Source organism: Helianthus annuus, chromosome 3, assembly GCF_002127325.2.
Source record: "Helianthus annuus cultivar XRQ/B chromosome 3, HanXRQr2.0-SUNRISE, whole genome shotgun sequence".
NCBI lineage: Eukaryota > Viridiplantae > Streptophyta > Magnoliopsida > Asterales > Asteraceae > Helianthus > Helianthus annuus.
Window position 1 is genome coordinate 117,313,839 of NC_035435.2, and position 72,089 is coordinate 117,385,927.

Here is a 72,089-nt window from a genome sequence, read left to right on the forward strand (position 1 = left end):
GATCGTTTCTTGGAGAAGAGAGCATGATCTAGGCCATTTCTGTCTGACAGGCTCTCGCACCCCGCGTAAGGTTTTACTAAGGCTTACGCGCCCCGCCTGAGGAAGTTTAGCAGATTGTCAGTTTTAGTCCCTGCAGCTTAGAAACATGCATTTCGGCCCATTTTTGACACGTTTAAGCTCTGTTAACCTCATTTCAAGGTTCTAAAATGACGTTAAAGTATTGGGAACTCAAAACATGCTCAAAAACATCTCGGATGTCGGTTCGTTTGGTTGTACGGTTGCGTTGTTCGGTTAATTACGACGGAAGTCGTAACGAACGCAGTACCGATCCAAATTAAGCGACGAATGGAATTTTATCATGCCAATCACTAAAATAAAATATTTTAATGATTACATAAATTTTTGGATGTCCGGATATATTCAGAACGTAAGATATGCGCGAAAATGCAAACTTGTGCACTTTTTGACGCTTTTAGTCCTTGAATGACCAATAAGTTTATTTTAGCATACCAAATCTCTCAAAGCCTATTTCTAAGCTATGTAAAGGATATTTAGAGTATGTTTAACTTATGATCAAGTTCCAGAATGTTCGTTACTATACAAATCGACATAGTTTCGCAGTTTGACACAAATAGTCCCTGCGATCGAACAAACTTGTTTTCGACACACCAAACCATCCAAAACTTATTTCAAAGTTATGTGAAGGTTATTTAAGGTATGTTAAGCCTATTTCACTATCCCGAAGTGTTTGTCGCATTAAACTAACTGCGTTTACGTACCAGTTTGCGTATAACTTTCCAGAAAGCGATTTAAAGCTTGAAATTGAATCGAATCGAATTGTAAAATCACCAAACACATAAAACACATATAATAACACCAAAACATATTGTTGTATTGATAATTAACATTGTTTTGCATTGTTCATCGATTAAAGAGCACAGTTGTCACAGTCTCCCCTAGTTTAGGAAATTTCGTCCCGAAATTTTTAAATAGAGGAAACTTGTGAGAACAATTGCGGATATTTTGCCTTCATTTGGTCCTCACGTTCCTAAGTAAACTCTGGGCCACGTTTGGATTCCCAACGAACTTTGACTAATTTAATCTGTTTGTTCTTCAACTGTTTGAATGTACGGTCCACTATCTCCACAGGTTTCTCGACAAAGTGCATCGTTTCATCGATTTGGATCTCATCGAGAGGAATGTGAAGATCAGCGTCAGCTAAACACTTTAGCAAATTAGACACGTGAAAAGTCGGATGAGTATTTCCAAGCTCTGGAGGTAGCTCTAGTTGATAGGCAACCTTTCCAACTCTTTCAACAATCTTAAATGGTCCAACGTATCGCGGTGCAAGTTTTCCTTTCTTTCCAAATCTCACCACTCCCTTCCAAGGTGACACCTTGAGTAGGACATGGTCTCTGACTTGAAATTCTAGGGGCTTGCGTCGCATATCCGCATAACTCTTTTGACGGCTTCTAGTTGTCACAAGATTGTCGCGAATTTTCTTGATTTTGTCTGTCGTTTCCAGAATGAGCTCAGGTCCAGTAAGCTGAGCCTCACCAACCTCATTCAAACAGACAGGTGAACGACATTTTCGACCGTAGAGAGCTTCGAATGGTGCCATATTGATGCTAGCATGATAACTATTGTTGTAAGAGAACTCGATCAATGGAAGATGAGAATCCCAATTACCACCAAAGTCTATCACGCATGCTCTAAGCATATCCTCCAAAGTTTGAATCGTCCTCTCAGATTGTCCATCTGTTTGGGGATGATAAGCAGTGCTTAGATTTAGTTGGGTTCCCATAGCAGATTGCATGGTTATCCAAAAATGAGATGAAAATCGAGCATCACGATCTGAAATGATGTCCAAACGAACACCATGTCGAGCTACAATCTCATCAACATAAATCTTTGCAAGTTTATCAGCAGATATATCCTCGCGAATCGGAAGAAAATGAGCTGACTTCGTTAATCGATCGATAACAACCCATATAGCATCGTGACCTTTAGATGTACGCGGTAGCTTAGTGATGAGATCCATCGCAATGTTCTCCCACTTCCAAACCGGTATCTCTAGTTGTACAAGCAAACCAGAAGGTCGTTGATGTTCAGCCTTGACTTTGAGACAAGTTAGGCATTTTGATACATACAAGGCAACATCTTTCTTCATACCACGCCACCAAAACTTAGTACGAAGATCCTTGTACATTTTTATCAGCACCAGGATGGATGGAATATCGAGACTTATGAGATTCGTCCATCACTAAAGTGCGAAGGTCGTCTTGTTTCGGAACCCACAAACGATCCTTGAAATAGAGCAAACCATTGTCCTTCGCTTCGAGTTTAAGCTCAAGCTGATGTGGTAATTCCGTACCCATCAAATTTTGTGAAACACAAAATTGCTGAGCTTGAAGAACACGAGTTTGAAGATCAGATAGAGTTCGAACAGAATGAAGCTTGACTCGCTCCTTTCGACTAAGCGCATCGGCTACGACATTCGCTTTACCAGGATGGTAACGAATCTCGCAATCATAATCGCTGAAGAGTTCAACCCAACGTCGTTGCCTCATGTTCAACTCCTTCTGATTGAGAATATGCTGGAGACTTTTATGGTCTGTGAAAACCACACATTTCATGCCATAAAGATAGTGTCTCCAGATTTTGAGAGCAAAAACTACAGGACCTAACTCAAGATCATGAGTCGTGTAGTTCTTCTCGTGAACTTTCAATTATCTAGACGCATATGCTATAACTTTACCTCGTTGCATAAGAACACAACCAAGGCCTAAGTTGGACGCATCGCAATAGACAACGAAATCATTGTTTCCCTCGGGTAAAGATAGAACAGGAGCGTTACACAGCTTCTGTTTCAGTGTTTGGAACGCTTCTTTTTGCTTGGGTCCCCACTCAAAAGGCTTATTCTTCTGAGTCAAAGCAGTGAGCGGAACCGCAATCTTAGAGAAGTTCGCAATGAAACGACGATAATACCCAGCAAGTCCGAGAAAAGAACGAAGTTCTGTGGGTGTCGTAGGTGTATTCCTATCCTTAATAGGTGCTATTTTGCAAGGATCCACATGAATACCTTGCTCATTGACTATATGTCCTAAGAACTGAACTTCTTTAAGACAAAATTCACACTTGGAGAATTTAGCAAAGAGTTGTTCCTTCTTCAGGAGTTCTAATGTCAAACGAAGATGTTGCTCGTGCTCGGCTCGAGACTTTGATTAAATAAGAATATCGTCGATGAACACAATGATGAACTTGTCTAAATAAGGTTTACAGACCCTATTCATTAAGTGCATGAAAATAGCTGGAGCATTCGTCAAACCAAAAGGCATGACAGTGAACTCATAGTGCCCATATCTCGTGCGAAAAGCAGTTTTGGGAATATCTTCTTCGAATACACGAAGCTGATGATACCCAGAACGCAGGTCGATCTTGGAAAAATAGGTAGCACCTTGTAGCTGATCAAAGAGATCATCAAATCGAGGTACGGGATATCGATTCTTGATGGTAAGCTTATTAAGCTCACTATAATCGATACACATTCGAAAAGATCCATCTTTCTTTTTCACAACGAGGATAGGAGCTCCCCAAGGTGAATAACTCGGGCGGACGAATCCTTTATTAGATAACTCTTGAAGTTGTTTCGATAACTCTTGCATCTCAGAAGGTGCAAGACGATAAAGTGCTTTCGCAATCGGGTTAGCATTGGGTACAAGATCAATATGAAACTCGACTTGACGAACTGGAGGCAAACCAGGCAGTTCATCAGGAAACACCTCTGGATAATTCCGAACAATCGGAATATCCTGAATACTCTTGTTCTTGCCTTTCTCCTCGGTGACATGTGCCAGAAAGGAAACATATCCTCTTCGTAGATAACTTTGGGCTTTCGTACACGACATAAGTTTCAAACCGACAGACGGTTTCTCGCCACGAACCTCAAGGACATCACCAGAAGAAAGAGGAATACGAACGATCTTGTCAAAACAAACCACCTCAGCATGGTGTTTGGTTAACCAATCCATCCCTACGATGATGTCAAAACTCCCAAGTTGCATCGGTGTGAGGTCAATAGGGAATAGATGGTTATCGAGGTTCAATTAACAACCGCGAAGAACAGAATCGAGTACGAGTATCGGCACTAGAATCGAAAAGAACAGACGCAAGTTGAATGTTAACAAGGAACGTACCGTTAACAACCTCGTTGTCTGCCCTTGCCTCATTCGCGTTCAGATTGAATGCTCGTCCACGCGGGATTCACATCCGCGTTCGTGTTTGCATTCGGATTGACATTCGCATTTACCAATCTCGAGCAATTGTTGCGGAAATGACCCATTTCTCCGCAATTAAAACACGAACCAGGTGGGAATCTCGCAGCATTCCCTTGAACTTGTGCTGGAACCTGAGCAGCCTGATTTTGACTAAAACGACAAATGTTGGCCAAATGCCCAAGTCTACCACACGTAGCACACTGTTTACAGGCCTGTTGGGCAACATGGTGACCATTACATCGAGTGCAGTGAGGTGCAGTACCAGCATATGATTTCTTTGCAGGAGGTTGAGTCGGTGGGTTCTGAGGGTTCTGAGCAGTAACTGCAAAGTTTTGGGAAGCCTTTCGCTTCCTTGACTTCTTCGAAGACTCACCCTGCTTCTTACCCTTACCCTTTTCCTTATCAGAATCAGTTGACTTCTTTTTATAACCCTTGCGGGTGAGTTTACCCTTCCTGACTTGAGACTCAGTCAGGGTAGCAGACAACTCGATTACTTGACGAAGGGTAGTAGGATTAACGCCGGTCATAATGTCCTGAATGGAATCGGGTAAACCATCGATATACCTCTCGTTTGCTTTATCCAGTGGCGTAACCATATTGGGACATAACAAACTGAGCTCCTCAAATCGATCTGTATAAGCACGGTGTTCTCCCCCGACTTGTTTCAAATCGTCAAATTCTCGTTCCAAAACTCGAATCTCATGACGGGGACAAAACTCTCTCCTTATGAGAGCTCGGAGCTCTTCCCAAGTTTGTGCTAGTGCCACTTCGGCACCCCTATCACGCATCACTCCATTCCACCATGTAAGAACTCGCTTCTCGAACACACTAGATGCAAACTCAACTTTTCGCGCATTCGGACACTACACATGTCTGAATGTGCTCTCGATACTCTCAAACCACTGCAGGAGCGCGGTTGCTCCTTGTGACCCAGAAAACTTAAGCGGCTTCGCAGAATTGAAATTCTTGAAATTACACTGAGCATTATTGTTGTTGTATAACTCGTGGATTTGGGTCACAATGCCTGGAAGCACAGCAGCCATTTGCTGAGAGACAAGGGCTGCGACTTCCTCAACAGTAAAATTTCGAGCATCGGTTCGAGCATCGCGTCGAGGAGGCATTGTCTAACAAGGAAACATGAGAAACGAGTGAGGTCGATAATTGGAAAAACAAAAGAGGCATTGAAAACATCGACAAAACACAAGGAAGGCGATCATTCGTTCGTTACCTCGAACAAAGAAACGACACGCAGTGACAAATCAATGTAAGTAGGTCATAATAATGTATCACCGAAGACATGCTCTCCTATAAGTGAACACTCACCCCAAGAGTTCCCAGGTAAGAGTGACCGGTCCGCTAATGCGGATTTGTACGAACACTCTAGCCTTAGACAGAAAACTCAAGGTACAGGCATTCACTCTTCCAGTTTGCACGTGTTCACATTATTTAGACCCAAACTTTGACGAGATTTTGAAAATTCAAAAGGGTTCAAAACCATATAACAGAGGATTCAAAACCTAGTAATCAATCATCCAAGGATAGATGACTAATTTTCGAAGCGGATTCGTTATTGTGTTCTCGTTGTGGTTATCACCTAAGGATAGGTGACGGTATTGTTCTAAAAATCTAAACACAAGTAAACTTGTGTTGGGGTCCTAGAAAGTTATAGTCTAGGTCAAAGCAATGCTAATAACCTAATTCCCTATAACCATTGGCTCTGATACCAACTTTTCTGTCACACCCCGACCACGTTAAAACAACAAACCGTGGCGGAAATGTCAGGGAGTGTTGTAACAGAATTATTGTTCCACAACCATGGTAACCAAATGTTTCGTTTTATTGAAATATTATGTAATGTACATTGTCTTTAAACCAAAACAAACATACTACACATTGTTTATAACTATTTTTAAGTCACTAAGGCCTCGTCCAGGTCCTACGTGACACAAACTTCCTAGCAAGCAACATCAAGCAATACCACCTGAAACATATGTAAAAATAAAGTCAGCAAAGAAATGCTGGCGATTACCTAGGTTTTATGGGAGTATCTTGTTCATGGATCGTTTATATGTTGTAGTACCTCGTTAGACTACAAGAGTCAAAATACAAACCTCGTTTTGAAAAGTGTATTGCAACATAAATAGCCAACCCAAATCAAATTGGTTATAGTTAATAAAATCTCGTAGCCATGATTCTTAACCCAAAAACATTTGTTTTAGTAAACCAAATCGTATAACCTCTCGTAAAAACTCGTTAATTAAAACTCGTAAGGTTTATATCATTTTGAAAACCTCGTTGTGTGACGTCGTTTCAAAATCGTTTCCCCAGTGAACTAAATAATGACACGCAATGTAATATGATAGAAGCACTTATACATAAGATGTACCAGCGGCGTATCTACCATGATTCAATCATACTACACCCGTCCCATTATCTAATCACTATCCAAAACCAATCGTTTATCCAAATCGTTTATCTCGTTGAAGTCGTCTCAAATCGTTTAACTCGTCTAAAAATCGTATTCGTTTTCGTAGTGAAACTACTTTTGGTCATCTCGCTAATAACATTCAAACCTTCGTGACTCGTCTACCTCATTCCTCGTATTAACAAACCACCAAAGGGTAAGTTAACAACCACAGATTCGGTCGTTACCTACATAACCCCCACACATAACTATGGGTGTAGTCTGATAACGGGATTTGTCAGATCCTATGGTACCATAACCTAATACTGGTCGGCTCGGCCAAAGCTAATGAATGTCATTCGTTATGTAATTACAACCAACAAGTCTTGTTCACCTTATGGAAATCGTTATTAGTTTAGTATAAACCAGCTTAATCATTTTTGAAATCATCCTTTAAACCTTGAAATCGTTTTGTACATATGAATCACCCCAAAACAATTGAAAACAGTAAAATAGGGGAACTATGTACTCACATTGAAGTGCAAAGTATCCTCAATCTAGAGAACTAAATAAGCTCAATCAAACCAAGGAAACTCAAGCAGCACCTAGTAATTGAATCGCTAGTCAAACAATAGACGCCTAAATCGAAAGATCGGAAAGAATGAGGTCTTGTAAACCAAATGAGTGTAGGAACTCATGTGATATGTTTTAACAAAGCCTACATTCTAAATCGGAACCTAACCTAAGTGCTTTTGACCCATCGCGACCCATTAAGGTAGCTTACGCTACTTTAACGCGTCATGCGCGCAAATGCGCGTTCGAGACGTCTAACTAGTCCTATGACAAGTATTATATGCCTAAACATGTTTAAATAGGTTGCATAATCAGTTTAGGTGACAAAAGTTAGGTTACATATGTTTAAAGTCCAATTATGCATGAAAAGGGCATTTTGGTAATTTACCAAAGGCATATAATCTAGCTATCATACAACTACTTAAACTCGGTGACCCTAAGGTTTAACCTCGGAAGGTTATTCCCTATGCAACTATGGTCACTAACCATGCTTGGTCGGATCCTAAAGATCGACCAAACGGGTCGAGTTCGAAAGTCTAAGCGGTGGTTTAGACCGCTTGACTTACGACTCTAAACAAGCATTAACTAAAGTGACGAGCTAAACATGTCAAAACATGTTTAACCTACTGATTTGGTATCAAAACAAAGTGTTTTGATACCTAATAGTAGTTCCGTTGCAAAATGCGTGCTAAAACGCATTTTGACCGAAACTTTGACTCGTCACTACACCTAGTTAACGTGGTAATCAGCGGGTATAATCACTAAGGATTATAACCAACGTGATTACGCTCACGTTGCGAAGTTCAAACGAACTTCTCGTTGACCAACTCGTGGTCAATGCTGAAAGTCAAACTATATTTGACTTTCAAACTCGTGGTCAAAGCTCACGTTGCGAAGTTCAAACGAACTTCTCGTTAACCAACGTGATTACGCTCACTATGGTTCCTAGATATCTTTTCTACAAGAAAAATAAGTTCCAATCAGTTGAGAGAGCGCCCAAACCAGATTGTAGAGAAGAGAGGAGAGAAATGAGCAATGAACAAATGAAATGGTTGGGCTATATATAGTTTTTCGCAAACCGTTAGGATCGTTTCTTGGAGAAAAGGGCATGATCTAGGCCATACAAGTGTTAAGGACTGATTGGGAGACTTGTTCCCCACACAAACCAGCCCCTAGCATTGAAATCCACCGATCAAAACCATCAAAAACGAGCTAAAAGACCAGATTCAAGGTTTCTTTCTGATAGGCTCTCGCGCCCCACGTAAGGTTTTACTAAGGCTTACACGCCCCGCCTGAGGAAGTTTGGCAGATTGTCAGTTTTAGTCCCTGCAGCTTAGAAACATGCATTTTGGCCCATTTTTGACACGTTTAAGCCCCGTTAACATCATTTCAAGGCTCTAAAATGACGTTAGAGTATTGGGAACTCAAAACATGCTCAAAAACATCTCGGATGTCGGTTCGTTTGGTCGTACGGTTGCGTTGTTCGGTTAATTACGGCGGAAGTCGTAACGAACGCAATAACGATCCAAATTAAGCGACGAATGGAATTTTATCATGCCAATCACTAAAATAAAATATTTTAATGATTACATAAATTTTTGGATGTCCGGATATATTCAGAACGTAAGATATGCGCGAAAATGCAAACTTGTGCACTTTTTGACGCTTTTAGTCCCTGAATGACCAATAAGTTTATTTTAGGATACCAAATCCCACAAAGCCTATTTCTAAGCTATGTAAAGGATATTTAGAGTATGTTTAACTTATGATCATGTTCCGGAATGTTCGTTACTATACAAATCGATATAGTTTCGCAGTTTGACACAAATAGTCCCTACGATCGAACAAACTTGTTTTCGACACACCAAACCATCCAAAACTTATTTCTAAGTTATGTGAAGGTTATTTAAGGTATGTTAAGCCTATTTCACTATCACGGAGTGTTTGTCGCGTTAAACTAACTGCGTTTACGCACCAGTTTGCGTATAACTTTCCAAAAAGCGATTTAAATCTTGAAATCGAATCGAATTGTAAAATCACCAAACACATATAATAACACCAAAACATATTGTTTTATTGATAATTAACATTGTTTTGCATTGTTCATTGATGAAAGAGCACAGTTGTCACAGTATAGTTCCTTTCATGTACCTTCAACTGTCTTGAAGCGTAAGCGATGACTTTCTGGCGTTGCATGAGCACGCAACCCAAACCTTGACGCGAAGCGTCGCAGTATACCACGAAGTCTTCAGTGCCTTCGAGTAAGGATCGTATCGGTGCATCGCATAGCTTATTTTTGAGCAGTTGGAAGGCTTCTTCCTGTTTATTACCCGAGTCGTACTTCTTATCTTTCTGCGTAAGGGTTGTCAGCGGTTGAGCTATCTTGGAGAAATTCTCGATAAATCGTCGGTAATAGCCCGCTAGGCCCAAAAATTGTCGAACTTCAGTTGGGGTTTTGGGGGCTTCCCAATTCTTTATTGCTTCTATCTTGGCTGGGTTTACATGAATGCCCTTCTCGTTCACAACGTGACCAAAAAACTGTACTTCGCGAATCCAGAATTCGCACTTGGAGAATTTTGCATAAAGTTTCTCTTTCTTCAGTAGTTCCAAAATGATCCTGAGGTGTTGCTCGTGCTCTTCTCTCGTTCGCGAGTAAATCAGGATATCATCGATAAATACAATCACGAATTTATCGAGATGTGGTTTGCATACGCGGTTCATCAGATCCATAAATACCGCTGGCGCGTTCGTTAGTCCGAATGGCATCACAAGGAATTCGTAATTCCCATAACGTGTTCTGAATGCAGTCTTTGGTACGCTTTCCTCTTGAATCCTTAACTGATGGTATCCAGATGGAAGGTCGATCTTGGAATAGTAGCTCCATCCTTGCAATTGATCAAATAAGTCATCAATCCTCGGTAGTGGGTACCGATTCTTGATTGTGAGCTTGTTCAGTTCTCTATAATCGATACACATCCGCAGAGTTCCATCCTTCTTCTTCACGAACAATACTGGAGCTCCCCAAGGCGAGAAGCTTGGCCTTATGAATCCTTTATCCAATAACTCCTGGAGTTGTGTAGATAATTCTTGCATCTCGGATGGTGCAAGCCGATAAGGTGCCTTGGCTACGGGAGCGGCTCCTGGAACCAAGTCTACATGGAATTCGACTTGTCGTTGTGGAGGTAATCCTGGCAGATCTTCGAGAAAAACATCAGGGAATTCCTTCACCACAGGAAGGTCTTCGAGTTTCGGTTCCTCAGCCTTCTTATCAACATCGTGTGCCAGGAAAGCAACACATCCTTTCCTTAAGCACTTCTGCGCCTTCATACAACTGATGATTCGCAGAGGCGCGTCTCGTTTTTCTCCATGCACGATGAGAGTTTCATCATTCGCCAGAGGGATGCGAATGATTTTCTCATGACAAACAACTTCAGCCTTGTTCTTGGACAACCAGCCCATTCCGACCACTACATCGAAGCTACCCAATTGAATAGGTAAGAGGTTGATGCTAAATCTTCGCTCACCAAGTTCTAATGTGCAGCCCCAAACAAGTTCGCCCATTTCAACAAGTTTACTATTGGCTAGTTCTATGGAATAAGGAATATCTAATCTACTAGATTCTATTCCAAGCATGCATTGAAATTCCACAGACATGAAGCTATAATAGGCACCAGTGTCAAATAGTATGGATGCAAAGTGATTGTTAATAAGAAATGTACCGGTGACCACATTAGGGTCCTCGCGTGCGTTCCTTGCTCCAATCACGAATGCTCGAGCCTGAGCATTGTTCTCCCTTGGGCAATCTTTCCTGAAATGATCCTTGCTTCCACAACCATAGCATCCTTGGTTCTGCCCAGCTCCATTACCATTCCGGTTACCATTGCCATTGCCATTTCCACCATTGTTTCTATTACCGGCACCATTGCGGCTTCAATTCCCGTTTCTATTACCACTTCCATTTCCTTTTCCCCAACAGTTCTTAGTATGGTGACCCAGTTTTCCACACTTGTCACATTTTGGAACGCGACAAACTCCTTCGTGATGACGCTTGCACTAGTTGCAAATGGGCAGAGTGCCCAGGTATCCTCTGGCAGGAGCGTCATTCATGGCTGCAAGGGTTCTCGCCTCCTGTGGCGAATTGGGGTCACGCTTCTTATTGTTGGAACCCTTGTTGTTACGTGTCGCTTGATTCAGGTTCGCATGCTTCCTTTTCTTGTCACCAGATGACTCAGCGTGCGTCTCGGTCTTTTCAGTTGGATTCAATGATAACTTCTTCATACGAACAGCATCTTCAGTAAGGCTGACAGCCAGAGTTACAGCCTGAGTGATCGTTGCAGGTTTAGCCAAAGTTACCATACTGCGAAATTCTGGAGCCAATCCCCAGATGTAGCGTTCAACACGCTTAAATTCAGGTGTCACCATGTAGGGGATCACTCTTGACAAATCATGGAACCTTCGGGTATAACCAGTAATGTTAGCACCTTCCATGGTCAAATGCTAGAACTCAGTCTCCAACCTTTGGAGTTCAGCTCGAGAGCAACACTTCTCTCTCATTCGTTCCTTTAGTTCATCCCACGTCATGTCGTACGCAGCATCATCACCCAGAGTCTGGACTTGCAAATTCCACCAAGTCAAAGCTTCATCAACAAACAACCCAGTAACAAAAGTAACTTGCTGGTCCGCGATACACTTGGTCATACGGATAGTGGAATCAGTCTTTTCCGTCCAGCGTACAAAAGCCACTGCACCTCTAGTGCTATCGTAGTTCAGCGGCTTGTAGTAGAGAAACTGCTTGAAGGTGCAGCCTTGAGCTGTGTTTCCTCCAGATGAATCTCCATGTCCATTACGCCTAGTATTGCTTGGTCCTCCACTGTGTTCAGTACGGTTCGCCTCGTATTGGGCGATAGCTGCAGAGATCCTTTCTTCCAATAGGGCGTTCAGTTCTTTAGCAGTCCTCGGTAGAAGAGGAGGAGGGGGTTGATCAGAATCTCGATTGTTCATAGTTCTCCTAGGTGCCATGTTCTGTCAGAACACAACGCACAGGGTTAGACATTTGTTTGATATCGTCTTACGAGATAGTAGTAGTATATATATACACACCGGCATATACCACATAAGTGACATCAAACAATCCGCCAAACGTATAAATCAATTCATACAGCAACAAGCATGCATAAATAGATAAATACTGATGCATCATAAGATATTCACCGAGTCTTCACACATACTAGGGCAACTTGTTACATCATTGTTTGCGAAGTAAACAAAATGCATAAGGGTTACATCTCCCCAAGGTACAAGTTTAATATATGTAAAGGACAAAATATCTTACTTCACATTGGCGGTTCTTGTCTTTATACCCTAAATTATTACTCCATAATTATGTATGCATCCATAATTACATAACTCCTTGCACAGTCCGCACAGTTCGTTTCATCCTCGTATCACTTCCTTCAGATAGGCCATTGATTTCAGACGAAGTCACGTATACCTGTGATATTCTACTTCTAGTATATGTATATATTAATTATCACACATAATTGCAAGTAATTTCTAGCCAAAGACAAGTGCTACTCTAGTGCACCCTAAGTCTCGTAGTTTCTTTTCTTGACTCTTTGAAAATAGTTTCAGGTAATGGATGTCGCGGAAAGTTTTATGCAATGAAAACTTTTTGAAAAATTGTTTTCGTGAGAGGATCCTAAAGATTGTAGTCTGGACTCGAGAAGGATCCTGGTTCACTACAATCGCAGCTCTGATACCAATCTGTCACACCCCTTTCTAAGGCGGAAGCACGAGGTGTGATTTTGAAAGGTTCTCATTGCATACGAAAGGTAAACATACTACATGCTCATAAAATAACTCCAAATGCTATTAATAAAACATAAGTTAAGTGATTACATCACAAGACAGCATAATGTTTGAAAGGTTTACAACTTTATTTAAAGACAAACATAAACAACATCCAAGAGCAAGAGTAAGACCGCACACACATCCACTTTAGTTACTTGAAATACATGTGAGTTTTTGGAAAATCGTCAACATAATGTTGGTGTGAATTCATGCAGTTTTTGTAATGAACGTTTGTATACTTTGAATGAAAACATGCTATGTAATTTGTATGAAACAAGTATTTCTGTAAATGTAAGGAAATCGAGATCGCTAATGGTTTGCAAGGCCATTAACATGTGACACGACATAGGAAGCATCCAAACCATAGGCATTTTTAGTAGTTGATTCACGACTGAGACACAAAAGCACTACTTGGTACTAGTTATCACCAAGAGTGTGGCTGCCTGAAACCCATTAGATCTAGGGGAATTGGCCTGTAATAATCCCACCAAGACCTTATTGGCCAATAATAATCCCACCTCAGAATATTCCCACCACCAGTCCCAACTTTCACCTATTTTTCCTACAATGGTCCCCCGTTAAAAAAACTTAAGGGAGTTAAGCTTTTTTCCAAATTACAAACAGATTTTTTAGGGCTTTTGATCAGAACGATGATACGAGTCCATTGATGTAAAACTTACTTCGAAATGATGTTCCAAGTGACTTGATTTTGGTTAATTGAAAAATTAAACACCCGAATTGAAGCGTCGTTTTCATCGTTTGGAGCATCGTTTCGAGGCAAGTTTTACATCAACGGACTCGTATCGCCGTTCTAATCGAAAGCCCTAAAAATCCGTATGTAATTTGGAAAAAAGCTTAACTCCGTTAAGTTTTTTTACGGGGGACCATTGTAGGAAAAATAGGTGAAAGGTGGGACTGGTGAGGGGAATATTCTGAGGTGGGATTATTAATGGCCAATAAGGTCTAGGTGAGATTATTACAGGCCAATTTCCCTTAGATCTAACCTTTTGTTCCGCGGTCTTAGTATGTACACGATTAATGGTGCTTCTGGTATCATATTCGTAACATGATCTGAAGTATCATTCCTTAGTTTTTGTATCTGTAGGATCATTGTCGGACCCAAGATGAGTCGATTAGAGGCGTTCTACTCAGAATGAAAGGCGGAAACAGACATAATGAGTTGAATTCAGCTAGATTTACACTAATAACTGTCTTTGTATTGATTCTGAAATGATTACAGATCCGAAGACACTTCGACTGAGCTTCGCCGTCAGAAACACTCAAACTAATTTCGTTACAACTGACATGAAATCACACATATATATAGGCGGACTAATTCCACACGAAACATGTACAAACGAAATTACATACACGCGGAATTAGACATTCACACGGAATTAAGTAATTCCGTACGGAATTACTACATGACCTCTTCATGCGAAATTAGATCCTTTCATGCGAAATTACATGCTTGACTTGATTTCTCGATCCTCGTGCCATGAGCAATGCAAGACTCGATACAAGACGAAGTTGACAGACGTATGCACCAACAGACTCCCCCTCGGATGTTGACGAGTCTACTGTGTCGAGTCTTCGCAACTTCAGTCTTCATCAGTCTGACAGCTCCTCTCTGAAGTATCTTACAATGAACATCCCAAGATCTTGATCTGGCTCTATTCTATCTCCAATTCTCTTGATCAGATCTCTTGATTCCTTAAGTTCATCAGCATCAGCAATACCAAGATTGTAACCTAGCTCTTTGCATCCACAGGCTCCCCTTTTGCAAGCAGAATTCCCCTCGAGTTATGCTCGTAATTAGGATCATCACCTAGCATCCATTCAGATCTTCAGGTATCGGAACCTAGCTTTCTCTAACTACAAAGTCCTCAGGTATCGGAAACCTGGCTCTTCTTAAAATTTCAAACCTACATTGTCTCTACCACAAACATAAGTTTTAAAATTTTAGGATTTAACAAACCCAGACACCACTTGTAGATCTCTTTCTGATGAACCTCTTGAAAGAATTTAAACATTTTTGATTCAACAGACTCCCCTTTAAAACAATCATCATGTTCAGCACGTTGGAATTTTGAAAATCAGCTCTTCAATCACCAGTTGTCAAAAATCTTTTTGATTTTTCAAAAGTTTATGCTAAAACACTCCGAAAATCTTTTTGGAATTTTTAATAAAAAAAATAAAATGCAATAAAGAAATATTTACATACAATCTTTTTTTTTCAAGATTGTGTAAGAGGATCATATCAGTTTATGAGACAAATCACCAACACCGTTAAGCTTCATTTCATTTAAAGTTCTAAACAATTCACCTAGATTGTCAGTATACCGATCCACTTTAAATTTTCACACAAAGTTCAAGTGTTTCGAGATACGAGATTAATGTCTTAAAAACTTAAACTTACTCATGTGTCCCACCACTTGAATATACTCCTGTATCCAGATCCCAATATTCAGTCTTACAGGTGAGTATACCTAGATGATATCTGTAAGGGGTTAGATGCGAAACCGTGAGAGCTCAGGTCAGAACTTTCGTTCAGCAGAGAGATGACGGCTCGACTTTAGGTGTGTCCCCTTTAGAGGATCTTTTCTTCAACAGCACATGATTAGCATTTTTCAATGTTTCATCATTTTTTGTACTGAGGGATGCACTATATTTCAAGCATTTTTGTAAAGTATTATACGGGGACTAGGCCATTGCTTCCGCAAAATCAGAAGTCCCGGGATAATACCCCAGATATCATTGAGTATAAAGACCTAGTATCTCAGAAAGAGGGACCTTTCAAACAAGATTTCGGGGGTTACCCATATATCCAAGAAATGTTCCCCACGAGATAAGCAAGTATGAATATTTAGGTTTATATCTCGTCACAATCTACTAAATGTATAAAAACCTACTGGCACATCCGTGGTGAGATTGTTTATCACATTTTTACTATCCAATTTTTTAGCGTGTTGTGATAGTCCACTGATGTACTATCATTTCCTCTTTTTACAACAAAACTCATTTTTGTTTTTATCATGTTTTTGGCTTTTTCAAATTTTCTAATGTTTTTGGATTTTCTGAAATTTTTACTCCCCCTCAAATGCAAACACATTTAAAGAAATTTGAAAACAAACTATACAAGTAAAATGACAATTGTTGTGAATCGCTTCATTTCGCCATCCACTTGGCATAAACAATTTTCCATTAAGATTTCAAAAACACTTAAGTTTGTTTTAATCAAAATGGTTTTTCCGGAAAATAAGTTTTTTTTAACCAGTTGTAGGCTCGGGGATCATCATATTGTTTTTCAACCACTTGTATGAAGATTACATCAAGTTCAACTTAATGACCTTGACAAATCACTTGTAAAATTACCATTTGTACCACATGTAGGAATAAAACATTTACACAAAATCATTTTACCAATCAAAGATGCCGATTCCTGCTTCACACTTACCAACCTGGAAGCTCCGGCAAGTCACAACCTGTAAAATTTATCAACTTTAAACTTCATTCATAAAATCAATTTTTATCAAGAATGATGCCGATTCCTGCTCCGCGATTACAAACTTGGGAGCTCCGGCAAGTCTGAATTTTTAAGGAAACAGAATTTCCACCCAAGTCTTACCAACCTTGGGTGATTTTAACTCTGATTCAGTTCGGATTCCAAAACACAATTTTGGTTCATTTCAAGTTCAGATCTTAATTCCTGATTTTTAAGAGTTCCCTGAGCCACAAGTCTCTCAAATTCAGAGATATCATTTTCAGCGCTTTTATCTTAATTCGGTGTTCTTTATCCGAATTAGACAAAACAGCAATGAGTTCTCTGGATTTTTCTAAATCTGCAATTAAGTTTGTGTTGTGAAGTGCATATCTGTCAATCTTGGTGACAAACTCTACACATCTAGCACATCGCTTATCTACAGAAGATGATTTTACCTCAATGCCAGCCATGAATGCACACGCTTCATTTTCTACGGAGTTTTCTTCCAACCTTTTAGCTTCTGCGTCCGCAAATTGCTGCATTTCAGCTGTGGAGATGTTGAACTCAAAGCATTCTCCCTTTTCTCCATCTTCTGTTTTGTTAGACTTTTCAACAGACTCTTCATTCAAGTTATCTTCATTCTCAGCAACATTCCCCGAATCCAACTCTTCCCCAAAAACCTCAGCTACAACCGCAAGTTCCTCAATGCTAGTCTCTTCGATAACCTCTTCACACACTTCTTCGTACACAATTTCAGCTATAAAGGCTTGTGACACAATAGCTCCTGAAATGTCTTCCAATGCACAACCCCAGTCGTAAGGCTCAGTCACCTTTTTTTAGAGGTTGAGCCACCATAGCATTGTTTGTCGAAGGTGTAAGATTTTCAGAACTACTTGGACGAGTACTTAAGTTAGAAGTAGAAGTTGATGCATTGTTGTGAGGTCTTGAATTGTTTCCTCGAGAGTTGCTTTCTCTGTCAGATCTTTCCATTTTCGGCTTTCGACAATCACGTGCGAAATGCCCGTAGATGCCGCAGTTGTAACATTTCACCTTTGACATGTCGACTCCCATTCGAGTCTTTGTCTGACCTCCTATGAACTTTCTACCCGTTCTCAACAGAAATTTCTTCGCTCTACGGACTAAGAGTGCCATATTGAGTTGTAGATCAAGTTCTTCCATTTCGTCTTGGTCTATCTGGTCAAAGTCCTCATCGAGACTTGACGGTTCAACGAGCTTTCCAAGACAGAAGTTCTCGTAGGCAGTCATGAAGGACGCCAAAAGACTCATGTTTTCTTCAATCAACTTTAAGCAGCTTGCATCTACCTTTGGAATGTTCAAGTTTGTTCCTTGAGATTTCTGAGCTCCACTAGAAGAGTACATTCCTTGATTGGATGCTCCACTTGAACTGACATTGTTGCTTATAAAGGCGTGTTCACTTGCAGAAACTTCATTCTCCGAATATAGGGCAACACCGGTTACTCCATTACTACCCTTATCCGTCGGTTTTGAAGCTTTATATAACTGAGGATCTTGGATCTTCTCGAAATCAGATGCTTGATCTTCCATATTCCAAGCATAACTCTTCAGTTTTTGTACAGCTTCTTCCAATGAGAGCTCCTCGTAGAGAACACCTTCCCCAATCAATGCAGTGTACATATTCCATTCTCTGGGAAGGCAATTTAGAAACTTCTTAACTTTCTCAAATTCAGTGCAGATACCCTCTTGACTACGATCAAGTTCGCTCAACAGATGATAAAATCGGTTCACCGTGTCATCGAATGATTCATTTCTTAAGGCTTTAAACACAACAAATTGAGTCTTCAAACGTTCGAGTCGTCGTTTCTTGTACATTGCATTTCCTTCATAGCGCTCGATCATGCTATCCCACAACTCCTTCGAGCTACTTCTCTTACGGAAAGTATGAAGTATAGATTGCATCATAGCCATTGTAATCATTGACATAGCTTTCTCTTCACAATCATAAAATTTTTTCTGGTCGTCGGTGAGTGCCAAATAAGTATCAATCGTTAACGTTCGTACTGGAGTAGCTCCACATCCTTTAATGATGCACAACCAGATCTTGATGTCTTTCGCTCTTACATACCTTTTGAAACGCTCCTTCCACTTAGGAAAATCAAGCTCGTTGATCAACAAAGGAGGTTTGTCGTTACTCCCTACCTCAGCATTGTGCTTGAGGTTTTGTACCATTGCAGTCAGATTGTTGTTTGCCATTTCGAGATAGTTGTGAAGGAAACAGTGAGTTTAAACAGAAATCAACAGTAGTTTTCCAAGCAAGAACTATCACTGGGAAGGTTTTCTAAGTCCAAACCCGGAGAGAAAACACGGAGTGCAATGTCAGAGAAATTATCAGAGTGTTAAACCCAGACCACCACCTGAAATGGAACACAAACAGAAAAACTCGGACACTACACTGTTAGGAATTAAACTCAGACCACTCTACTCTATGCTAAATTACGTACTTGTTGAACTTTATAAGAAACTCGGATCAAAAGAAAAACTAAAACTCAGATCAGTTGATATATAAACTAGGACAATTAAAAACTCGGACCCACAAACTAAATTCGGACACCTTAAACTAAACTCGGACACCTTACACCTTAAGCACAAATAGGACGAGAACTCGGACCACAAACTTCAATTTAGAAACTCGGACCCAAACTTCAATTTAGAAACTCGGATCAGTTGGCTAGTACAATTAAAAAAAACTCGGAATCAATGAAGGTGTAAAGAAAATCGGACTCAATGGAGGTGTAAAGAAACTCGGACTCAATGAAGGTTCTTAAATTCGGACCAAAAAAAAGATTCTTAAATTCGGACCTAATAAAGGATTCTTAAATTCGGACCTAATAAGGGTTCTTAAACTCGGACCTAATGGACTTAGTAACCAGTCTCCGGACTATCTCCCCAATGTGACTTCACACTGGTTCAACAATACCCCAGAAACACAAACACAGAATTTAAACCACGGACAATGCTTCTAAAGATCAAACTATGAATCTTTTTCAACCTTCAACACTGTATGAACAAAAACCAAAACCCCTGTAAAAACCCAGATGAAGATCAACACTAAAAATCACCAAACTACTCAAAATCCATCACCAAATCACTAGAAATGAATGAAGAATCATGAGTAAAACACAAAAACTCACTAAACACTCACTAAACCCTATCAAAGTTTGAACTTTCCTCACAAAAACCTTCAAACTAAGAAACACCTACAGTAGTATGAGCACACTGCTCTGATACCACTTGTAAGGCCTCCAAATCCAAGATCTCACTCAGCTAATGCAACCAACAGGTGTGCGGAATCCACCTGATGTCTACCACTGTAGATGAAACACTAGAATGCAAAGATTTGTGAGAGAAATCAAGAATACACAGAGTATTCTTGATGAAGAAGATGAATGACGTCACACACAGTAGCCGCCAGACAAAACACACACACAATGATTAGGGTTAGAAAGGTGCACATAATTTCACACAGAATCTCCGTCTTGTCTATTCCACATAAAGGTATATATACAAGACAAACCACGGACTTCAAGACATACTAGAAGCCCGGACAAAAACCACACAACCTAAAACCCTGACTTTTGCCAAAACATAAACCCCTGACAAAAGTCTGGACCAAAAACTTGGACAAAATGTCCAAGGATAAACCTTGGACTAAGTTTCAAGACATGAACAATAAAGACCCTACAAATTGGAAGGCATGCACTTATCACCCAAAGTGCATTAACATGTCGAATATTCAAATACAAAAATGTTCAAGTTTAAGCCCACATGCGGGATCGAAGTAAAACGAAGCTTAAACATCATAGGCCTTAAGCTAGGAGTTGCAAATTCCATAACCTTTATCATAGCCAAACCGGATTCCCATCCTAATATTCAAGGTTTGCTACCTTCAGTTCAGTCTTTTGAAAATACGATAGCTTTCGCTGGTAAATACAATTAACTAACTCATTTTGAAAATAGTTTTTCAAAAATGATTTTATACATAGAGAAAACCTATAGGTAATCATTTAATATTTCTTGAGATTTTATCTTGTCACCAGATTTTAATATTTGTCATATAATGGGAACAAGATATCAAAGCCGGTCATTTCCAGTGCTATAAAGATAAAGGTACCCACCAAAGTTGAATCACGTGTCTTACAGTCAGTATGCCTACCTCGACACGTTATTCTGTTGGCCATAATAGTTAATGAGTTGGGATACCCGGACACGGCAATAACCCCCAATTATTTCAGTTATCAAATATAACAGATTAAACCATATTGTTATATTTATGAGCAATCATAGGCGGCTCATTTATGTAATACTCGCTCCAAGTGGCGTATTGTTGGTGCATCCGTCTGTCGCCTACGTCTTGTATCGAGTCTTGCGTCAACTAGGATTAGACAGGGCACGGAATTCTAGAAACATGTATTAGAAGTGATTTCGCCCCAAATGACATGTGGTTATTTGGAGCGAAACCTTATCATTCTGATTTCGCCCATATTAGTTCTAGATCCTGATTTCGCTCCTAATAGTTATTAGGAGATTTCGCTCATAATGAATGTGTACTTTGGAGCGAAATCTGATCCACTATATATAGTGGCAGTTGGGGCGAAATAAGACACATAGTTCTAGGTGTTTTCTTCCGGTGAGCCACGAAGTGCTGCCAAAGTGTTGTCAGAGCTTGTAATTGCTTCAGTGGTCAATAATACAACAGTTTAAAGTGTATACAGCTGAGATTGCACCAAAGCATTAGTTTCCGCCTCTTGTTTTGGATAGGAATTCTTCTGATCGACTCATTCAGGGCCGAGAACGATCCTACAAGTGGTATCAGAGCTCAGGAGGAAGAGTTCTTGCCATTTCAGCTGCATTTTCTGATTTTCTACACCTTCTTTCAAAATTTTTGAAAATTTTTTCGGTAAAATCGGCTCAATTTCACACACAACACTCATAATCATGCATTAATAAACCCTTGAAAGTTTCAAAGCTAAAATTGACTTAAAAACTTGAATTTTGAGGGTTTCGCTTGAAACTGTTCGTGCAAATAGTGACGTCATGGTAATTTCGCTCATAATTAACACTTGATTTTGCTCAGAACGTGATTCCGCTCCATAGATCAAAGCTGATTTCGCTCCTGTAGCCATCCAGTTTGATTTCGCTCGAGAGTTGAGTTTAATTTCGCCTCAAGTTGACAGTACATCTAATTTCGCTCCAAGTTGTTCATCTTCGAATTTCGCTCGAACGGGTTATTGTTAATTCCGCTTCAAAGGCTGATCTCTCCTGAAACTGCAATGTTGCTATTTCGCTCTAGAACTTTAATTTCGCTCGAACTTGAAAGTTTGTGAATTTTGGAAAATTGAACATGGACGACGAGTTCTACAATGCTTTTGCTAGTCCTATCATAATTACTCAGAATGCTTTGCTTGAAAACGAAACTGGAACAACTCAAAAACCGCCTAAGCTTTTGGATATTGATGATTAAAATAGTTGGTCCGAACGCTTTGGTAACTGGGTTGAGGCATATCATTTGGATGCCTAGGATCATACTTATGAACCTTATTTCAGACCTCTTGGGAGTGATAGAAAAGTGATACCAGTTAAGGAATTAAGTGCTGACGAAAGGAAAAAGTACAAAGATGAGAAGCTAATGGTTAGTTTGTTACAGCAGGCAATTAAAGAAGACATCTTGATCTTACTGCAACATGATGGTACTGCATATTCGATCTGGAAAGAATTAGAAGCAAAGTCTCTTGGCAATGAAGATTTGGTCAGGAACAAAATGTCTCTAATGAAGAAAGAATTCGACTTATTCCGGGTTTTGAAATCTGAAAACACCAAGCAAATAATTGAAAGATATTGTAACTTGGTGAGAAATATGTCAAAACTTGGAACTAAAAAGGATACTGATGAATTAATTGAAAAACTTGCAGATGCGCTACCACATGAAATCTGGGGAAACCAACTCAGGGCCAAGGGTATTCACCGCCAGGCAGTATTGGGACGGTACTAGCTTGTGGAGTGAGATCACTCCAGCGGCCGGGAGGTCCGTGCAATAACCCCCCCCCCCCCCACATGAAATTTGGGGAACGTTTCTGATGATGTTGAGAAGCAACAGAAAAGAATATAAAAGTCTAACACTGAGTGAATTCATCAAACATTTGGAAGCTCAAGAAATGGAGCAGAGGAAGATTGCTAGGATGAAGAACTACGATGGAGAACAAGACATCAGTTTGTATTTCAAGAGTGGTGTTACTGAAAAGACAAATCTTACTCCAAAGATTGAAACTGCTTATAATGCAAAAGGTTCTTCTGAAAGTTCATCTCAAGGATCAAGTAGCACTACAGGATTTTCTTCATTTCCAACATATGATCCACAGATCACTACAACAAAGAGTGGCAAAATTCTTCAATGCAACATTGCCTTAAAGCTGGAAAATGATCAGAACTATACTGAGGAAGTTGCTAAAAGCCACATGTCTTTGTTAGTAACCGTGCTTGAATCCTACGGAGGCTTAGTTGCAGGAAGGATCGGTTATCCAATGCTTACGAAAGAGGATTACGATCAAATTGATGCCGAGGAGATGGAATTAATGGATATCAAATGGTGTATGGCTAGTGTGTTGAGACGTGTTGAAAAGTTCAAACAAATTACAGGCAGAGATGATTTTCGCGAGGCACATGTTTCAACTTTAGGTTTTGATAAGTCTAAAGTTACGTGTTTTCGTTGCAGGGAAAAGGGGCATTTCAAGAGGGAGTGCAAATCGAGAAGCGAGTGGAGCTCAAAATCCTTTCGGAAACAACGATTATCACAAAAAGGCGATTTATCATCAAGTCATGCCACAGCAGTATCAACAACAACAACAGGCACCACATCAAGCACAAACTGCACATGGAAGGGTGATTGAAGATACAAAGAGAGCTTGTCTGGGAAAAGATGGTGGTTTTAGTTGGAATAAATACATACCAACAAATAACAAAGTGTGTCTGGCAGAACAAGAAGATGAAAAGTTGGCAGAAGGTTTTAGTTGGGACAATTTTTTCCCAGATCAAGAGTTCATGACCAAAGAGATGTTAAAAGACACGTTAAATGTTAAAGCTTTTATTGCTAATGCTTATGGTCTGAAATGGGCAGAAAAATGCAGAAAAGTCAGGGAAGCTGCAGAAGAAAAACGGAGAAAGATTGAAGAAGAAGAGGAAGAGGAAGAAAGGTTAAAAGCTGAAGCTGAAGCTGAGAAAAAGAAAAGAGCTGAAGAATTTCAAATGAAAAGAATAGTCAAAGAAGTTCCTGAATTTGAAATCAAAGCAGATACTGAAGCAGTCAAAATTCCAGAGAAATGTTTGAATTGTGATTCTTTGATCAAACAAAACAACGAGTTGCTACACAACATTAAAAGGTTGAAAGAATCATATGATACTTTGAACAGAGAAATGAACAAGTACACTGAGTCGAATAGTGAACAAGCTGTGGCAATGGATACACTCAAAGGAGCATACATGAGACAGCTTAATGATGTTAACTACTACACAGGAAAATGTGCTGAACTGGAATTGAAGCTGGCAACACAAAGAATTGAAACTGAAAGAGTTAACAATTTACTAAAAAGTTACTCATGTTCTACTTTTGTTGTTGACAGTATTTATCCAATTGTGGAGAAATTGAAGACGTTTGAAGAAGAAAAGATCTCGAAAGAAAATAAGTCCGTAACAAAAGACGAGAATGAAGAGGAAATTTCTGGTAAGAAACCAAGTGTGGATTACAATAGATGTCCGCCCCCGGTCGAAAATGGATATTCACCTCGAAATCCAAATTCCGAAAGAGTCAAAAAGGCAATTAACTTACAATGGGAGTCTGGGCCATCAGATAACTTGCCGGAAAAATATCGATGTCACGTACACGTCATCCGACACTGATCATGAGTCCAAATTGATAAAAAGTGTGGTTGATCAGGTGTTAGATAAAGATGACAGTGAGGAGTCAAAAATGGAGTCCAAATCCGAGTTAAAGTCAGAGTCCGATGCGTCAAAGCCAACATTCAAAAAGGACAAATGAGTTTATGATATAAAATTTTTGCTATCAAAATCTAATTTGGATGATGAACCAGTCAAAGTAGCATATACTTTGAAAGATTGGGACAAATTATATTCTGATGAAATTTTTCCAATAAGAAGTGTTAAACTTGAAATGATTAATAAGGTTTTCAAAATCACAGAAATTAATATTTCTGAAATAAAAGATTTAAATCTGTCTGGAAAACCTAAACAATACACTTCAATAGAACAACAAAGATTTAACAAGAAAATGGGTTACAATTGTGGTTACAATTTCCAAAAGAAATCAAACCATAATCGTAATTTCAAAAAGAAAGGATTAGGTTTTAATCAACCGAAAAATTATAAAAATGAAAAAGTTTATAAACCAAAAACTGTGTTTTTTCAGGGAAAACGACAGAGGCTGAGAAAGAAGAAGCATTCAGAAAGCAGACGAATCAAGAATTCCTTGCCAAGAAGCAAGACGAGCTGAAGAAGAATGTTGTACAGAAGAAGATTGAAAAGAGAACCTGTTTTCAGTGTAAAACTATTGGTCATGTTGCTAGGAATTATCCGAAAAAACTCAAACCAAAACAGGAAGTCTCTAGTAAACTGAAAGAGAAAGTAGTTGAGAAAACTGAACTTTCAACCCGAAAATTTACAGGCTTTGAAAATTCAATCTTTGAGAAGGGAGAATGTTCAAAGAGTGCTTTGAAAAGAAAAGAAAATGTAATAAATCAAAAATGGGTTGTGAAAGGTTCAGGTAACAATTCTGGTGATGAATCTGATTCCACAAAGTCAGAGGAGCCACATATTGAAACAAAGATTGAAAGATCAGTTCCAACTATGAATGATGAAAATTTTCCACCTTTGCGTGCTGAAAATTTTATGAAGAAAGTTGGAAAAGTAGAAATTTCAAATCAATTTTATTCTGATAAGAAGAAATTTGATGTTGAAAAGACTTTCAACGGAAATGTGAAACACATTTTTGGACAAATGGTCAATGGTAAAGCCAAAAGTGTCAAATAATTTTATGCTTTAAAAAGACGTGTTCACAAGTCTGTTGAAAGAAAAGATGAAGAAGAAGATGTTGTTACACCCAAGGAAGGTCAGGCTTGGGTGGGTATTTTTTTCAAAGAATAAAACCTGACTTGCCGGAGCTCCCAAGTTGGTAATCGCGGAGCATGAATCGGCATCATTCTTTAAAATGCTTATAAAATTTTGTTTTGAAAAGCAGGAATTGCCGGAACTACCAGGTTTGTAAGCGTGGAGTAGGAATCGGCACCTTGAGAATTCAACCAACAGATGGTAATTGGTTGAAATTCAGGTTTGAAATGTTTGGTTTTTGATCCTTCATATGATCCAATCATTGATTCTACAAGCGGTTATTCAAGGTCATTAATTTGAACTTGAGATAACTATCATTCTTAAGATTGGTAAACAATGTGATGAAATAACCCCAAAACCTACAAATGGTTGATAAATGAACTTATTTTCCGGAAAAACCATTCTGATTAAAACAAACTTAAGTGTTTTGAAATCTTAATGGGAAAATAGTTTGTTGAGAGGGGGAGTTCTGATTGTTTATGCCAAGTGGATGGAGAATTGAGGCAATTCGATATTAGTTGTCATTTTCTGTACAGTTTGTTTTAAATTTCTTTAAATGTTTTTGAATTTTAGGGGGAGTAAGAAATTTTCAGAAAATCCAAAAACATGAGAAAATTTGAAAAAGCCAAAAACATGATAAAATGGAAAATGAGTTTTTGTTGCATAAAAGAGGAAATGATAGTACATTAGTGGACTATCACAACACGCTAAAGAAATGTAAAGTGAAAAATATGATAAACAATCTCACTGTGGATGTGTCAGTAGATTTTTACACATTTAGTAAATTGTGTCGAGATATAAATCTAAAAATTCAAACTTGCTTATCTCGTGGGGAACAACTTCTTGGATATATGGGTAACCCCCGAAATCTCGTTTGAAAGGTACCTCTTTCTGAGATACTAGGTCTTTATACTCTATGATATCTGGGGTATTATTCCGGGACTTCTGATGTATGGAAATACTAACCTAGTCCCCAAATAATACTTTCTGCAAAAGCTTGAAAAATAGCACTGCCCTCAGCATGTTGATGAAACAATAAAATTGATAGTCACTGCTGTTGTAACAAAAGATCCTCTAAAGGGGACATACCAAAAAGTCGAAGCCGTCATCTCATTGCGTATATGGAAGTATCGACCTGAGCTCTCACGGCCCTGGCAATTTAACCCCTTTACAGATATTATTTGTGGTATACTCACCTGTAAGACTGAATATTGGGATCTGGATACGGGAGTATATTCAAGTGGTAGGACACATGAATAAGTTTAAGTAATTAAGACATTAATCGCATATCTCGAAACAGCTGAAATCTGTGTGAAAATTTAAGAGGACAAACATACTGACAATCTAGGTGAATTGTTTAGAACTTAAAATGAAATCAAGCTTAACGGTGTTGGTGATTTGTCTCAGAAGAAGCTGATATGATTCTCTTGCACGAACTCACAAAAATATTGTCTGTAAATATTTCTTTGCTGCATTTACTTTCTTTTAGAAAATCCAAAAAGATTTTAGTGTGTTTTAGCATAAATTTTGAAAAAATTTAAAAAAAAAAATTTCGACAACTGGTGTTGAGAAGTTAATTTTCGAAATTCCAAGTGCTAAACATGAAGAACAGGTTTGGGAGAGAGTGTGTGAAGAAATTGTGATTACTATTGGTTTTCAGCGTAAAATTCATTATAGTAGTTTCTTGCAAAAGTTTCTAAAAGTTTAAAGGTTTAATCTTTAAAGAAACTTATGTGTTGGGTAGAGATTGTGCAGATAACCTGAGCTGGAAGAGAGCCAAGTAACAATTTTGGAATGAATCTTGAAGCTGTGAATTCCAGACTAAGATCCCAGCAGATTGAGAGGGGGAGTCTAAAGACACTGTGATAAAGCAGTAAGAGCCAGTATTGATTCTGGAACTGCATTAGAGAGAGAGATAGAGAATGAGGATTCTTGCAATGACAAATACTTCAAAGAAGCTTGAAGACTGATAAAGACTGAAGGTTGACAACCGAAGACTCGACACTAAAGACTCCGTCAACATCCGAGGGGGAGTTTGTTGGTGCATCCGTCTGTCGCCTACGTCTTGTATCGAGTCTTGCTTCAACTAGGATTAGACAGGGCACGGAATTCTAGAAACATGTATTAGAAGTGATTTCGCCCATATTAGTTCTAGATCCTGATTTCGCTCCTAATAGTTATTAGGAGATTTCGCTCGTAATGAATGTGTACTTTGGAGCGAATCTGATCCACTATATATAGTGGCAGTTGGGGCGAAATAAGACACATAGTTCTAGGTGTTTTCTTCTGGTGAGCCACGAAGTGCTGCCGAAGTGTTGTCAGAGCTTGTGATTGCTTCAGTGATCAATAATACAACAGTTTAAAGTGTATACAGCTGAGATTGCACCAAAGCATTAGTTTCCGCCTCTTGTTTTGGATAGGAATTCTTCTGATCGACTCATTCAGGGCCGAGAACGATCCTACACGTATTCGCCATACCCCAAGCTTTAAAAGAAAATAAGTTAAGAATATTTACCTTTTAGCTAGCTTCCAACCGATAACAGTTTTAGTATAGTAAAACCCGTGGAGTCAAAATATCAAAACTCAAGTCTGAATATCTGGGGGGTTCTATAGTCCAGAGTGAACAGATTCAGTGTACGGGTCATAGTTTAGTTCCTTTGACACGACCCGTTACGTAAGAATAAGATTAATTCGCTAAATTAAGCGTAGATTGATTAGAATGTGGTTTATACCTAACCGAGCGTAAGGACTCATTGGATAAAGATTAATCAAACCAAGATTCTGATTTGGAAAGGTTTAAAATGGTTTTGACCCGTTACGCCTAGTTTATGCGAATTAGGTTCGCATAACTAGTTATGCGCATAAAGACGTGTTCGGAAGGTCGGATGGGCATACGATAAGTCCAAGTAGTAAAATGATATCTTTAGTTGAAGTACCTACTGATCTAAATTCAGATTATAAGTTGGTTTAGTTTAAAACCATTTATTTAGCTACTTTGACCACATAAGGGTATTGCGGTCATTTTGAATAATAATTTCAAGATTTGTCGTTTAACCCATCTAACGGATTGACCATGTGGTATAACTTCAGAAAGTTATACTCAACAACAACATGGTCTTAAAAAAAGTTTAAAACAGATCGTAACGTTGACCAAACGGGTCAGAATCAAAATTCAAAGCAAAAGTCAAACTGATTGACTTTTTGTTAGCTATTATAATCGGGAATAATGCCCCTATAAAGCGAAGCTCTGCCTCGTTGTAAGTATTATAACCCTGCCTGTTACCCTACACGATCGATCTAGGGCTCTGTAACGCATGTCAAGGCTCTGCCTGACTCGGTCGTTGGAGTTTTGTCTCATGTTACACCCGATTGATCTAGGACTTTGTAATGCATGTCAAGGCTCTGTCTGACTCAGTCATTGGAGTTCTGTCTCATGTTGTAGGGTCAATGTGATTTGGGTTATTTTACTAGCATGTGTGTGTTGTTTAATTTTAATAGTTAATTACCAGGAGAATCACCAGAAAGCTATAGTAGTATCACCTAAGTCAACAATGTGAGTACATTCTCTTTTATAAACACTTTTTGTGAGTCAAATTATTTTACCAAACCTCAAATGTTTTCAAATACAATTACAGTGATTAAGTCTTTGTAATTCTACAATTGCTGCCAGTATTATGGGATTTGTATACAGTACTTGATAACCTTCACAATTGGACACAGGTATCCAATGTGTGATATGACCATAATCACAGATCCGTCGAGTGACACATATTGAACGAGTAATTATGTAGATATAAACATTGTAATCACCCTTAATACTGTAATGTGTAACAACTGATGCTTTACAAAATGCAATGTACTTGCCAGTATTTCTTGCTGATAAAATGTTTTTAAAACGCGTTTCAGGTAACTTAATGTGAAGCTAATAGAAGCCAGTTGGAGAGCCCTGGAGGCTTAAACTTGTGGCTATAAAGTTACCAAATAAGAAACGGAGTTTATATTTTCAATAATTAGGGTTTATCCCTATAAATGTATTGTCTAATGAAACTCACGTTTTATCCCAATTATTATTATAAAAGTTTGGTGTTTAACTCTGATAAAAATATTTCTTCACTACGGTCCTGATGTATTCCGCAACCAATTTAATAAACACCGATACCATCCGCTCTGCGTGCTCGCTGCACCCGCCTCCCGGGGCAGGGGGTCGGGGGGTGCGACAAATAAAACATAATAATAATTGATAAATAAAAAATGACATTTAATAAAACGTTTTAATATACCCATTTATTAAAATTTGACATTTAAAAGTTTGACAATTAAAGACATAATAATACTCATTTAGTAATATTAAATAATACCCATTTAATAAAAATTTGACATTTAAAAAATTTGACAATTAAAGACATAATAATAATTCATAAATAAAAAACTTTATTATAATATATACAATTCGTTTTATAAAAAAAATTGACATTTAATAATACTTATAAAAATTTGACATTTTATAATATACACAATTCATTTCATAAAAATATGAAGTTTTTAATAATAATACTTAACAAAAAAACATATACACATTTTTTTATTAAAAATATACACAATTCACTTCATAAAAAATATAAAAAATATGAAGTTTTATAATGTTAACACATTTTTACTGACAACATTTTATAAAAAATAATTTTCTTATATAAATATTTCACAACTTTCTTATACAAAAACCCTATCAACTAAAATAAAGTTCCATATGTACATCCCAATCATTGGGTAATCATTGGCTGACACCCAATGATTGGCATTAATTAGAGCTATGAGGGGCGTATGGGGGGTCATTTTGAGGCGTATTAGACAATGAGGGGCGTATAAGGTTTGGGGGATGTGTAGATATTATTAGGGATGTGTGGATAGCTGCACGGAACTATAAACAAAGAAGGCTAGAACTAGTTTTTCACCGGCCCAAATATACTTTTCTATCCCCTGCCTAATATGGGCCGAACAGTACGATAAAACCTTATTATTATGTTCTGCATGTCGCCAGCCCCAAACCCTTGATTGACCCCATGGAAGACGCCGTATTACCTGAAAGCCACATCCTCGAAGTTTTATCCAGACTACCGCTGAAAACAATAATTCGCTGCAAGTGCGTGTGCAAAAAGTGGCGTGATCTTGTTTCCCACACCTACTTTGTTGATCTTCATCTCTCCAGATCGCGTCGGTGCTTAACGTTTCATTCTGACCCGATATTAGAGTTGGTAGAAGTGGAACACGAAGTTGGTTGCAACCGGTTAACCATCAATCGTGTGAAAAGCGTTGATCTTCATCTTAGTGCAGTTGGTGCTTTTAATCGGATATTTCAAGTGGGTTCGGTCAATGGTTTGATCTGCTTGCATCAGGAAGGTTATGCCACTTACATATTCAATCCTGTGGTCGAAGAATATATGATCCTCCCTGAACCACGTTTTTTGGATTATGTTTGGTGTTTAAGTTATGGCTTCGGAGTTTCACTGGCAGGGGAGTACAAAGTGATAAGGGTCTGTGGTTGGACAGAACCTGAATATCTGGAGGCTGAAGTCGATGCTGTTGAAATCGACGTTTACACGCTTGGCACCAACCAATGGAGAAGGTTGGGACAAACCCCTTTCAACATTGACTATTCGGGGGAACTCGGTTCTTCTGGCGTGTTTGTGAAGAGTCATGTGTATTGGATTGCTGATGGCCAAATTTACGATTTCAATTTGGATACAAAGAAATTTGAGTAAATTCCGTCCCCTCCTGGACCGGGAGATGATCAAGAATCAAAACAAATGTGGGGAGTCCTGGAAGGTAGTTTAAGTAGATTTTTGTGGTGTTCGTTAGGATTAGAGGTTTGGGTGATGAAGGAATATTCTTGGTCTAAAGTGATAGCGGTGATCCAGGAAAATGTAGACCCGGTTCTCCAATCGCCAGAGTAGAAACCGGTGTTTCTCACTGATGGTTCAGAAGTTACTAGTGTTTTGATCTTCTGGCCTAAGGGAACAGAAAGTCTGGGGGCGTATTGTCTTAACACGAATAAGACTTTGGATCTGAATTTGCGGGGTGACTTTTGGACGGTAATGAGTACTTATCGTCCTAGTTTTGTTAAACTACAAAACTTTGGATCAGAGAGAGTTCATTCCTTGCGCAGTAATGACGTTGTCTCTGTAAAGAATAGATACAAGTCCAGTTTGAAGTTTATGCAAAGGTAAAAGGGCACCAAGCATAATTCCATGTTTAAGGGACAGTGACGTTCAAATCCGTTTGATGTTAAATGTTGAATTTGTTACCTTTCTTATGCTCTTGACTTTTGAATCTTTAAAATTCATTGTATGCCATTTTATGCTTTGTTAGGATTAAGACATGCTTCAAGAAATAGAACTCGATCAAGTTTGACTTTTGATTTACAATACATAATTTACAAATATTTTAACCCAAAAGTTAAGAATATTGTAGAATTTTAATTATCTTATGGTAAACATGTTATGAAATACCTTCATCAATGCTCAATTAAGCTTACATACTTAACTGTTCTTCTTGTATTAGTAAAGCTGGCTGCCATTATTGCAACATTTGCCATGATCACAGTCCATTCAGGGCAAATGGCATTTCGTTGGCTCGGTCTTGCATGTTATTTGCACTAACTTGTTTACGATCAAAAATCCTGACATGGGCCCAATTGGTTGTTAACCACTTTTTCTACTCTGTTGAAAGTCCATAAGTCGTCAGCAGCCTTATTTTACTAGTATGTCCAATACGATTACAAGATTATCTTGTTTCAGTAACAATCAGTTCTTTTTGATAGAATAATTCAGGGAACTTTATTGTTACAAAATACCCTTTGGGTGACTTCCAAAGCATTTGACCCATTTCTAAGGTGACTTCTAAAACATTTGACCCATTGAAATTGCAAACTCAATGGAATTGGAATTTCAGAATTAGGAAGATGAAAAGATTGGATTTTCTTGCTGATGTGTAAAATCTGTTACCAACAGTCACATTTATACTTAGTTATCTCACAGAAACTTACCAGACAGACAGGCATGATAATCAGTAGGAGTTTTTTGACTTTTGAGAGGCTAATTAAGTAAGGGTGGAATGGGTGCTCACCACATGGGGAGTAGTAAACTCCTCTATCCACTCCCCATTTTACACTCAAATAGGAGGGATGTTCCACCCAAACATTTTTTTTCTTAAAAAAAGATTAAATGTGTGATTGGTTAGAAGATGGTGGGGCCCACCATTAACCATCTCTTTCTCCTCTTCCCCACATCGGTGACTACTGCCCAATAACAACCATCACCATACACCGGATGGGGGCCGGCGGCGTTGTGCCCGCGCGGTGAACCTTATCCCCGCACAAGTCACCGCATTACATCCCGTCCAGCCTAATATAGGGAACAAGGTCCCGACCCACCAATTTTGTCAGGCCTATTAGTCGTTTGTATTGGATTGATGGATATGCGCCGCTTGCGTTGTGCACATATAATGTATATATGTATGGGCGCTCGGGGGGCAAAAGTGAAATGGTACTAGCTTTAACATTATTTTACTAATTTCGTGAAAATAACGTTAAAAGCGGTGGATGGTTAATCATGCATCATGTGGTAGCGTTAATGCTGAAAGACACGAGGGTTCATGCACCAATTGGTCTCTGTCCCGATTGTTATGTGCCTTAGATCCAAGGCTTGATACAAAACTACAATCAAGCCGGGGGTCTCACTGGAAGCAGCCTCTCTATTCCTACGAGGTAAAGGTAAGACTGTCTACATCTACCCTCCTCAGACCCTACCTTAGTTTTGCTATTGGTGGGATTTACTAAGTATGATGATGATCCTTAGCTTTGTTATTGGTGGGATGATTGTAGGACCGTTATTGACAGTCGTGTGAGTCAATCAGAGCTAGCAACTACCGAAAATGCAGCGGGAATACAAAATCGGCATGAATCAAAGCAGAAATGGAGTAGAAACAGAAAGAGATCACTTTAAAACAGTTTTCTCATTGATCTTTCACAAAATACACGAGCAGCAGTTCGGCTACACGGGAGACATGAACGTGCAAAATGAGAAAACAACACTACTATATATAGGGGTTAGGGTTTCGCTTATATGACATGTCCATATGAGCGAAATCATCAAGTTGGGATTTCGCTCATATGACACATGTACATATAAGCGAAATCTAAACATGAAAATCTAACTTTTACACTTCAACCCCTTATACAATACATAATTAACACATCTAGACCCTATACATTGATCAACTAAGACTAAGACGCAGGCTTTAGACATTCGTGCACCAACAAACTCCCCCTTGGATACAGCCACAGTCTTCAGTCTTGGTCTTCGGGTCTTCACAACGACTTGAACTTTTCTTCGTGCTGCTTAGGCTTCCTCCTAAGAGTGTTCCTTATCATGTTGTTCTCTTTCTTTCTCTTCTTATCTTCTTCAGCTTGAATGTGCATCCATTTGCCTCTGTTGTCATCAAGCTTTTGACGTTCACGAGCAGCTTTCCTTTTCATTTTCTCATTGAGCGACCACCATGATGACTTCCATTTACTCTCAGAATTAATATTCTTCTGAAAGTAAAGGGTTGCAACTCCTTGAAATTGCATGGCCTGCTCTCTGTCCTCTGGCTGATAGTGAATTTTGTTTGTGAAAAGACATTCGATATCCTTTGCAGAGCAGTTAACTAACCACATCGGGTCATAGATATGAATTTCTCGCAATTCGCTTCTTGCTCGATAAGTAATCACTGCTTCAGTTGTAATACAACAATAAACCCAGCCCATGAAGCCTTTGTAAAATTCTTGCTCCATTGGTGGCACTGGTATAGTTTTCATCGTTCTAGGCTTTTTCACATTCAGTATCGTTTCTTCAACACCCATCACTAGATCTCTTCTCGTAACTCTCTTCGGATAATGTGGCTTCCAGTGTTTGAAATCTCTCAAAGCCTCAAACTTGATCAAACCCCACATAGCAACACCATTTTTCCTGACAGGATATCCCATGGTTCTAACCTTTGACAACTCATCTACATCCCACCATGGAAGTGACATAATATCATGTAACTTTTCAAAATATTGCACGCCACATTCTTTTCTGATTGCATATGCATTAACTTGAGGTAAGAAACCCCAGCTAATGATGTCACCGAGAGATACGCTTCGATCACGTTGATAATACTTTAACGGTCGTTTAAACTTCCTCTCGTGACTTTCTTTGAACCACTTTTTCCTTTCTTCTTTTGCCATATCTTTTTGAGTGCCATCAAAGTTCTTATCTTTCAGGATCTCAGATACTTTTCTTCGCAATTCATCACGATTCTCTTTCGTAAAGAATTCCATCAACGTTGGTAACTGTGAAGTATCTTCACTGACGCTTTCATCACATGTCCAGTCTTCAACTTCAACTCTATCATACAAATCAGCCTCTTCAACATATCGATACTCATATTCAGGCTGCTGATTGATGTCGAAGGCATTCAACTCTTCTTCAAACTCGGCATTCATTTCTTCCTCAAAATTGAATTTGAAGTCAGGATTCACCATGCGAGTCATTTCCTTAATTGCTTCCAACGTGTAAGTATGGAAATGCTCTCCTTCTTCACGATAAGTATCCAACCTCAGAATCAACTTTTCAGCTTGTTGAACATTCTGTGCATCATCTGACTCCCCCTGTCTATCAGCTCCCCCTGATTCTTCGTTCACTGAGTCGTTCATCAAATCATCAACTGTCTTCTCAGTAGAAGCTTCAGTAACTCTCAATCCTGTACCACCCTGAGCATCATCGTCATCATCATCAGAACCGTGACTGCTCGCAGAATACACTTTCTCATCTTTAACATCTTCCTCTTCATCCTCCTCTTCATCATCTTCCTCATCACTATCACCCGTTAACTCTTCAAGAGGTGTATAATCCTCAAACAAACCAGAAATAGCAGAGATAGGTTCAGGATTTTCAACAACCATAGAAGGAACAATCGATCTCTCAGTCACTGCAGAACTTCCTTCAACTCCTTTACCCTTTTCTTTCATTTGTTCATCAATTTTAGCTTGGCGTTCTGCTCTGAGCTCTTCAACTTGCAGCTCTTCAAACTTTTGCTCTACAGACGTTCCGAGCATGCTTTCAACAACTTTATTCAGCATATAGAACTCGTGATCTCTGAAAGCTTTAGCTGCTTCAAGCTCTTTGTTCTTCAATTTGAAGTATTCATTTTGTTCATCACGTCGAGCTTTTTCTTCTTCCAGCTCAGCAACTCTCACCTTCAAGATGTCTATCTCATATTGATCACTGTCAATTTTCTTCAACAGCTCTTTGTTATCACCCTCCAACCTCTTTACACGCATTTCAAGAATTCTTTCACGATCTGCAACTTTCTTGTTTTCAGCGGCTAACTTCTTGTTCTTAGCAATTACTTCATCAACCTTCTTTTCAACATTCTTTACTTGTGAAGTGTTTGCAAAATCAAAATCTCCTACATCATCAAGGCTTACATTCAAATTCAAAGGAATATTTGGGAAATTTCGATACCCCGCAGAACCAGGTGTTAGTTGACCTTGGGTAAGTGGAGGTGTTTGAAAAAATTCTTGTGATGTAAGAAGGGTTTGTTGTGGTGGTGGTGAAGTTTGTTGTGGTGGAGTAGGTTGTCGGGGTGGTGATTGGATTGGTGATTGTGGTGGTGTTGGTTCATGTGGTGGTGTAGGTGGTTTCTTGGTTTCTTTTGTTGGTTTCTTCTTTAGCACAATCTTTGGCATTTTAATCTTTGGTGTAACTTTTCGAATCTTCGGAGATACGACTTTCTTTCGTGCTCTACCTCTCTTTTTACCACCTGGAGGAGATTGTGATTCTGAGACATGTTCTGGAGAAGGCACATAAGCATCATCATCGTCCTTTTCCTGTCTCTTTCTCTTCCTTAATAACTTCTCTTGTTCTGTTTCCTCCTGAATTCTTCGTAAACATTCAGTCTCATCTACTACTTCTTCATCTAAAGAACTCGAGGAGCTTGTAGTGTCTTTATTCACATCATCACCTTCAATATCATCGATAACCTTTCCTTTCCCTTTATGAGCTTCAACATTGACTACTTGCTCAGCTTCAACCTCAACAGAAGGCCCTGTCTCTAAGACATCTGTATCAAACAACATATGTTCATCAACAATAAATGGATTTTCTTCCGTAGCTACCACTGGTTCTTTTTCTGCAGTGACCATCGGATCATCTTCTTCGGGTTCATCAATTAAAGACGTTTTTGCAGCTTTCTTTTGCTTCTTCTTTGGTTGTGAAGAAGATCCCTCAACCTTTTGAACAATAGGAGTGGCCTTTCTGCGTCTTCTCCCTGTTTCCTTCACATACCATTCATTCTTGGTGTTTTTGAAATCTTTAAGAATATTCAGCTCTTCAGCATATGCTGCCTCTTTCATTTCAGCTTCGTTTCTCTAGTTCTGATGATCAACTGGATCTGGATCAACATAGTTAGCATCTATTATAAAACCAAAGAATTCAGCAACAACTGTCGGTTCTGGGTGATTCGGATGATATCTCACAAGCTGTTTAAGCGTATCATTGCTCATGTGTGATTGTATCAACAAGTCATTCTTTATGTTTCTGTCAATCTCATGATAAGCGTGATCAATCAACATCTGCGCGAACCTCGGATACATCCAACTCTTGCTATCTGTTTTAATATTCTCAGCCATATAGTGGAATACAATGTGTGAGAAATTGTACTTCTTGTTCAATACTAATGCCGTAACCATATCCATTTGATAATCATGCATCGTATCATAACTTCCTTTCGTATGGCTCAATAACATCAACACATAGTGAATAAGGAACTTGTATGGTTTTTGAAACTTCGACTTCAGATAGTTCCCAGCATTTAAAGCTCCCTGATAACCCATTCTTAGCATGCAGCCTTTCACCATTCTTTCTGGAAATCTCGTTGGCGACTCTGCCTCATCTGGAAAGTTAAAAACTTCACGGATAAGCGCTTCAGTGACTAGAATCTTTTCCATCTTGCCATGCACCTCAACAATTGACGAAATTACTTTATTCTGATCATCGTAACTTGCATTTTTCTAGAAACGTTCTATGTGAGATTTGTATAATGGTCGTTGATTAGTAAGTGCTTTCTGGATGGGAATACGACCCATGAACTCCAATATACCACTAAATTTTGCCAACTCTGGGTTTTTCTGAATATCCAAATCACAACAACTGTTGTGAAGAGGATCAAAAACAACACTGGAACCCTGCACATCTTTATCACATACACTGAATCAGAATTACTTAGAAAAATTTCAAAAATTTACAAGTGATTACAAAATTTTCAATTGAAAACCCTAAGTGGATAATGAGCGAAATCAGGATTGACATAAGAACGAAATCAAAATTGTTCAACATTGTGCACCATGAGCAAAACCATGTAACATTAAGAGCGAAACCACTAATGTGCACAATAAGCGAAACCACAACATGCACTCATGAGCGAAATCCTATGTATGCACAATAAGCGGAATCACAAACAACCCTAAGAGCGAAACCACTGATGTTCATAAGAGCGGAATCAGTTAATCCTTTGATTTTGGGGTGAAATCATCATCAGACATTCAAAATTCATCAAATCCCAAAATTGAACTCAATAAACTGTTAATAAGTTAATTCCGACACTAAGGGTATGTTTTAATTTCACTTTTGACTATGAATAAACCCTAGATCTAACACTGAAACATCCAGTTACTCGACAAACTTCAATTATCAACAAATCTGAAACAATCAAATACAAATCTGTTATCTATACACTAAAACGACTATACATGACTGTTTTCAAATTCAAATTCAACTGTTAAAGGCCTAAATCTATGCTTTGTTCAATAACATGTGCCGACAGTTCAAAATACGGGTGTTTTTGGTCAAATTGAACTACACACTACCTTGCCTATGATTAACAACTATGAAACTAGTAAGATCTGTAGAAATTTGGGCAGCAATTCGACTGTAAACAATGATTTTAGGGTTTCGCTTCAAGTCGCCGGAGAGAGAGTGTCTTAGAGCGAAAGGGTGAAAAGTGACATATGAGCGGAACCATTCTACTTATATAGTAGGTGTGATTTCGCTCTTAAGACCAATGGTCCTTATGAGCGAAACCGCATGGAAGCTATAAGCGAAACCTCATGAGAAGCAACCATATGAGCGAAATCTGTTTTAGGTGTACTTATAAGCGAAATCATTGTTTAAGTGACACATGAGCGAAATTAGATCATGATTTTCAAAAAAAAATTTAACATTTTAACACTTTTCTGATTAAACACCATCACACCTAGTTAACCAAGTCCAAATCAATGACCTTGGTCAACTACTTGGCCTACCAAGTCCAAGTTAATGACCTTGGTTGACCGAATTATGAAGTACGCAGTCATTTCAATCTGAAAATAGTTCAAATGAATGAACTTTTGAACGTTTTGAACTTCCAAACACTTTTCAACTACCAACACTGTACCAATCATTGTTTAGCATCTCCAGCTTGCCCAGCCCTCATCAAACACTGACATGATCTGCACTAAGCTTTGATCGTCCGATTCCCAATGTCAGTTGTCGAAAATAAATGAGAAACTAAAATCTTTTTGGATTTTAACTGGATAAAACTGAAAACTGTACACACAATCTTTTTGTGAATGTGTTAGGGGATCATATCAGCTGCCGACTAGACACTAGCACCATTAAGCTGTTATTTCATTTTCAGCATTAAACAATTCGCGTAGATTGCCGATATACTGATCCTCTTATATTCTCACAAAACTTTCAAACCGTTCGGGATACAGAATTAGTGTTTTAGGTCTTAAACATCTACATGTGTCCCACCTCAGTATATACTCCCGTATACAGATCCCAGTATTCAGTCTTACAGGTGAGTATACCACAGCTGATATCTGTTCAGGTGTAGGTGCGAGGGCCGTGAGAGCTCAGGTCGATACTTCCATATACGCAGAGAGATGACGGCTTCGACTTTAAGGTGTGTCCCCTTTAGAGGATCTTTTGTTTTCAACAGCGGCGACTATCAATTTTATTGTTTCATCAGCTTGCTGAGGGCGAGCTTATATTTCAAAGCTTTTTGCAGAAAGTATTATCCGGGGACTAGGTCAGTACTTCCATACAGCAGAAGTCCCGGAATAATACCCCAGATATCACTGAGCATAAAGACCTAGTATCTCAAAATACGGGATCCTTCAAACAGGATTTCAGGGGTTACCTATATATCCTGGAGGTGTTCCCCACGTAGACGCAAGTAAATTTTATGTTTATATCCCAAACCGATCTACTGATTTTGCAAAAACCTACCGGCACATCTTTAGCGAGACTGCTTAATTGCATTTTATACATTACAATTCTTTAGCGTACTGTGTCTGTCTAGCTGATGTACTATCATTTCCCCTATTCTACACAACTCTTTTTGTATTTTTTTTAATGTTTTTGGATTTTTGAATTTTATCATGTTTTTGTATTTTTCTGCAATTTCTCCCCCTAAAACTAAAACATATTTTTGTGTTTTTGTTTTTATCGAAAAGCAGAAAATAAACTGTACAAACAAAATTGACAACACGACAAAGGTTCACGTCAGATCGCCGCCCAACTCGGCTTCACATTCAATTACCCTCCCAGGTTGCAGATTTTTCATCCCGTTCAATTTCAAAAGATAATAAAATCTCTTTTTGTCAAATGGTTTCGTGTAAAAATCCGCTTTCTGATCATCGGTGTGCAAGTGTTCAATCCGAATTAACTTTTTCTCGTGACAATCACGGATAAAGTGGTGACGGATTTCAATGTGTTTAGTTTTTGAATGGTGAACCAGATTTTTAGTTATGTTGATAGCTGCTTCATTGTCCACATAGATCGGAGTATCTAAGAACTGCAAACCGAAGTCGCGCATCTGCTGTTGGATCCAAAGGATCTGCGAGCAACAGCTGGAGGCTGAAACGTATTCAGCCTCACAACTAGAGAGCGCTACTGCGGTTTGTTTCTTACACTGCAAGGTGACGAGTCGAGTTCCGAAGAACTGACACCCAACAGTGGTGGACTTTGCGTTTTGCTTGCAACTCCCAAAGTCAGAATCAGCAAAACCAGATAAAGTAAAGTCACCGGATCGAGGATACCACAAGCCGATGCTTGGGCAGCCTTTCAAATACCGTAAAATACGTTTCACTATGGTCAGGTGTGACTGCTTTGGATTTGACTGATATCTGGCGCAGAGGCATGTAGGGTACATGATGTCTGGACGGGAAGCCGTGAGATACATTAGAGAGCCAATAATCGATCGGTACAACGTCTCGTCCATCTTCACTCCATTCTCGTCTGGACAAATTCCATGATTCTGCGCAAGGGGGGTGGATGCAGGACTGCAATCTGTCATGTCGAACTTGTCAAGCATGTCCTTTACATACTTTTTCTGGTGAATGAAGATTCCGTCGGGCATTTGTTCCACCTGCAGCCCGAGGAAGAACTTCATCTCCCCCATCGAACTCATTTCGAACTTTTTCTTCATCACTCTCTCAAACTCTTTGCACAGGTCGTCGTTGGTGGAACCAAATATGATGTCGTCAACATAAATTTGTACGATCAACAGGTGTCCTGCCTCTTCCTGGTGAACAAAGTGCTGTCTACTGTTCCTCTTGTGAACCCGTTGGCCAACAAGTATTGAGAAAGCGTCTCGTACCAGGCTCTCGGGGCCTGGTGAAGTCCGTAAAGCGCTTTGTCTAGTAGATACACCTTGTCTTTGTGCAGTGGGTCTTTGAACCCCGGCGGTTGCCCCACATACACTTCCTCTTTGATCTTTCCATAAAGGAAGGCAGATTTGATGTCAAGTTGATATACTTTAAAATCTTTCCAAGACGTGAAGGCTAGAAATATCCGAATTGCCTCAAGTCTGGCAACCGGTGCGTAAACTTCCTTGTAATCTATTCCTTCTTGTTGACTGAAGCCTTGTTCCACAAGTCGCGCTTTGTTCCTTACCACGACGCCTCTATCATCACGTTTACACTTAAACACCCACTTCATCTTGATTAACTTCTGATTCTCAGGCAGATCGACAAGTCTCCAGACGCCCAGCTTTTCGAACTGTTGCAGCTCCTCCAGCATTGCATTCACCCAGCTATCCTCGGTCAACGCTTCTTTGTAAGTTCTGGGCTCTATCTGTGAAATGAAACATTTTAATGAGACTTCTTTCAGCAAATCAGCAATAGATGAATAGAAACAAGTAAGAGCTCGGTCTATTTGATGTCGGGTTTTGACACCACTTTGCAGGTCACCAATAATCTGTTCTGAAGGGTGGTAAGACAAAGTCCGTGGCATCACGGTGTTAGGCACTATCACTTCTGATTCCAAATTCGATATGTCGAGATCAACGGTTTGATCCTCAGCCTGCGTCGAAGTATCATTTGGCTCCTCGTCAAAGGTTGGAGCGGGTTCCTCCTCTGAGTCGTTAGAAACGTCAAATGATGGAGCTGGTTCCTCTGGTGATTCGTGAGTTGTTCCACTCGGTCCTGCTTCATTGTCGTGAGTACCCAGGGTGGGTTGAGGAACTACTGGCGGTATAGGCACTTGTTCCTGTGGCATATTTTGCTGATACTGGTACAAAAGTGCTAGTTCCACATCACTCGGCTCGACCGGCAGTTGAAACGACTCCCATAGCTTATCGTAGTCGAAAAGGAATCTTTGTCCGGGAAGTTGTGGCGATGGAGTGTGCTTCTGACAATCCACGTGTTGGACTTGAATCACCTTCCCCAGACATGGCACAAACACCCTCTTCAGCGGGCTTGCGTAACCTACAAAGAAACCTGATGTGTGTAAAATGCAACATATAAATTACATCAAATGAGGCATAAAACTAACCCTTTTTAAGTACTAATGTTGGAAAAAGAGTGTTTTTGTCTTCCTTTTGTATTTTCAGGATTAAATGAGCTCAAATTCACAAAAGAAGCAAAAAGACAGCTAAATCTAACATAAATACAAGAAAAGGAACATAAGTGGAATGCCCGACCCCTCAACAGCATCCTCCCAAGCAAAATAGAGAAGGCAGAAGACTGAACACGCCCCGTGCTCAGCCAGCACGGGGCCGTGCCCAAGAAGCAGCAGAAAAGACAAACCTATAGAAGCTTCTATTGCCCACCACGGGGCCGTGCCCAGTGAACACGGGGGCGTGGCGAAAGTACAGCAGGCGCATTAATTGTAATTGCGAATTACAATTAATGAAGAGAGAGAGTGTCAGACAGGCACGGGGCCGTGTCCAGCGGACACGGGGCCGTGCCCAGCCTTCTGTTCAGCCTATAAATAGGAGTGCTTGGTTTCATTGCAACTCATCCCCTTGGCACACCACCTCTCTCACACTTCATCAACCACCCACCACCACCATAACACCATCATCCATTGTCCATCATAGAGTGTGTGAGTCGTCTCGGGATCCAAGATTGATCGTAAGAGTTCTTGACAATCAAGGTCATGTTTGCCTAAGTCTCTTACATCACTTGGTGAGGACAAGTGTTTAGTATAATACTTTTTATTTTCAATCTTTTGCACTTTTTATTTGGTTTTGTATTAATGACTTTAATAACTAGTTGCTTATGTTGAAGGTGATTCTTCGTTATCGTTTGTCCGTGGTGTCTTGACATTATTTTACTGTCTATATAAAATAAAAGATTTTCACCATTCATATCTCCACGGTCTATATAGAGGTATGTTGGCTACCTGGTCGGGGGTTAAGGGAACGGTTTGGTAAGGGTCTTGCCCTTGTTCAGCGTTTAGAGGTCCTGCAAGGGACCTGGGTCAAATTTAGTAGGATCTCCTTCAATACCCATAGGTATTGGATGGCAGTGATCCAAACTCTTTGACCCCCTCATAAGTTAACTACTATTAATACTATAACCCGGCTATTTAGGACTGTATCCCTGCTGACTCAGACTACTTAGTCGAGGGTAACGTCACCTCCAAAAGAGGGGCCTACCATAATTTGCATTAATAACTTAATTCATTATCTTTCAACAATCCGACCCTTTAGGATTGTATCCTTGCTGACTCAAACTACTGGGTTGAGGGTAACGTCGCCTTCAAAAGAGGGGCCTACTACAATAACTAAGATAATCTCTTAAACAAGTGCAAAAGTGCGAAAATAATCAAAGGTTATACTAATACACGAGTCGGATCCAAGTGATTCATCTTGTCTATCTGTTTTTTTATTTTATTTTCAGCATTTAGTTAGTTTTTATTCTAAAAATCTTTTCTAACATTTTGATTTGGTTAGACGTTGAGGATAAACCGGTACTAAAAGCTCTTGTGTCCTTAGACGACCTCGGTATCTTACCAACACTATACTACATCCACGATGGGTTCACTTGCCCATATGTGTGTTTAGTGTTAGTAAATATCGTGTTTCATCAATTTAAAACTTGGCTAAAAGTGTAAAAAGGGCTTAAAATATACATCTAAAATATTTTACACTACACACGCATCAAGTTTTTAGCGCCGTTGCCGGGGACACAAGGATTTTAAGAAAGTTAGGAATCAACGGCCTAATCATATTTTTATTTTTCTTTTTTATTTTTTAGGATTTTCTTAGTTTTTCAGCTTCTACAGAGCTCAGCACGGGCCGTGCCCGCTGAACACGCCCCCGTGCTCAATCATTGGGACTGGCAATCCTGTTTTAAGTCAGACAGTAAGCTGAACACGGGGCCGTGCTCACTCAACACGCCCCCGTGCCCAAGATTCACTTACTGAAAACAGAACCGTTAGATCCCGGCGGTTGGTAATTTCTGACATAAACATGAGTGATAGTAATTCTTTTTACTTTCGGCACTCTTATGGTACGTGGTGTCAATTATGTGGAGGCGAACATAAAGAATTAAAATGTTACTTTCTAAATTATAGGCCCCACTACATAGACCCACCGATTCCTTATAACCTTAAGAGGGGCGAAAGTAAAAATAATCACTATCTCTCCCTCGAATGCGCCCAGCCAGATATTTTAGGAGAAATGCTCCTTGACGAGTTATTTCAACTAGAAGAGCTAATTTTAAATTGGTCAAAAGAGCTTAGGAAGGATTTTATTGATCCACTCCAAGACGATGACCATAAAGAAATGTTGGGATCGCATTCCGACAACCTCGTTGTTCCCAAAAATACCTTCATACCTAGCGAAGACTTGGACGATAGTCGTCCCTGTGCCGATTGTGCCGTGAAGGACTCTCCATCGACTTCGTTCGGTGCATACATAGACCTGAGCGATTCGGCATACACCTTCTTTAACGAGAGCCCGGGAAAGGGTTAGACTTGTCCACCTAGAATGAAAATAGGAATTACCCTCACCGACAACCTCTTGCGTTCTTGCCTTAGTCTAGGACAATTAAGGTATCTTAGGCACTTTGGGGTTGTTCCAACCAGTCAGGAGCCACCCGATACTATTAAGTTCCTTAAAAAATTAGACAAACTTCATAAAACAGTCTCTCGACACGGGGCCATGTCCAGCCAACACGCCCCCGTGCCCACCAAAAGATTCCCTTCTGATCCTTACGTCAGAATACGGACAAACTGTGTCAGAATTCCATCTGCACATGGGGTCGTGCCCACTGAACACGGGGTCGTGTCCATGATGCTGTCGTTTTCTATAAATGCAGCCAAGAATTCTGCACATTTGGACTAACTTGGGACAGAGATTTGAAGGAATCTTCTCTCAACTATCCTAGGTAAGTTCTAAAAGAAGGTTCCAACAACCCATCTTGTCATTTTCTCTCTTAACCATTTCCTTCTTCTTCATCTTTCTCCAAGAACCTCCATTAAAGTTTGAATTTTTTTCAAGCTTTGTGGTAGGGATTGATGAGTTTTGATCAGGGAATCTTAGTAAAAATATGTTGTATAACATTGTTTTAAGTTACTAATGTTTAAAAAGACCCCACAAGTTCAGAAAATAACTTAAAACTTCAAGTTTCCCTGCTCCAAAACTCTGCAGAAAGATGAACACGGGGCCGTGCTCATTGAGCACGGGGCCGTGTCCGGTCTACTGTTTCAGCAAATAAACTATCTTTAGTTTGTTTTTTTTAGAATGTCAAGTGAAAACAGCGAAACATCTTCTGTGCATTCATCAGACAACCGAAGAGGAAGGAGGCCCTCCATTGAAGCTACACTTGTGCATTATGTAATAGCATTAAGGGAGGCTCTCGACGAAATGACGTCAGTAGAGGAGGTCTTAATCGACCGTATTAACGATCTTACGGTGGGACTCGAGAGTAGCTTCCAAGACATTAACCTCTTGCAACAGAGGTTAAATATTCTTGTAGCACCCCCGATGGAACCGGTCCTCCCTCAACAGGATTGGAACCTGGCGCTCGGAGTTAACAACCCTACCGGGTGGGACGACTTTCCGGCGGAACCTCCCATGGAGCACCAACAAGAGATCCCGGTAGAAATCGAAACTCCTCAAACTAATGCTAATGAGCCTTCTTTTCTCCTTCCAAGGGAGGTGGAGGAGTGGCTCGCCGACATATGAGGAAAGCCACACCCAGAAGAAGGAGTTCTATAAAGGCCATATATAACCAAGATACTAGCTTCTTGGAAATTTTGCTAACTAAAATAAAGTATAGGCTAGAACTCCACGGTTTAATGCTTCTTTGTTTTCTTATCTAGTTTAATATAAATTTAGGACTATGTAAGATCTCTCTATGATTTCAATGGAATGATGGTTTGAATGGTTCATAAGAAATAAAACACATTCATGGTGGTAGAGGATGATAAGGGAAATGAGAAACATGGCCCCATGCACAAGAACAAGGCCACACGTCGACAATTTCTCCGTTACAGTAGGTTCAACACGGGCCGTGCCCAGCCACCACGGCCCCGTGCTGAACCCCCTGCAGAAAAATGCCCAGTTCAGGTAACTAGACACGGGCCGTGTTCACCAGACACACCCCCGTGTCCAGGCTTCTGTTTCTTTTTCTTAATTATCGTTACTGGCACCTGAACACGGGGCCGTGTCCGGTCCCCCTGGGGCCGTGTCCAGACTGCCAGTAACATAAATTTTTGCTTTTAAACACCATGTTACACATTCAATCAACCTAAAAATTTATTTTTGGGACACATTGAGGACAATGTGTAATTTAAGTGTGGGGGGATGCTAAAACCTTGAAATTTTGCAAGTTCTAATAACAAGCCTTACACAAAACTCTATTGAAACCGCTAATCACCCCAAATTTTTTTTTTTCATTTTTTTTACTTGTCTAAAGTTTAAGTTGGGAATTCTAAGATTAATAAGGTTATATTTTTGCAAATTTACAACCGATAGCGTCGTGATAAAAAGAACTAACATAAGAAAATTATGAAACGGCATGACAAACTTAGTTAAAATTCGATTATATATACTTGATCACATAGAAAAACCCATTCCCACATAGAGTGAGTTTTGAGCCTTTATTGAGCATACAAATACACATCTTTAGACTAAATGCTCATTTTTCGTTTCTTGTGTGAATAGCCGCTTGGTTCTTACGACTCTAGAACTTGCCACGACGATTCATTCCCGGTCCTTACCAACTTAAACCCAAGTAAGTAAATGATGGAGGCATAATGGACTAACCCTTTTTCTTTCAAAACCCTTATTTTTATTTTTCCTTCCACCTACCCAAAAACTCCCCCTAGTTAACCCCTTTGAGCCTAAACCTTTCATTTCTTTACCCTAAAGCCCTTTTACCCACCAAAACCTTTTTTTTACTCTTTATTTTAGTAACAAGCTCGGTTTTCGTGTGACAAAAAAAAAAAGATGAAGTTAGAAATAAACAAACAAAACTCTTAAAACAAAAGGCTTGTTTGAAGAAATACTTCATTAAAAATAAAAAGTCACTAAAACAAAATGTTTTACGAAAACCGACGCTTTTTACGCTTTTCGCCCTTTTCTACTAACCACTAACCCAACTACCCACCTTTAGCCCAAGCCTTTACACAAAAAGTCCTCTTGAGATTTACAAAGGTAACAAGTTAAAAAGGAGGATTGATTGCTTGGCAAGCCTAGGGTAGGAATAAGTTCCACGCCGCTCTCGAGTGATTCACTAAAAATACACCTTCGGCCGAGTGTGAGTGATTTCTCCCGTGAGGTATGTGAACTTGTATATAAATGGAATTTTAAAAAGGCATGCTATGCCCAAATAAGTAATTTATCCTATGAAACGTTCTAAATAAATCATAACGAATAGGATTGTAAATAAATAAAAATAAAACCGAAAAGATCTTGGATTCCCGACACTCTATGACAAGATAAAACCTGCTCTTCTACCCATTCCATTTGGGAGTGTAAGCCACGCATTAAAGAGTTTTGCTTGAGGACAAGCAAAAATTCAAGTGTGGGGGTATTTTGGATGCTAAAACCTTGAAATTTTGCAAGTCCTAATAACAAGCCTTGCACAAAACTCTATTGAAACCGCTAATCACCCCAAATTTTTTTCAAAAAAATTTTTTTTTTCATTTTTTTTACTTGTCTAAAGTTTAAGTTGGGAATTCTAAGATTAATAAGGATATATTTTTGCAAGTTTACAACCGATAGCTTCGTGATAAAAAGAACTAACATAAGAAAATTATGAAACGGCATGACAAGCTTAGTTAAAATTCGATTATATATACTTGATCACATAGAAAAACCCATTCCCACAAAAAGTGAGTTTTGAGCCTTTATTGAGCATACAAATACACATCTTTAGACTAAATGCTCATTTTTCGTTTCTTGTGTGAATAGCCGTTTGGTTCTTACGACTCTAGAACTTGCCACGACGATTCATTCCCGGTCCTTACCAACTTAAACCCAAGTAAGTAAATGATGGAGGCATTAGGACTAACCCTTTTTTCTTTCAAAACCATTATTTTTATTTTTCCTTCCACCTACCCAAAAACTCCCCATAGTTAACCCCTTTGAGCCTAAACCTTTCATTTCTTTACCCTAAAGCCCTTTTACCCACCAAAACCTTTTTTTTACCCTTTATTTTAGTAACAAGCTCGGTTTTCATATGACTAAAAAAAATGATGAAGTTAGAAATAAACAAACAAAGCTCTTAAAACAAAAAGCTTGTTTGAAGAAATACTTCATTAAAAATAAAAAGTCACTAAAACAAAATGTTTTACAAAAACCGACGCTTTTTACGCTTTTCGCCCTTTTCTACTAACCACTAACCCAACTACCCACCTTTAGCCCAAGCCTTTACCCAAAAAGTCCTCTTGATATTTACAAAGGTAACAAGTTAAAAAGGATGAGGATTGATTGCTTGGCAAGCCTATGGTAGGAATAAGTTCCACGCCGCTCTCGAGTGATTCACTAAAAATACACCTTCGGCCGAGTGTGAGTGATTTCTCCCGTGAGGTATGTGAACTTGTATATAAATGGAATTTTAAAAAGGCATGCTATGCCCAAATAAGTAATTTATCCTATGAAACGTTCTAAATAAATCATAACGAATAGGATTGTAAATAAATAAAAATAAAACCAAAAAGATCTTCGATTCCCGACACTCTATGACAAGCTAAAACCTTCTCTTCTAACCATTCCATTTGGGAGTGTAAGCCCCGCATTAAAGAGTTTTGCTTGAGGACAAGCAAAAATTCAAGTGTGGGGGTATTTGATGTGTATAAATGCAACATATAAATTACATCAAATGAGGCATAAAACTAACCCTTTTTAAGTACTAATGTTGGAAAAAGAGTGTTTTTGTCTTCCTTTTGTATTTTCAATATTAAATGAGCTCAAATTCACAAAAGAAGCAAAAAGACAGCTAAATCTAACATAAATACAAGAAAAGGAACATAAGTGGAATGCCCGACCCCTCAACAGCATCCTCCCAAGCAAAATAGAGAAGGCAGAAGACTGAACACGCCCCGTGTTCAGCCAGCACTGGGCCGTGCTCAAGAAGCAGCAGAAAAGACAAACCTATAGAAGCTTCTATTGCCCACCACGGGGCCGTGCCCAGTGAACACGGGGGCGTGGCGAAAGTACAGCGGGCGCATTAATTGTAATTGTGAATTACAATTAATGAAGAGAGAGAGTGTCAGACAGGCATGGGGCCGTGTCTAGCGGACACGGGGCCGTGCCCAGCCTTCTGTTCAGCCTATAAATAGGAGTGCTTGGTTTCATTGCAACTCATCCCCTTGGCACACCACCTCTCTCACACTTCATCCACCACCCACCACCACCATAACACCATCATCCACCACCATCATCCATTGTCCATCATAGAGTGTGTGAGTCGTCTCAGGATCCAAGATTGATCGTAAGAGTTCTTGATAATCAAGGCCATGTTTGCCTAAGTCTCTTACATCACTTGGTGAAGACAAGTGTTTAGTATAATACTTTTTATTTTCAATCTTTTGCACTTTTTATTTGGTTTTGTATTAATGACTTTAATAACTAGTTGCTTATGTTGAAGGTGATTCTTCCTTATCGTTTGTCCGTGGTGTCTTGGCATTATTTTACTGTCTATATAAAATAAAAGATTTTCACCATTCATATCTCCACGGTCTATATGGAGGTATGTTGGCTACCTGGTCGGGGGTTAAGGGAACGGTTTGGTAAGGGTCTTGCCCTTGTTCAACGTTTAGAGGTCCTGCAAGGGACCTGGGTCAAATTTAATAGGATCTCCTTCAATACCCATAGGTATTGGATGGCGGGGATCCAAATTCTTTGACCCCCTCATAAGTTAACTACTATTAATACTATTACCCGGCTATTTAGGACTGTATCCCTGCTGACTCAGACTACTTAGTCGAGGGTAACGTCACCTCTAAAAGAGGGGCCTACCATAATTTGCATTAATAACTTAATTCATTATCTTTCAATAATCCGACCCTTTAGGATTGTATCCTTGCTGACTCAAACTACTGGGTTGAGGGTAACGTCGCCTTCAAAAGAGGGGCCTACTACAATAACTAAGATAATCTCTTAAACAAGTGCGAAAATAATCAAATGTTATACTAATACACGAGTCGGATCCAAGTAATTCATCTTGTCTATCTGTTTTTTATTTTATTTTCAGCATTTAGTTAGTTTTTATTCTAAAAAACTTTTCTAACATTTTGATTTGGTTAGACGTTGAGGATAAACCGGTACTAAAAGCTCTTGTGTCCTTGGACGACCTCGGTATCTTACAAACACTATACTACGTCCACGATGGGTGCACTTGCCCATATGTGTGTTTAGTGTTAGTAAATATCGTGTTTTATAAATTTAAAACTTGGCTAAAAGTGTAAAAAGGGCTTAAAATATACATCTAAAATATATTACACTACACACGCATCAAAACCCTCATTAGATTTAGCGCCAAATTTACCATTTTCATCTACAAACGTGCAAGCACTACAACAAAAATGGCTTTTTAGAACCTTTTCTGTGGGACGCTTGTAAAAGAGGGTCCTAAAAAACTATTTAATAGGACTAATGAACTTTTGGGGTCCTTTCATAATATACTCTACTAAACCGGTGTCCTAAAAAACTATTTAATAGGATGGATGATTTTTTTGGGGTCCTATTATCATGTAATTTAATAGGACACTTAAAATGTAGATCCTAATAAAGTACTTTATAAGACATTTAATTGTTAGTGTCCCATTATGTGGTACTGTATTAGGACACTTGATCATCTGGGGTCCTATTATAACATAACTTAATAGGGCACGTTGTAGTTAAGTCGTAAATGTTCAGTGTTATAGGACCCTTTCTAGTCGAAGTCATATTAGAACTTAACTTAATAGGACACTTACACTTGGGTCTTATAACTTTAAACTTTATAGGACGCTTAATCATTGTGGTGTTATTATAATACACCGTAATAGGACACTTGATATTTGAGTCATAAAATATTAGTTTTATAGGACGCTTATTCGCTAGAGTTTTATTATAATATAATTTAAAAAGACACTTGACACTTGGGTCTTATAAATTTAACCTTTATAGGACGCTTAATCATTGTGGTGTTATTATAATACACTGTAATAGGACACCTGATATTTGAGTCATAAAACATCAGTTTTATAGGACGTTTATTCGCTAGAGTTCTATTATAACATAACCTAATAGGACAGTTGACACTAGGGTCTTATAACTTTAACCTTTATAGGACGCTTAATCATTATGGTGTTATTATAATACACCGTAATAGGATACTTAATATTCGAGTCGTTAAACATAAGTTTTATAGGACGTTTATTCGCTAGAGTTTTATAATAACACTAGGTTATTGACCCGTGATTACACGGGATGGTAGTAAACGAACAATAATTTTGAAACTAAAGTTTCATCATTCATCCTGCTACATTCATTTCCACCCTGGGTTATGGTTTTCTCTGGTTGAAAGTGGGACACAAACTCAAACAATATTTTTTGAATGGGCAACTCAAACTTTCATTCATAAATTAAAACCGAGCAAGGTGTTGGGGTATACACCATCCAAACCCCATGGTTACACCATTACATTAAAGTACATAAGAATATTTGTCTAGCCCAAACATGACAAGTCAAAACTACTCTATCTATTCCAAGTGAGTTCCAACCCCAAATATTTATGATAGAACATCCGAGGCAAGATCTGATCTAACCCAGCAGATGTACTAGTTGTGATAAATATCTGTTCACATAGAGATAACTATTAAAAAACAAGTAATTGCGATGAAAAAATAATTATTATAACTACAAACAAAAAACCATTTAGTGGCACACACATTTAATGGCATTAAGTTTTTTTTGCCACTAATATATGTTTTAGTGTCACTTTACGTATGGTGTAGTTGCTTAATACACGCTTTTAGTGGCATTTAACTTATATGCCACTAATTTAAGTTTTTAATGACACATTACTTATGCCACTGAAATTTCAAGCCCTTATCCTGATATAAAAAATTTGCCAACAAAATAAGAAAATGTCCAAAAACAATATTTTTTACACTTTAATATTTTAAATTAAAAATATTGTTTTATTTCAACTTCAAAAAAGAAAAAAATAGTAAAACCTTTTTTTTACATAAAAAATATATAAACTGCTTTTAACTTTTATTTCAGTTTCCCTCTCAAAACCAATTTCCCCCCTAAATCTCAAACTTTTAGACTATCGAAAAATTTTAGTTCCCTCTAAATCTTTTAATTTTCCCCCAATTATCTATATATTAAAATTACCTTTACCTATATATTAAAATTAGAATGAAATGAATAGTAGCTATATATTAAAATTATAATGGAATTATCTATTATCTATATGAATACAAACTGCCCATAAATAGTGAGTGTTTGATAAAGTAAGCTGCCAGCGATGGCTTTTTTTTTTATTATACCTCAATTTTAATCAGAGAATAAAAACAATTTCAAGCAAGTTAAAACACAAAAACATTGCTGCCCGAGTTGCATCCGCGAATGATGCGGTGACGCATGTTCGAGCCAAGGGGGTGCAATATTTTTGCCTTTTTTTTCTTAGTAAAATCTTCAATGAGTATTCTCAATGCCAATTGGTTAACAAGATTTTATGGTTTTAATAATAAAATTTCAATAACGTTTAGCGAATTTTAGGATTAGTTGGTTCAATCCAAAAAAATCAATGGCTCGAAATTTTAGATTTTACCATATATAGTGAAGAAGGCATGAAGGTGAGAAATAGTTATTTTAATACATATCATTTAATTTTTATCTTTTATAAATAAATTGCATTTTTATCAAGTTTTATTTATTGTGACGTACTACGTTTCGATAAAAATTCTTCTTTTTAAGTGAGAGAGTCAGGTATAAATGATTTTTTCAATGTTCCTATCGAGGTAGTGGCCAAACGAACAGATTTCGATCAAATAACGGATACCTGTATTATCGGAGTTTGGTATTGGTATTCATTTATATTGTTTTCAATTGATGTAATTCTTTCGGTTGTTAAACTTAGTGCCACTATCGTATCAGTATCGTAACAAATCAAACCGATACTGACCGAATGCCCGCCGCAACGCGCGGAAAATCTCACTAGTTATATATATGGTTAGTGGGCGATTATGAATAGTGTTAGCAGTAAAATAGTAAAAGTAAAATATAGCAAAGTTTTGCTTAGGTTAAAAGAGAAGTAACATCTCTTATATTTCTTGCTTTACCATGCTTTATCATAGATCCTACGTGCTTTTCTTCCCCTTTTGACACCACCTCCACAAATTGCTAGGTGTCTAATGGAGAAAGAAGGTAGTGTGGACATCAGAGTATTTTAGATTTGAGTTTCATGATTGTTATGCAAGTAAAAAAAATGAGTAAATTATGTTTTTCGTCCCTGTGGTTATATCACTTTTATTATATTAGCCTAAAATAAGAATTTTTAACATATCTACCCTCATGGTCTTTATAACTAACCATTTTGGCCCCCATGATATCTAGACTTAGGGGCCAAAATGGTTAGTTATAGAGACTATGGGGACAGATATGTTAAAAATTCTTATTTTGGGCTAATATAGTAAAAGTGATATAACCATAGGGGCCAAAAACGTAATTTACTCTAAAAAAATCCTTTGTTCAGTATCTCTTCCAACTCCGGAGCCCTGCTCACGTCATAAGACTATAGGGTATTGGGCGGGGGTTGGGGCATGGGTTGGGTACAAACGCCCACGTCACCACCCCGGGTGGGCTTGGGTTTGGGCGTGGCCCCTTGGGCGGGGGTTTCAGCCCGAGCGTTGGGCGGGGCTACCCACATGACATGGCGGAACCTCATTGGCCAAGAGCATTAGGCCTTTAAAATTTGCTTTTTTTCCACGCCACCCAACCCACGCCCCACCATACCCCTTTGAAATTGGCTTTTGGTCTTGGGTGCCCCATAGTCCACGTGTCGCACCATGCCCCCAACCCATGCCCCACCATACCCCACGGGTGGGCTTGGGTTTCGGCGTGGCCCAAGGGGCGGAAGTTTAAAGCCGGGCGTGGGGCGGGCTAGCGGTCCTATGTGGCCGGCTCCTATTCGCTTGTTAGCCATATCATAGCGGGGCATTTAGAATTTAAAATTTAACCGTTTGGCCAAGCCAAGCGGTTCACCCCAACCCAACAGTCAACATCACTATAAATATAACCCCAACCCCACCGTCTACCCCAACCCAAACAATCTTGTTGGCTGTCCACCGCTACCCCAACCAAAACCCACTTGATCGAACCCGTTACCCGAACCCAAACACACTTGATCGATGGCCTCTTGGACACACGAAGAAAAGCTATCTCTTGTCACGAGCGTGGTTGACGCAATGAAGGGCCGACAACCCGGTGAAACGCGTTACTGGCCGGCGGCTTTTGCTAGCTACCGGCATAACGTGGGAAACGACCGGCACAAGTTAAACGCGTGCCAACATAAATGGCGCGAGCTACGGCCGAAGCTTGATCGTTTCAAAGCCTACTACGAAGCCGTTCCGAGCGGTGAGATAAGCCACAAAGACCGGATGGCGGTGGCGAACATTGAGTTTCGGGGCATAGAGCGAAAGCCGTTTGACAAGCTCGCTCTTTTTGAAATTTACCAAACGCTCTAGGTTTTTTTATTTAATCGTTTTTAGGTTTTTTGTAATTTTTAGGAATTTAATAAAATTTTAGGATTTTTTTAAATATTGTGTGTATTTTTTATAATTTTTGTTTTTTATTTTTATTTTAATAAACTGCCAAGCCATACGGGCTAGCCATGCCCCGCCATACCCTATGGACACGTCACTCACCGGCAAAGGGGCTTGAACTCCACATGTTAACTCATGCCCCAACCCCGCCCTACCGTACCCCACAATCTAATTGGTTTTTTATTAATAAACTGCCAAGCCACACGGGCTAGCCATGACTTGGTTTTTTATTAAAAAAAAAAAAGAAAAAAAACTTCTTATTGGTTCACTCCTCTCTCTCTCTCTCCCCCCTCTCTTCGGTGAGTCCTCCACGATTTTACTCCCCCAAACCACTCACCTAAGTGATGGCGGCGGTGTTCCCCTTAGGTGAATGAGGTCACCGAATCCACACACCGAAGGTGCCCCTTACACCCTAAACCCTACATCAGAATCTGAATAGAGGAACACCTATGCTTTATCTTCATCAAGAACCAGTGGCCAGGAAAACACGTATCTAAACGAGTGACAAGCAAAACATCAACCATCAACCTATACCACCATCGCAGATTTACCCCGAAACCCTAAATCGGCGATAATTAACGGAAATGGAAGCGGTGATTGTTGAACACCATAAACCCAAAATCAAAGGGGGAGAGGAAATCTAAGCGGCGATCCGGTAGCCGCACGTTCTTTGCTTGGTCTGGTAGGTTTATTTGGTTTTTTTAACCCAATTGTTTTGATGTTGTTTAGCCTATTTTACTGTTGCTGACACGTATCACTTGAACAAGATTAAATTTTAAGTTTGTTTAATTTTGTTTTCTTTTTGTTTGTAGTTAGTGTGTGTTTGGTGTACTGTGGCGACAATTGTGGTTGCGTTTTGAGTTTTTGACGGCACCTTACTGCTAGACCCCCTTCCCCTTTCTGGTGATTAATGAATGTATTTGTTTTGTTAGCCGATAAAAAATTATAAAATGAAGGTTCATAATCTCTATCCTTGCTTACTGTATGCAAGGGATTCCACTTCTTTGTGAATCATAGCCAGTTCAAAGAGGTGGGTTTTGGGTGTCTTTGTATTGCACACCAACCGTTCGATGAAATTCCTCTGCGATGCAAACTGTTTTTACATATCATGTTGAGTGCATACCAAGTGTTTGAGAAATTTCCTTTGTGACGCAAACTGTTTATATATATTATGTTGAGTGCGTACCAAGTGTTCGATGAAATTTCTCTGTGATGCGAACTGTTTTAATTTATCAGTTTGAGTGCACTCTGCAGATTTGGTTGAGGTAATCAAGGGTTCAGAATGAAGGTGAAGGTAATGTGGAGGAAGGTTCGTGATTATGTTCGATATGATTTGAAAGAAATTGCATTCCCATCGTCTCTGCCCGATCCCCCTCATTTCAAAAAGAAGAGAAAACTGACATGGAAAGAACGGTATTTGGTGAGTCTTCTTTTCTTGGTTGATCAACAGTAACACGGATTATTATAAGTTGAAGTGATGCATTTCGGTTTTGGTGGGTTTGATCATTTTGTTATGTATTGAACATTGAGGACTTGAGATCGAAATGTTGCAACTTCTTAAGTATAAATCCTACCTACCTGGAGTTTGTACTGCAACAGGTCAACTTAAGAAGCTGGTTTTCATTACTTCCTTGTTCTCCACTATCTTTTATTTTTGACAACTTTACCATCCCCTGATATATATGAAGGTTATTAGAAAATACAAATTATTTATAGTTTTCATATTGTCTTGTAGAATAATTAAATTTCTAACTCACCATGATAGGTTTTCTATACTGCAAGGTAACCATTGGTCCATTGTATTTGCTAATATGCTAAAAAGATAACTATAGTTTGCAAAATGAAGTTGCTTTTGTTTTGCAATGTATTTTTAAATGCTTTTTGCCTAATATTTTTTATATTGCAATATCTTTTGGCATTTTGCGAAGAATGATGATTTAGTTTGTAATGTAAAACCAAGACGAATGGTAAAATGAAAGTTATAATATGTTGCAGGAATGACGGTTTGGCATTTTGCCAAGAATGATGATTTGGTTTTTTATATTGCAAGTATTTTTTTTTTTTGGCATTTTTAATGCTTCAGATGCACACAAGCTTTCTTCTCAAGAGTTGAAGGTTATTTCATTATTTACGCTTTGTTATATAAATAATAACATGTACCAAATAAACATAGGATATTGATTAATTTTGTTGTGTAATATTTGAAGGATGAGATACTTGAAGCGGATGGTAAAATTTACAAAGCATGAATCTCACTCCTTGTCATTGACAAAGGAAAGAAGTTTGTTTTAAATGGTTTTGCCGAAGAGATTGTGCAAGTAGCCCAAGGTATGATTTCATACAACCAAACTATTTTATAATTTGTTTCAGTTAGAAGCAGATGTGCTATGGTAATATCAACTCAATGTTATTGTAAGTGATATCAACTGATTTTATATGCGTGTTAATCGTTTTTTGATCCGTTTTCTTTTAAAATAGTTATATTGCGTCTGATCGGTCAAAGCATAACCCAAGGCGGTCTACTTATAAGTAGGGGTGCAAACAAGCCGAGTTGAGCTTGAATTAGACTAGGCTCAAACTCGAGCTCGGCTCGATTCGATCTTTGTTTCTAAAGCTTGAGCTCGGCTCATTTTATAGTTATTAGTTATTTAACATTAATTATGATTATCACTTTATATATAATTTAGTTATTATTCATAAGTTTATAAGTAGTAACTATCATTATTTATATATATAATTAATATATTATATTAAATAGTAGGCTCGTTTAGGCTCGCTAGTTGGTTAGAGCTCGATAAGCGAAGCATGGGCTTGTTAACTAAACAAACCTGTTTTTAGGCTTGGGCTTATAATGAATATTTATTTATTATATGTGAACTGATGATTAGATTTGAAATGATTACAAAGAGACTGATTAGTCTAAATTGATATTGAATAAAGAATTATTGTTTCATTTTGCAGGAAAGATGCCAACCAAAAAGTAAAGGGTGCTTCTTCGATGGATTCACAAACTATTGATCACATCATAGATTAACAAACTATTGATCACATGAAGAGTGTTGTGAATGCTATGGGCCTATCATCATCCAAGAACATATACCTAATGCAAACATATCTTTGGTTCTTAGTTCTTTTTTTGGTTCTTAGTAATATGAACCTGTTACATGCGTGAACCATCATTTGTTCCTTTATGATTACATATTTATTTGAAATATAATGATTTTTTCATTAGTTGATGTTATACAATAACTAGTAGGATGTTATATGTTGATGGTCTGTTTATAAAATTGGTTTTATAATCTTATTTGGGATATTAGGACCATTTTCTTGATATTAAAGTAGCTATAACGTTACATCATAAGGGTCCTATAAATTAATTTTTAAGGACGCTTGTATGTGTATCAAAAGATTAAAAGTAGATAATCACATATTAGAACACTGTAAAAGTGTCCTAATATGTCTTTTTAGGACGCTATTTAAGTTGTCTATAGACATATTATGCGACCATAAAATTGGTTTCATAATCTTATTTGGTATGTTAGGACCTTTTTCTTGGTACTAAATTAGCTATAATGTTACATTATAAGGGTCCTATCAATTAATTTCTAAGGACGCTTGTAAGTGTATCAAAAGATTAAAAGTATGTAAGCACATGTTAGAACATCGTAAAAGTGTCCTAATATGTTTTTATTAGGACACTATTTTGGTTGTTCAAAGACATATTATGCGACCATAAAATTGGTTTCATAATCTTATTTGAGATGTTAGGACGCTTTTTTAGTCTCGAGACTTATTACGACCCCTTTACATGAAACGCTTTTACCGTTGGTCCTATTAAATAAAAGGTCCTATAAAATAGCATTTTAGGACGCTTTTGCACGTACTAAAAACCCAGTTTTCTTGTCCGGTCCCCCCGGGGCCGTGTCCAGACTGCCAGTAACATAAATTTTTGCTTTTAAACACCATGTTACACATTCAATCAACCTAAAAAATTTATTTTTGGGACACATTGAGGACAATGTGTAATTTAAGTGTGGGGGGATGCTAAAACCTTGAAATTTTGCAAGTTCTAATAACAAGCCTTACACAAAACTCTATTGAAACCGCAAATCACCCCAAATTTTTTTTTTCATTTTTTTTACTTGTCTAAAGTTTAAGTTGGGAATTCTAAGATTAATAAGGTTATATTTTTGCAAATTTACAACCGATAGCGTCGTGATAAAAAGAACTAACATAAGAAAATTATGAAACGGCATGACAAGCTTAGTTAAAATTCGATTATATATACTTGATCACATAGAAAAACCCATTCCCACATAAAGTGAGTTTTGAGCCTTTATTGAGCATACAAATACACATCTTTAGACTAAATGCTCATTTTTCGTTTCTTGTGTGAATAGCCGCTTGGTTCTTACGACTCTAGAACTTGCCACGACGATTCATTCCCGGTCCTTACCAACTTAAACCCAAGTAAGTAAATGATGGAGGCATAATGGACTAACCCTTTTTCTTTCAAAACCCTTATTTTTATTTTTCCTTCCACCTACCCAAAAACTCCCCCTAGTTAACCCCTTTGAGCCTAAACCTTTCATTTCTTTACCCTAAAGCCCTTTTACCCACCAAAACCTTTTTTTTACTCTTTATTTTAGTAACAAGCTCGGTTTTCGTGTGACAAAAAAAAATGATGAAGTTAGAAATAAACAAACAAAACTCTTAAAACAAAAAGCTTGTTTGAAGAAATACTTCATTAAAAATAAAAAGTCACTAAAACAAAATGTTTTACGAAAACCGACGCTTTTTACGCTTTTCGCCCTTTTCTACTAACCACTAACCCAACTACCCACCTTTAGCCCAAGCCTTTACCCAAAAAGTCCTTTTGAGATTTACAAAGGTAACAAGTTAAAAAGGAGGATTGATTGCTTGGCAAGCCTATGGTAGGAATAAGTTCCACGCCGCTCTCGAGTGATTCACTAAAAATACACCTTCGGCCGAGTGTGAGTGATTTCTCCCGTGAGGTATGTGAACTTGTATATAAATGGAATTTTAAAAAGGCATGCTATGCCCAAATAAGTAATTTATCCTATGAAACGTTCTAAATAAATCATAACGAATAGGATTGTAAATAAATAAAAATAAAACCAAAAAGATCTTGGATTCCCGACACTCTATGACAAGATAAAACCTGCTCTTCTACCCATTCCATTTGGGAGTGTAAGCCACGCATTAAAGAGTTTTGCTTGAGGACAAGCAAAAATTCAAGTGTGGGGGTATTTTGGATGCTAAAACCTTGAAATTTTGCAAGTCCTAATAACAAGCCTTGCACAAAACTCTATTGAAACCTCTAATCACCCCAAATTTTTTTCAAAAATTTTTTTTTTTCATTTTTTTTACTTGTCTAAAGTTTAAGTTGGGAATTCTAAGATTAATAAGGATATATTTTTGCAAGTTTACAACCGATAGCTTCGTGATAAAAAGAACTAACATAAGAAAATTATGAAACGGCATGACAACCTTAGTTAAAATTCGATTATATATACTTGATCACATAGAAAAACCCATTCCCACAAAAAGTGAGTTTTGAGCCTTTATTGAGCATACAAATACACATCTTTAGACTAAATGCTCATTTTTCGTTTCTTGTGTGAATAGCCGTTTGGTTCTTACGACTCTAGAACTTGCCACGACGATTCATTCCCGGTCCTTACCAACTTAAACCCAAGTAAGTAAATGATGGAGGCATTAGGACTAACCCTTTTTCTTTCAAAACCATTATTTATATTTTTCCTTCCACCTACCCAAAAACTCCCCATAGTTAACCCCTTTGAGCCTAAACCTTTCATTTCTTTACCCTAAAGCCCTTTTACCCACCAAAACCTTTTTTTTACCCTTTATTTTAGTAACAAGCTCGGTTTTCATATGACTAAAAAAAATGATGAAGTTAGAAATAAACAAACAAAGCTCTTAAAACAAAAAGCTTGTTTGAAGAAATACTTCATTAAAAATAAAAAGTCACTAAAACAAAATGTTTTACAAAAACCGACGCTTTTTACGCTTTTCGCCCTTTTCTACTAACCACTAACCCAACTACCCACCTTTAGCCCAAGCCTTTACCCAAAAAGTCCTCTTGATATTTACAAAGGTAACAAGTTAAAAAGGATGAGGAATGATTGCTTGGCAAGCCTATGGTAGGAATAAGTTCCACGCCGCTCTCGAGTGATTCACTAAAAATACACCTTCGGCCGAGTGTGAGTGATTTCTCCCGTGAGGTATGTGAACTTGTATATAAATGGAATTTTAAAAAGGCATGCTATGCCCAAATAAGTAATTTATCCTATGAAACGTTCTAAATAAATCATAACGAATAGGATTGTAAATAAATAAAAATAAAACCAAAAAGATCTTCGATTCCCGACACTCTATGACAAGCTAAAACCTTCTCTTCTAACCATTCCATTTGGGAGTGTAAGCCCCGCATTAAAGAGTTTTGCTTGAGGACAAGCAAAAATTCAAGTGTGGGGGTATTTGATGTGTATAAATGCAACATATAAATTACATCAAATGAGGCATAAAACTAACCCTTTTTAAGTACTAATGTTGGAAAAAGAGTGTTTTTGTCTTCCTTTTGTATTTTCAATATTAAATGAGCTCAAATTCACAAAAGAAGCAAAAAGACAGCTAAATCTAACATAAATACAAGAAAAGGAACATAAGTGGAATGCCCGACCCCTCAACAGCATCCTCCCAAGCAAAATAGAGAAGGCAGAAGACTGAACACGCCCCGTGTTCAGCCAGCACGGGGCCGTGCTCAAGAAGCAGCAGAAAAGACAAACCTATAGAAGCTTCTATTGCCCACCACGGGGCCGTGCCCAGTGAACACGGGGGCGTGGCGAAAGTACAGCGGGCGCATTAATTGTAATTGTGAATTACAATTAATGAAGAGAGAGAGTGTCAGACAGGCATGGGGCCGTGTCCAGCGGACACGGGGCCGTGCCCAGCCTTCTGTTCAGCCTATAAATAGGAGTGCTTGGTTTCATTGCAACTCATCCCCTTGGCACACCACCTCTCTCACACTTCATCCACCACCCACCACCACCATAACACCATCATCCACCACCATCATCCATTGTCCATCATAGAGTGTGTGAGTCGTCTCAGGATCCAAGATTGATCGTAAGAGTTCTTGATAATCAAGGCCATGTTTGCCTAAGTCTCTTACATCACTTGGTGAAGACAAGTGTTTAGTATAATACTTTTTATTTTCAATCTTTTGCACTTTTTATTTGGTTTTGTATTAATGACTTTAATAACTAGTTGCTTATGTTGAAGGTGATTCTTCCTTATCGTTTGTCAGTGGTGTCTTGGCATTATTTTACTGTCTATATAAAATAAAAGATTTTCACCATTCATATCTCCACGGTCTATATGGAGGTATGTTGGCTACCTGGTCGGGGGTTAAGGGAACGGTTTGGTAAGGGTCTTGCCCTTGTTCAGCGTTTAGAGGTCCTGCAAGGGACCTGGGTCAAATTTAATAGGATCTCCTTCAATACCCATAGGTATTGGATGGCGGGGATCCAAATTCTTTGACCCCCTCATAAGTTAACTACTATTAATACTATTACCCGGCTATTTAGGACTGTATCCCTGCTGACTCAGACTACTTAGTCGAGGGTAACGTCACCTCCAAAAGAGGGGCCTACCATAATTTGCATTAATAACTTAATTCATTATCTTTCAATAATCCGACCCTTTAGGATTGTATCCTTGCTGACTCAAACTACTGGGTTGAGGGTAACGTCGCCTTCAAAAGAGGGGCCTACTACAATAACTAAGATAATCTCTTAAACAAGTGCAAAAGTGCGAAAATAATCAAAGGTTATACTAATACACGAGTCGGATCCAAGTAATTCATCTTGTCTATCTGTTTTTTTATTTTATTTTCAGCATTTAGTTAGTTTTTATTCTAAAAAACTTTTCTAACATTTTGATTTGGTTAGACGTTGAGGATAAACCTGTACTAAAAGCTCTTGTGTCCTTGGACGACCTAGGTATCTTACAAACACTATACTACGTCCACGATGGGTGCACTTGCCCATATGTGTGTTTAGTGTTAGTAAATATCGTGTTTTATAAATTTAAAACTTGGCTAAAAGTGTAAAAAGGGCTTAAAATATACATCTAAAATATATTACACTACACACGCATCAAAACCCTCATTAGATTTAGCGCCAAATTTACCATTTTCATCTACAAACGTGCAAGGAGATCCAAACGGCTCCAAGAACTCAAGATTTGGCTTATAACGGTGCAGCAGCTCAAAGCAAGTCTTTTTATACTTCTTGACAGTGAGAACTCTATTCAATGTGTAACAGGCCGCTGAAACTGCTTCACTCCAGAAAAAGATAGGTAACTTGGAATCGGCTAACATCGTACGGGCTGTCTCAATCAGGGTCCGATTCTTTCGTTCGGCTACGCCGTTTTGCTATGGTGTGTACGGCGCACTGAATTCATGAAGAATTCCCTTCTCGTTGCAGAACTCGTACATCTTGTTGTTCTTAAATTCCGTTCCGTTGTCGCTCCGAATCCTCCGGATTGGCAGTTTATACACCATTTCCATCTTCTTGAAAAGCACCATCAATGACTCAAAAGTTTGATCTTTTCATTCCAAGCACACTACCCATGAAAACCTCGTAAAGTCATCAGTAACCACCAAGCAATACAAGTCTCTGCTGATGCTTTTTGCGTTGACAGGCCCGAAGAGATCCATATGCAATCTCTCAAGAGGTAACCTGATCGTGTTGAGGATCTTCAATGGGTGAGACTTCCAAGTCTGCTTTCCCTTCTTACACGCTACACAATCATCATTTAAGTGAAAATACTTCAGATTAACACCATCAACCAAATTATTGTGTACTAAAAAGTTCATTTTGCGAACATGAATGTGGCCCATCTTTCGATGCCACATTATCGAATCTTTTTCTGTCGCTTTGGTTTTAGACACAAAACATTGTTTCTGATGAGATGTTGGCGTTGCGACGCTCATGTCCAAAATATAAAGATCATTCTCCCACGGAGCGCGCAACAACACCATCTCATCAGGGATTTTAAACCCTGGTTTCAACACAACACATTTAGTTTTAGTAAAGTGTACACTAAACGTTTTATCCCAGATTTGTGAAATACTGAGTAGATTGTTTGTTAACTCTACTATGTAATTCACTTTGTCGAACGAAATCACGCCATTTGACAGCGTTCCTTGACCAACGATTCTTCCACCTTGATTCCCTGCAAATCCAACATAGCTTCCATTTATGGATTTGACATCATAGAGCAGAGCAAGCGTCCCAGTCATATGCCTTGAAGCGCCACTATCCATAATCCACTTTGACAGTATTGACTTGGGCAGCCCCTGCAAACATCAAATCAAATTTATTCAAACAATGAAGCCTAGGATTTCTTAACTTCCGACACACTTCCTAACACAACATCACACTTCTCACTTGTTTTCGGAAAATCAAAAGTGACATTTGGAACCTCTTCTTTCACAATCGTTTTAACTTTGTTAGTTATCGGTGGAAATTCAGCAAGAAACTTATCAGCTTCATTTTCAAACTCAACCACATCATCTTTAAAAATGTTTGAATCAATTTTCAAAGCATTCTCCATCTTTTTAACCTCAACAGACGGTTTCGGTTTCGCGACCCAAGATGGATTTTCAAAATTTTTTGGCTTAGGGTAAATTTTTGAAGTCTTTCGAGTCTTAGAGGATTCGCCAATCTCGAAAGTCGATTTCGGCTTATCCTCCGACTTCAAAGATTCACCTCTTTTCAAAATACGGATCGGAGAAACCATCGGCTTTTTGCCCTTTGTGTCAGTTGGAGATTTAGGTCGAGGTTTTTTAATGTTTGACTTTTGAACAATTGGTTTAAAAACAGTTTGTTTTTGACCACTTGGTTTTTGAACAGTTTGTTTTTGACCACTTAGTTTTTGAACAGTTTGCTTTTGAACCGGTTTTACAACAACAGGTTTCTCAATCACTTTCTGACACTGTTTCGCCATGTGTCCGATTTCACTGCAGCGGTAACACACCCTTTTGTCATATTCAACAAAAATAGATTTGACTGACTCTTCTTTCAACTTCTTTGCTGCATTGAAATCGTCCACAGCTTTTTGACTGAAAATATAATCTTTCTCATCGTCAATACTTGGACCAGCGACAAAAATATCATTCATCTTCTCTTTCGGCTTAAACACCTGCTTAGCCGTTTTCTTTTCAAACCCGATTCCTTTGTTTTTAAAGTTGTTTTTCTTGTTATGACCATTACCAACCCCATCTTTCTTTCCCGAATTTGTTGGACGTGATGTAACAAATGACTTTTTAGGTTTTGAAAAGAATTCACTGTTATAAACCTCGTTAATGTTCATTTCAACCAATTTAAACACTTTTTCGACATTCTCGAGTTTCACATAAGTGGATACTCGTAATTGGAATAAAGTTTGTCTGTTCCAATCATGGTGTATACCACCATAATCGGATCGTCATTCGCACTCTTTTCCGATTTCGGTATGTATTGATCTAAGAAATTCCCTTCATCTTCAGAATCACTGACAACCTTGTCAGATTGAGCCTTTTCAGATTTCTCACTCTCCTCATCCAACACTTGATCGACAACTGTTTTGATAACCTGAGATTTGTTGTCAGTATCGGATGGGGAAAATGTGACATCTATGGTCTCAGGCAAATCGTCCTCAATCGATCTCAATTTGAGATTCAAAGCCGCTTCCACCCCATCTGGATATTTCTGTGTGTAATGATTCCACATTGGGGGTGGAACGCTCTTAAAGACTGGTGCTGTATGTGGCTGTTGGGGAAGAATCTGCTCAAGAACGTACGATGAAGCCACATAACTTATTAACTTTTTATCAATCCGATCGTTTTCAATTTTTACCAATTCGAGTTCTTTCTTAAGCGATGCGATCGTGTCTAAATGAAAATTGACTTCATTTTGTTTATCAAATAGTGTTGCTTTAGCCAATTTTGTAGCTTTATCTTTTTCAACACTTTCCTTTTGTATCATCTTGATTGACCTTTTAAGAGTATCGTACGCCTCTTTAACTTAACCAAGGTCAAACTTAATCATATCAGCGTGGTGTTTCAATTCCTGATACTTAGTGTCTTTTTCAAGACACTCCGCGCATGGTTCTAAACACTCTTTGCACGGTGTTTCAGGGATTGAAACAACCTTTTCAACATCCTGCTCTACACACACAGTTTTACCGACATTGTTTGACTCAGACTCAGACAAATTGACAGATTTGCTCTCCTGAACTCCAGATTCCTCTTGTTTGACAGACACACAACTGACAGACTTTGACTCCTCTAGATCTGAGTCTACCTCTTTGAGTTTTCCCATAAGCGCTTTGTCAGCTATGTCTTTCAAAACTTCTCCAGTCATCTCTTTTGACACGTCGATCAATTCTTCAACAACTTCTTTCTTCTCTTCAAATCTTGGGCATGATCCGGTCTTTGGTTCCTCGAAATAACCTACAAAAGATTCAAACACATTAGGAGGTAAAATTGATTTCATAGTATATGCCAATTCCTCCTGTTTTGACTGGTAGTAATACACTTCAGCAACTATTTCTTCAACATCAACCACATTATCAACAGAAACCTCTTCAGCCACCTCAGAAACATTTTCAGTAACTGTTTCCGGTTCAGACACCATCTCAGAAATTTCAACAACTTCAGCCATCATGGCCTGTCCATCGCTACCGGGGATATACTTATCCCAGCTGAAACCTACAACAACCTTTTCATAGTCTTGATTCACGATCAGTGCCTTTTCCGGTTTATTCTCAATCTGTGGCCTCTGAACAGTTGGCTGTTGGTTTGGTCGGTGATATATCGCTTGCCTGTAGTAGTCGTTGGTGAACGGGTTTTGATGATTGTTTACTTCACGATTGGGACATTCTCGTTTGAAGTGACCGCCTTCTTTGCATTTAAAGCACGTAACTTTCGACTTATCAAACCCTAGCTTTTGATCAGGGCCTGATAAATTGTTCCGGCTTGTAATTTTCATGAGACGTTGAGCCCTACGCACCAAACTCGCCATGCACCATTTGATGTCGATCAATTCAAGCTCTTCGGGATCGATTTGGTCGTAATCCTCCTTCGTCATGTCAGGATTACCGATCCTCCCTGCTACTAAGCCCTCATAAACCTCAAGAACGGAAGCAAGCAGTGCTATGTGCTGTTTTGTGGCTGTTTCAGTTATCTCGTTTCCATTCTTTATGTTTACCGCAATATTACACTGCACCCTAGAAACGTACGCCTGATGATTTGATCCTGTTGAACTTTGAGGTGAAGGCTGTTCCTGAGCTTTGACATTTGGTTCAAAGTTCGCGAATGGTGAAGAATTGCCGGATTGAGGAGTGTTTGAAGAAACACTTGAGTTGTTATCAGCAATGAACCCTGTCTGTATTTTCGGGCTTTGATTGGTTGAAACTGTAGGGTTACCTTTGTAATACAACGATACATCCTGCTGCACACTCGCTGAGTTCATTTTCTTGATTTTTAGCAATTCCAGCTCGTGGGCTTCAATCTTCTCGATGAATGAGCTAAGGTTGAGATTCACAAAATCAGAATTGTTCTTCAGCATCATTAGATAAGTCCCCACTCATCATACGGAAGTGCATCACACAGTTTATCAATCCATTCTTCATTCGTCTTGGTGATCTCTAACCGCTTCATTTCAACCACAAGATGACAGTATCTTTCGATTAACTACTTTGTTGTCTCGCCTTTAATCCCAGTAAAAATATCAAATTCCTTCTTGATTAAGGCTTTCTTGCTCTTAATCATTGAAACACTACCTTGAAATTTCAGCTTCAACGCTTGCCACATCGACTGAGAATTTTCTTCATGTTGTAGTAAAACGAGGATATCTTCTTTGATGGCCTGTTGCAGAATGCTCACCATCTTCTTTTCGGCCTTGAAGTCAATCTGTTTAGTTTCCGTCAAACTCCCGATGCCCTTTTCCAATCCCATACCGTTAACTGGTGGTACATACTTCGCCTCTATTTTCATCCAACACTCGAAGTGATTTGCTTGCACCCAGTTTTTTATACGGCCTGACCAACCCGCATATTCATCCAAACTCATAAGCTTCGGTGGCTTTTGCATCGTCCCTAACTCGTTCTCCATGTTAACGTTCTGCATGATACTTACCGGACTCTGCGTAACCGACATATCGCTTCCCGCAAACATGTTATAAAACTCTTGATGTTCCATTTTAATGACAAATTTCCAAAAATGTTTAACTTTTTTATTAACAGGTTGTTTTTATCGAAAACTTTTAACACAGACTGAGTTTCCAACACTCGATCACGTACGAAATGGACTAAACGCTCAAAACATGATTTTTACACTAAAACAGGTCGTATAAGCGAAATCAGACTCTAAGTGTAACAATAAGCGAAATCACTTTAGGTCAGAAAAGCAAAATCATGTAATGTCTATATGAGCGAAACCCCAAGAGCGAAACCCAAACATGTCACTATGAGCGAAACCCTAAGAGCGAAACCTCAAAAATGACTCTATGAGCGAAACCACACGAGCGAAACCCCTGATTTCGCTTATACCGTATGAGCGAAATCACTCAAGTATACAAGAGCGAAACCTATTCACGAGCCATTTTATGTCACTTTTAAGCAGTTTTTAGGTCTGAATTTCTCACGGGTTTGTTATTAGACAATTTTACACTATGTGTTCAAATTTCAGTCCATTTTGTCCGTCTGAAAGTCCAGAAACTCAAAATGTGTAAGAAAAAGGCTTTGATTCGGGTAAACTAGCTCACAACTGGCTCTGATACCAATTGTAGGACCGTTATTGACAGTCGTGTGAGTCAATCAGAGCTAGCAACTACCGAAAATGCAGCGGGAATACAAAATCGGCATGAATCAAAGCAGAAATGGAGTAGAAACAGAAAGAGATCACTTTAAAACAGTTTTCTCATTGATCTTTCACAAAATACACGAGCAGCAGTTCGGCTACACGGGAGACATGAACGTGCAAAATGAGAAAACAACACTACTATATATAGGGGTTAGGGTTTCGCTTATATGACATGTCCATATGAGCGAAATCATCAAGTTGGGATTTCGCTCATATGACACATGTACATATAAGCGAAATCTAAACATGAAAATCTAACTTTTACATTTCAACCCCTTATACAATACATAATTAACACATCTAGACCCTATACATTGATCAACTAAGACTAAGACGCAGGCTTTAGACATTCGTGCACCAACAATGATGATGATGGAAGTATCTATAAGGTGTGTTTTCAGAGTGTTCCATAGTACTTGTAATATCCCATCATAAAAGACCTATAATCAATGTTTTAAAAGCCGGTTTATATAACGTATCGGATTTGGCTCAGAAACGATTTAACCGGGTGTATCAGACGGTTCAACCGGTACAATTGGCCAGTTTGAACCGGTTTTTAAAACATTGCCTTTAATGACACGCATTGCGTGCCATTAAAAGGTACATGTTTATAAATGGCAAGAACAAGTCTGCATTTTCTATTGTAATTGTGTGTGTTGAAACATAGAGTGTTTTATTTTATAGTTAGAAAACCATCACAACTTTTTGCTAAAACTAACACATTTTTTCAAGAAAGAGTGTTAGATGCCAATTATATTGGTTGGCTATCAATTCAGTTACCATGACAAGAAACTACGTAATAGTAAAAGATGTAAGGCCGTCTCCGAAAACATTCGAAAATCTTTAAGCCTTATGCAAATAGAAAATACGGGCCCCTTAAACAACAATCATTTAATACAACTTGACAAAATTAGGCAATTAATGTCATTTGTATTTAATAAATAGATAACAAACAAAAAGAAAAACAAAAATGATGACTTCGGGATTAGAACCCGTGTCTTCTTATTATTAAGAGTAAACTGCTATTTTGGTCCATGTGGTTTAGTCACTTTTGCCACTTTAATCCAAAACTCAAACTTTTTGCATCTGGGTCCCTCTGGTTTCAGTTTTATTGCCATTTTGGTCCAAAAATTAAATCAGGTCATATTTGCCTTATTAAATCCTGCTATTTTGTCATTTTTCGCAGGGGCAAAATGAACATTTCTCTTTTATAAATAAATACCATATTTTATAAGACAAATATGACCTGATTTACCCCTGAGGAAAATGACAAAATTGCAGGATTTTATAAGACAAATATGATCTGATTTCATTTTTGGACCGAAATGGCAAAAAACTGAAACCACAGGGACCCAGATGCAAAAAGTTTGAGTTTTGGACTAAAGTGGCAAAAGTGACCAAACCACGGGGAACAAAATGGCAGTTTACTCTATTATTAAAGTAACTTTCAAACCACTAAACCAAGTGCTTCAAGATGATATTTTTCTGATTCATTACGTATATATTCTAACTTTACACTGTAAAATTAATACAAAAAAATAAGTCCTCAATGGGTTTGGGCCCTGAGCCGTCACCCATCCCGCACACCTTCTAGCCGGCCCTAAACTGATGATAATTGGTTGTTGTATTAAGTTGATTTTTATTGGTCGCTACATTATTGACGATCCGATTACTAATAATTGTAGTTGTTGATTGCACATTTGCTAATAACCATGTTGTTGTTGTGTCAGTCGACAAAGTAATGAAATACATGACAGAAACATAATAAAAAAACTCTCAACCTATACACTATAGTATTTATGTGAAATCTGTAAAAACAAAAAACATGTAATAAATAATATTTCATATACAATACCTAATATTTCAGATCTAATCACGTATCAAGAATAAATTATATTCTTTTTAACGGCAAATTTCTTTTATTCTCTGTTGTTTGTGGGACTTGAACACAAAACATCCTCCTCTCCCAAAGTATTTAAAGGTGTTGTCTTTGCCAATGGACTGCCACCCCATTGGTAAGGATAAATTATATGCAAAACATTAATGAAAATCAACCTATAAGAACCATATAATACCGTATATTAGAGATCTAATCACGTAATAAAGCATAAATAGTTAAGTTCTTTTTATTTGAATGTGAAATCACGTAATAAACAATAATTGTAATTAGGGAGGCCCAAAGCGAAAAAATAAATCAAGGACTTTCTCTGAAAAAAAAAAAAAAAATTAACATTTTTAAATGTTCAAATTCATCCATTCGATTTTGATTTACATATAGATATATGAAAAAATAAAAACAACCAATTAACTTACTATTAGTTTTTTTTTTCTTTTTTAGTGACCTAATGTCACACCGTCTAATCGGCGGCCCTAGCCAAGTCTGCCAAGACTTACGTTGTTTTAACCGGGCCCGCGCTGGGTTGACCACACTTGGTTACGACGTTCCCCCGCAAACCGTACTGCCTCCACACGAGTTGCCTCACTGAAGTAACAGCCGGATGAAAACCGGGTTACTATTAGTTGACTGATACAATTTAACATAAGTGAGTAGAACGGAGCAACTAATGCACATGACAATAGCTTATTCCTTCTACTAAAAAAAAAGGGTGTACCTATCTATACACCATTTTATCTATTTACACACCAAAAAAGGTGTTTTTTGTCCTTATATACACACCCTGCAGTGTCGAACTGTGGCCAAAACGCAGCGTTTTGGTCCGGTTAACCAGAAAAAGACTGACGGGTCGACGGGTCTGTTGACCGGACCAAAACG

General features: G+C 38.6%; 2 protein-coding genes across 2 annotated transcripts; one reads left to right on the forward strand and one right to left on the reverse strand.

The window, feature by feature from the left end:
* The first annotated feature begins 30,801 nt into the window (after positions 1–30,801).
* LOC110931987 (F-box protein At3g07870) lies at positions 30,802–31,500 on the forward strand. Its single transcript, XM_022175355.1, has one exon. It carries the CDS (start codon positions 30,802–30,804, stop codon positions 31,498–31,500), a length of 699 nt encoding a protein of 232 aa, XP_022031047.1.
* A 34,322-nt stretch (positions 31,501–65,822) lies between these two features.
* On the reverse strand, positions 65,823–68,653 carry LOC110931986. The gene is made up of 3 exons (XM_022175354.1): positions 68,151–68,653; positions 66,603–67,980; positions 65,823–66,044 (listed from the first exon to the last, which is right to left on the reverse strand). Exons 1-3 carry the CDS (start codon positions 68,651–68,653, stop codon positions 65,823–65,825), a joined length of 2,103 nt encoding a protein of 700 aa, XP_022031046.1.
* Between the last annotated feature and the right edge of the window lie 3,436 nt (positions 68,654–72,089).

Bases quoted from the DNA above. Each gene is read 5' to 3' on its own strand.
- LOC110931987 (XM_022175355.1), top strand. From the start codon at position 30,802: ATGGAAGACGCCGTATTACCTGAAAGCCACATCCTCGAAGTTTTATCC.
- LOC110931986 (XM_022175354.1), bottom strand. From the start codon at position 68,653: ATGGAACATCAAGAGTTTTATAACATGTTTGCGGGAAGCGATATGTCG. The intron at 67,981-68,150 runs GTAGTTAATCGA...TCTCAACCTTAG, and splicing joins ATTAAAGGCGAGACAACAAA to CTCATTCATCGAGAAGATTG. The intron at 66,045-66,602 runs GTTGTTTCAATC...AACAAATCTCAG, and splicing joins TAGAGCAGGATGTTGAAAAG to GTTATCAAAACAGTTGTCGA.